The sequence below is a fragment of the Nesoenas mayeri genome (assembly GCF_963082525.1).
Source record: "Nesoenas mayeri genome assembly, chromosome: 1".
In the NCBI taxonomy this organism is placed as follows: Eukaryota; Metazoa; Chordata; class Aves; order Columbiformes; family Columbidae; genus Nesoenas; species Nesoenas mayeri.
In genome coordinates, this window is record NC_137541.1 from 210,180,234 (window position 1) to 210,252,322 (window position 72,089).

The 72,089-nt window shown below is 43.2% G+C and overlaps 1 protein-coding gene across 1 annotated transcript; it reads left to right on the forward strand.

Moving 5' to 3' along the window:
- Positions 1-11,559: 11,559 nt before the first annotated feature.
- GUCY2F (guanylate cyclase 2F, retinal) lies at positions 11,560-55,139 on the forward strand (the record flags this gene model as incomplete). The annotated part of the gene is made up of 18 exons (XM_080338668.1): positions 11,560-12,298; positions 14,335-14,636; positions 16,717-17,071; positions 21,935-22,019; positions 25,782-25,878; positions 26,674-26,808; positions 28,001-28,081; positions 29,038-29,214; positions 30,425-30,581; positions 31,856-32,005; positions 34,423-34,571; positions 35,824-35,987; positions 36,798-36,990; positions 37,114-37,288; positions 42,311-42,409; positions 43,326-43,420; positions 44,480-44,565; positions 55,004-55,139. 18 exons carry the CDS (start codon positions 11,560-11,562, stop codon positions 55,137-55,139), a joined length of 3,375 nt encoding a protein of 1,124 aa, XP_080194794.1.
- Between the last annotated feature and the right edge of the window lie 16,950 nt (positions 55,140-72,089).

The following is a 72,089-nucleotide window of genomic DNA, read 5'->3' on the forward strand; positions in this document are numbered from 1 at the left end:
GTAGAAACATGTGGGACATCAAGCTGCAAGTCATAGACATGCCAAGTTTGCTCTAAATTCCCCCATGTCAGGTCTTTAGCAAATGGCAACAGGACTAGGAATTTTCATGTGGGTGTCCTTCTGCCTATGGTGGTGAACACAAGGAAGAAGAAGAAACACAGATGAAGGATGGGAAGAAGAGCCTGTTAATTGGTACATGGTGGTTTGCTTAGGGCTGACTCATATCTCCCCTTTTAAAGTCTTGCAGCTAGGCTTCTTATCTTCGCTGTGTGGGTGACGTGATTTGCCTTCGGTCTTACAAAAAGCCTATGACAAAGCAGGAAACCCTCAAACCAGTTCTCTCACCTCTTGGAGTACCCTCCCATCTCTTTGGACCTGCCTTGGCATCTCAAGAATAACATACAAGTCACTTTGATCACAGCTCACCCACATACCCGTCTCTGTTGCTTCTCACGGCACAGGAGCTTTCAGAGAGTATAACAGCCACCAGAAAATCCCAGGAAGACAACTAGAGACATTTGCCAACCCTGCTGCAATATGTGGAGCTGAGCGAATGTGGAAAATGTTGTGAAATGTTAAGCGTATCCTTACGTGTTTTACTGTATTGAGGTTCATCCTGGCCCAGGAGAACTCCTCCTTGGTCTTTGCACCCAAAGGAAAATGCCCAGAGGCTGGGATAGGATCATAACCAGAGATTAATACTGTTGTGGATGAGCATCTTCACTCCACCAGCTGAATACCTGACTGTGTGTTTACACTTCTCTTTGAAATCCGCCCTGACAGCCAGATATGAAATCTTTTGGCAGAGTGTAGTTCTCAGGAAAAACAGCATAAATTGCTCAACGTGTGGTAAAACATGGCTTGCACATATATCTACAGTCATAGGGAAGAAGCAGAAGTGACAGCTTTTTGCTGCACCTGCTGCATTATCTACTCACTGTTTCAGTCACTTGTGGTGATGCTGATCCAGATGCCAGCTTGGGAAGTGTTCCATGCTCTTTAAAACACAGCAAAAGGTATCAAAAGGTATTCCAGTCTTGAGTGTTTTATTGTGTTAGACTGCATGGTCTGCTTTAGTTACAGCTGCAGAAGGTAACGTAATAGAAGAAAGGAGGCAAGGATGGTGTCTCTTTTTCACAGCTGGCAGGCCTAGTAGGAAAAGGCAACCAGCCCCTCTCCATAGCTATACCCTTACTAAAACAATGTGAGAAGGAGGCAGAACCTGGGGAGGTGGTTTATCATCATACCTCTCTGTTTTGACTGCTTTTGAGCACTTCAAGCCTCACAGAGACACCATGAAATAAATTTGAAAGGTCAAATGAGAACCAGCCCGGCCAGGGTTGGAGTCTGGGCTTGCATCACATTTGGGACTTCTTGGTATCCAATGGGGAAAAAAGGACAATGAAGCTGGGACCTGCCTGTCAGAGCCAAGGACAGTTTAGGAAGTGGCTTTCCTGACCCACCCTTAATCTCTCTCTACTGATTCCTCCAGGGAGCTGGGTCTGAGGAGTGAGCTCATTAATGTTTATAAATACATAAATACATAAAGGGTGAGTGTCAGGAGGATGGAGCCAGGCTCTTCTTGGTGACAACCAATGATAGGACAAGGGGCAATGGGTTGAAACCGGAACACAAAAGGTTCCACTTAAATTTGAGAAGAAACTTCTCTGGAGACATTCAAAACCTGCCTGGACACCTTCCTGTGTAGCCTCATCTGGGTGTTCTACTCCAGCAGCGGCATGATCTTCTGACCTCCCTTCCGATCCCTAACATTCTGTGATTCTGTGAAATATGTCCAGCTTGGCCTGGCCATAGGTGGTTCCCAGAGCAGAAAATTCACTGTTTGCCCCGACCTTGATGTTTCTCTTCCCTTTTCGCCCCATGGCTCTCAAGAAGGACAGGGAACTGCTGGAGAGAGTCCAGCGCAGGGCAACAAAGATGCTGAAGGGAGTGGAGCATCTCCCGTGTGAGGAAAGGCTGAGGGAGCTGGGGCTCTGGAGCTGGACAAGAGGAGACTGAGGGGTGACCTCATTAATGTTTACAGATATATAAAGGGTGAGTGTCAGGAGGATGGAGCCAGGCTCTTCTTGGTGACAACCAATGACAGGACAGGGGATAATGGGTTCAAACTGAACACAAGAGGTTCCACTTAAATTGGAGAAGAAACTTCTTCTCAGTGAGGGTGTCAGAGCCTGGCCCAGGCTGCCCAGGGGGTTTGTGGAGTCTCCTTCTCTGCAGACATTCCAACCCGCCTGGACACCTTCCTGTGTAACCTCATCTGGGTGTTCCTGCTCCATGGGGGGATTGCACTGGATGAGCTTTCCAGGTCCCTTCCAATCCCTGACATTCGGTGACTGTGTGATTCCGTGATTTCCATTTTGGCTTGCAGAGCTCTCAGCAATGACTATCTGTGCCTCGTGTCTGCTACCCATCCACAGCAGTGCTGGGGGTAACAGAGCAACACACAGTCAGCCTGAGCAGCTTATCATTATCAGCTTAGGATATGTAGGTCTTCAGGGAGTTTTAATCAGGAGAGACACTTTCACACCTAAAGAGACAAAGATATTATCAATTCCCTTAAATGGGCATGGGAAATGCTGAGCTGCAGCTCCTGGGACAGCATTTCCAGGTCTGGGGTCCTCAGCACAGGACACACATGGACCTGTTGGAGGGGTGCCGGAGGAACCACAGAAATGATCAGAGGAATGGACACCTCTTCTGAGGACAGGCTGAGAGAGCTAGGAGCATTCAGCCTGCAGAAGTCTCCAGGGAGGTCTGAATGTGGTATTTCAGTTGCTTAAAAGGGGCATGTAAGAAAGATGGGGACAGACTTCTTATCAAGGCCTGTTGCGACAGGACAAGGAGTGATGGTTTTAAACTAAAGGAGGGAGATTCAGGCCAGACATGAAGAAGAGTTCTTTTATACTGAGGGTGGTGAGAGTCTGTCCCAGGTTGGCCAGACAGATGGTGGATGCCCCATCCCTGGAGACATCCCAGGCCAGGCTGGATGGGGCACTGAGCAACCTGAGCTGGTGAAGATGTCCCTGCTCATGGCAGGGGTTGGACTAGATGAGCTTTGAAGGGTCTTTCCAACCCAAACTGTTCTATGAGTCTACAATTCTTCTGTTCACCCTGGCTGAAACTAATTGCTCTGTGGACCCCAGCGATACCAGTCTGATCCCCATCTACTAATGCTCCAGCTCTTCATCCACAGATGTACTTTGCAAAGTTGAATTCCTCTGAAAGATTCCCTTTTCCAGAAGGAACATGCTGTTTATTTCTCTCACCTCTCTGGAAGGGACCCTTCGTGACGGCCGCTGTGCCAGGACACAGCAGGCTGCTGCTATTTAAAAATGCCTGGCTGTCTTCTGGGTCAGTGCTTATTTTCACCAGTAGTTTTGATCTGTTTTTTCTCTCCCTGTCTCCGAGGGCGTGCTGCACTTGCCCTGCTGCAGGGCACCACGCTGTGCAGCAACACATAATGGGGACTTAGCGAGGTGTTAGAGTGGATGTGCGTGTTTCAGACGAAGGGATTAATACCTGGGGGTTTGTTTGGGACTCCTGCAGCCTCCAACTTTGGAATATGGCGATGTTTACGCCAGGATTTATCTCTTGTTTTGCTTCTGTCAATGTCTTCATTTAATTATAATTCCCTTAAAAAAAATCACATTATTGCTATGAATATAGGTAAGAGCGATCGATTATTTTGTTTTTCAAGCCTCTTCTGTAGTAAGTTGAATTGCAGGCATTGCTGGTTATTTAATGGCTGGGTGACAGTTAGGACTGATTGTTTCTATACCCCCAGGAGGTAGAGAAAATGAAACACTGGGGGTGTTTTTCTCTGTTATCTCTGGTCTTAGCTTTACTGAAGAGTTGAAGCATGTTTTTAACAGATGTGTCATTCTAGCTAACTGAGTTTGAGGAGCACTACAAAATAATCACCTGCAGCAGTCCATGTGGTTCAAGTGTCTCTTGGAAACAGTTATCTCAAAGGTTGTCTTTATGAATGACAATTAAGTAGGTGTGCTCCGAAACTAGGTACATTGACCCTCGTTAAGTTTTGTGCGGGCTCTGGAAATTAAGTGAAATCAAAATATTTCCTTCAGATAGGGTCCTCAGAAAGGCTTCAAATGCAGTTTTAAAAAACACCAGTAGAAATGCCTACAGATTAGTTGTTCTGCCAGTCACAGATAGGGCCAGTTGATTCCCAGTAAATTGAGCCGGCACTTGCCGAACTCTGTGGGCACACAGGGGAGGAATGGGAAGGTCTGGGCGTGGGCTCTCCATAGGAGAAGGCTTTGCAGGGATTGAGCAGAGCCAGACTGCAGCCAGGTGGTGAATCTCCTACCACACTGCAATGCAGAGCAGCTCACTGACATATAACTGGGAAAGAAAAAGCATAAAAAACCCTAAAAACTATAAATATATATAACTGAAGCAGGAGAGATAAAGCCATTAATTTGCTGGAGGCTGCTGCCCGCTAAGACCTTCTGCCTACCCAGGGAAGTTTATATGTATGTAACTCATGCTCCATATTTATTACTTTTACTGTTCATTTATTTATTTATTTTCTGAAACTCCGCTTTATGGAGTCATAGAATCATTCTGGTTGGAAAAGACCCTCAAGATTATCAAGTTCAACTGTTGACCCAATGCTGTCACTAAATCGTGTGTCTAAGAACCTCATCTACGTATCTTTCAAACACCTCCAAGGATAGTGACTCTACTGCTGGACTGGGCAACCTGTTCCAATGCCCGACAACCTTTTCCAGGAAGAAATTTTTCTTGATATCCAATCTAAACCTCCCCTGGTGCCACTTGAGGCCATTATGGATGAACTGGTGTTAGAAAATAGGGATACAATAAACTATTGTATATCCTGCTGGTAAATTAATAAAGTGTGTTGTGACAGGAGAACACTTACACAGTAGAAGTTGGGTGTCAGGGAAGTCCAGATGCTGTCAGAGAAGTGATTTAGTGCTGCACGGACAGGCACCTCAGAACCTGGAGTGGTTTCTTTCTCTACTCTTGTATGATCTTCTGTGTAACATCTGGCTGGTCATGCAGAGACCTTGTCTTAAAAATGCCTAAGTGGAAGTCAAATGCCATGGTGGAAGTCAACAGTTATAACAGTGGGAACATACCTCCTGGATCATGTTTTGTCCCACACTAAAAATAACATAAATCTTTGGGTCAGGTGAACATGTTTCCTATACAACCTGGGCTAGATGATAGCTAAACTTTCTATGTCCTCAGTTTCTAAACATTTAAATGGTGCTAATGATGCTGTTCTGCCACCAAATACTGTCTGGATGTTTGAGTAGCCTGATAAAAGGGGACAAAGGTACTTATTGTGATAGGCAAAATGAGAGCTGGAGGAAGATATAACACCAGCACTGTGCTGTAGTTCAGTACCTGAGTTAAAGTCTCTCCAGCAAACATTTGAAAGCTCAGATGTTTAGCAAAGATTGTTAAACTGTCTCTTTTCCTCAAGATGCCAAAGGTACCAGAGGCTAGGTGAGACCTATTGGGACAGAAGGTGTTCTGGGATTATTTCCTCCATGGGGTTTGTAAAGCCTCGGTGTAAAAGAAATGCAACTCAGTGTCATGTTCAAGCTTTATTTTAGGGATAAATACCATTTATCAGATCTGGCAGGACCTAATGAATGCTCCAGTGAGGTTATGTGGTTGCAGGAAAGTTTGCAACATAGCAAGGGGTAAGTCATCATGCAGATCGTCAGCCAGCCATTCATGAGTCAAATGACGTAATTTGAAGTCTTGTTACCATTCACAGTGAAAAGCTCTGGCCAAAACCCGTCATTCTTTGTCTGCCAGAAGATCCAGTGTGTTTCTTTTTTAATTTTTTTTTTGGCCACACTGTGCTGAAACAATTTATTTTTTAACTATCCAAGGAACTGTAAACTTCCCGAACTCTACAAGTGCTCAGTGGGTTTGCTCTTCCCGTCAGGTTTTCTGTTAAGGCCACCAATGACATTGTCATTGTCACTGAGCTGATGTGGCTGGTTTCCAGGATTCTCCATGCAAGCCGGGCTTGCAAAACATGTATCTAACACTCATCCTCTTTAAGTTTCCCTGCCATGAGACAGATCTGCTTGATATCTTTATTCCCAGATAAGACACCTGGCAATTTCTAATGTCTCCAGACATAGATCCAGACATGTGACTTTTTTTGAATCTGATGTATTTCAAGAATATGCTTTTTCAGTTAACACCACTGGAGAAATGCCATCTCCTCCAGTACCTGGCTTTAACTTGCTTATTAAATTCCAGCCTTGCTAAGCCTCATATAAAAAAAATGATGAATGGTAGCCACTTCTTAGGTCAAATTGTAGCTGGATTCTAAGAGGGTTGGAAATGTCCCCTGGAAGAGGAGTGTTTCTTTATGTATTGCTGTATAACAAGCTTCTGGAGATGAGGCTGTCAAATTAAACACTCAGGTTTTGATGCCTAAATAAATAAGTGTATAAATATCTCATCCAGTGTTACGAGACTGTTTCCTGCCAGCTCTAATATTGACTATCCAAACCACCTGTAATGTCATATATTCCACTTTTCCACTAATGCCAGAGACTTCAGATCTCACAGGCTCCAAAATCAGCTTCCAAGAAAATTAAATAAATCCAGCCATTTTGGGAAAGAAGTGGACTTGCTTGAACTGGAGTCTGTAGGACTCTACAGGGCCGACTTAGAGCTGCTGTGACAAAAACCAGACAATCTGGAAAAAAAAGGGATTCCGTATGCCAGGCTGCAACTTGAAAACAGGATAATATGGAACAGCAGGACACTCCCTCCCCCAGAAAAAACAGCCCCACCAAAACCATGGACATCAAACCTTTCCTTTGGTGCACGGCCAAAAACTGATGTCAGATATTGAGTTGATAGCAAGTGAACTCAAAAGTCATTGAAAGGACAAAATGAAGAGGAGCTTGTAAAGAATTAACGGATGGAGGTTAACTAATGCCAGGCAGTGAGGCTGGAAGGATAATAAATCCTGTCATTTTGACTTTACATAATTTTTGTGATCGAGTCACAAGTCTGGCATGTAAAGTCAAGTGGTGACATTGTCATCTTAAACGCCTACAAGCTGTCATCCTACTGAAAGGTGATATTGAGAGAGAAAATTACTGCTACATAGTCAGTGTGTCCACGTCATAAAGAAAATTAAAAATTATTAAATGATATTTTGAAGTAAAATAGTAGGTGAAGATGCCTCTTTTATTATTGTTTTCTAGTGGAGCCTCTGGGATCTCATTTTTTCCTCAATAACTGTATCGCATTATCTAGAAGAAGCAGAAAAATCATTATTCATAAAACTGGCAGATTGGTCTTGGACTTCTCATTAAATAGACGTATTTGAAAAATATCTACTAAACTAAATCCAGACGGGTTTGCATACATCTGGGAACAAATAATTCATACCACACTTCCAACGCAGAGGTTTGCATTAAGGAAAGCAGAGATGGGCTTGGAAACTGTGATGCTGCAACAGCGTTCATCTGAGCTATAGAATTAAAGTAGAGAAAAATAAAATTTGGGATAAAAGATGCCATCACCTTTATATTCAGCATTAAGGAGCAAGAGTCACTAACGGATGCTGTTTTTAATCTAGTAAAAAGAAGGAAAGTTAAAAATGAATGTCAAAAGAGCGTTGCAAGGATGAAATCCTGAAAGCATCCTCCATGTCAAAAGCCTTATGGAGCTGTCTATTTATTTTACTCAGAGGATGACTAAGATGAGAGCTAATTATGGTGTGCAAATGTCTACAGGGAGGTGATGTTTATTGTGCTTCCTGGTTTTTTGTTTCACAGCAAAGGCGGAGCGAGAGGCTGTTGCAGGAAGCTGAAGCCAGACACACTAGTGGGTATTTTTAATGTTGAGGGTAATTAACAGTTGGAATAATAGACGTGGGAACCTGGTAGATTCTCCAAGGCTGGAGTTTTTAATTAAGGCTCAGAGGACGTGAAGAAAGGCTAATGCGAGCACTGCCATGCCGCTTTCGCTTGATTTTCCCTATAATCCGTGGAGATATGAGACTTTCCTGTAGTGAAAATCAGAATGAGAGCCAGGCTTTCTCCCTGCCTCTGCCAGCCACAGAGGGTTTGCAGAGAAATCAGCTTTATTCAGCAGTACCCTCTGGTATAATTCGATAGAAAATGCATTTTATTTCCAGGATGCCTGAAGAGCTCAGAGCAGCAGCAGCAGCTCCTGGGAGGCTGCTTGGCCAGGCTGATGTGGGAGGTCAAACCGAGAGTTTAGAGCACCCTCTTCTGCTCTAAAAATTTAAAGCAAAGCGATACAGCTGTGGCTTAACCTTCCCACGGGAAACGTTATGTCTTGTATGAGTATCTCTCGCTCACCTCAATGAGTGTGTAAGAGTGTTTGGAATTTATCTGATGCCGTGCAAATAACACCGCGTTACAAAGAGATCTTTGCTCTGTGATGTGGTGGTTGCAGTAACGACGAGCTCAAGATGTGAGACAAAGGCAAGGTTTGGAGGCTTGCACCAGGTCTTAAACTGTAAAGTTAATTCAAGACAGATAAATTACCTTAATAACTTTTTTTTTTCTTCATTATTTACCTTGCTTGTTTATTCCTGAGGCAAATCATGCAATGTCAGGACTCGAGCTTGTTTAGCAAAGGCAGGAGTGTTATCCCCAGTCCTGGATGATCTAAGCATGGGACAGATGTGGTAGAGCTGTGTGGGACAACCAGCTTTTCACTTGATTGCAGGAGAGTCTTTTCTTTCACTGGTAAGCAAGAAGCAGAATAAAAGAGAGAGAGTGATGAAGGTTTCAACCTATTTGGCTATAGAAGTATACGAATTGTTAAGGGTTAGAGTAATTACACTAATAAATAGGCCTCCACGTCGATTACTTTTTAATATTTCATTGTTGGGTGCCTGACCCACATTATTTTCAACACAGGAGATTTTAATGCTATAAACATCCCCTAGAAGTGAGTCACTGGAGTTTTCCACCTGTTCCAGGAGACTTTGAAACTGCTGACACTGAGTGGAATTAAAATGTACAGTAGTGTTGTCAATGCCAAAAGAAAAGAGATAGCAGTGAGCATGTGATATATGAATAGAGGTGTTGGTATATTTGTATATGGAAAAATCAGACTTTTAAGTTCCGTTCAAAAGAATCAGACACCTAGCTGCAAAAACCTTATTTAATTTCAGGCTTGGGTCACAACCTGGTGTCAAAACCTGGTGCACTAGGAACATACAAAGCAAGGTTCTTGTTTTAGCCTGATGTTAACATGTCTTTTAGGTACTTTTTAAATGTGAAGCTATTTGGTGACTGCCGATAACCATCTTGAGCTGTATTAGTTTTCAATGAAATGTATGTCCAGGAAACTGCCCAGATCTGGGCCATGCAAGAAAATGAATGAAAGGAAGGAAATTAATGAAATGAATGGTTAGAGCTGCTCTCCCTACTGCATCTGAAAGACTTTGTGGCTTCCCATAATCATTAGTGATGAAGAGAGGACCGCTCCTGAACACCCAGCAATGAGATGTATAATTCATATGATGTATTTGAAGTTAATACCGCTAAAAGGTTGAATTACAAATGGTTCCCTCTAGACCACAAGTGCTGGTCCTGTCACTTGAGCTAAATTATTGTAAGGGGCTTCCTAGCTAGGAAAGGCACAGAGATATTCAAGGTCTTTCCAGGGTGACAGTTTTATTGCCAGGTCCACCGGGGAAGGAAGGTGTTTGGCAGTGTGGAGAGGGTTATTGGAGGGCTCAGCTATAGAGAGAGGTCTAGGGGACCTGGGAAATAACCAAGAAGATTTTGATGCAAGTATAAAAAGTTCTGTGAATGTCATGATGGGTACAAGGAAGAAATGGGGAAAAGGGGAATGTAACACATCAGCAAGATGGTAAAGCCCAAAATCGAATATTCTGCTTACCCCAAACATACAATATCTCTTTTCTCTGGTGCTTACAGGGCAGAAGAGGAGCTATTTGTGCTGTGGTGTAGACTTAAGGAGCTGTTCTGTGGGGGCAGATCCCAGGAGCTAAATCCCATTAATCCAAGGGCAGAGCTTTAAGACGCCATCCCTACGATTAGTAAGTTAGATACAAGAACCTCTCTGCACTGAGGCAGCTCAGGGTGAGGCAGCCTTGGAGCTCTCCGAGACCTTCATTGAGCAACTAAGGGCGTGGGGGGATGTACCCCAAGTTGTGGAACCCCAGAGGAGAAGGATGGCCCTCACCACAATGAACATAGGAAGCTTTTGACATGGCGTGGAGGGTTCCGGAGCACCCACCTAGTTGGAGTGGCCCATGTAAGCAAGAAGTTGAAGAAGGTGGGCACCCAAGTGCACGTGGAGGGGAGGTTGACCATGCGTCACCTCTCCTTAAGGCAGGACCCATGTCCAAGGACAGCCACGGCCACCGGTGAGAAGTTGCTCTGCTGGCTGGTGTCTCTTTTTGGAGGTCTCTCTCCATCACTCTAGAGGACCTGTGGGTGAATTTGCAGCAGACACTGTGGTGCTCTGCATTGCACCTCTCGGTGATTGAGGATTCGGGATAAAAATACTCCTCCAGTAACGAACAGGTAAGCTGGTAAGGGGCCTGCTATTTTTAGAGCACAAACCTGCTTGGATCAGTAAAATTTTCTAAGCCACAGGGTGACACTGTGGATGGCGGGGAGGGTGTTGTGGGTTTGTGATTTCTTTGCCTGGCTGTGAAGGGTGAGGTTGTTTTTCCCCAAAAAACCCTATGGCTCCGAGTCTCTAACCAAGAATATTTTAAGCCAAGAGCGAACACAAAGCTTTTGCCCTGACAGTTGTTTAACAGTTCTTCATCTAAATTCAAATCATAATTCTCCTTTTCCCTCATTTGGTGATTACCTGTTTATCCACCTTTCATTTTGCCAGGTTTAAGAGACTCCGTCATGAGTTATCCTTGAAAAACCTTTCCAGAAAGCTATAAAATCTTATGCACATAAATATGTATCTCTAAGTATATGTATATATGGGTCTATATATGTGTGCGTGTGTGTGAATATTTATGTTTGCATAGACTGGGATTCATATTCAAAATTCACTGAGGATTTTGCATTGGCAAAAGTTGCTGGCTTAGTGCATTTAACTTTTTTATTTGCTTATATGCATGTTTCTCTGTGTGATTTGAGAATCATTCTTCTGGAGAACCAAAAACATAGTGCTATGTTTACCGCTGCAAACAAAGTGGAGTCTGTCTTCACTGACTGGTTCCAAAATATATTGCAAAGCATTTTAAAATGTTTACATAAGTCTGTATATAAGGGCTATGGTATGTTTAACTGACATTGGTTGGACACTTGGAGTGGTGCAGTGTGTTGTGTGGCACATGTCCAGGGTTTTGGCATCTCATGGACTTATACCTTGAGAACGGTTGTGTAATCTGGGCTGACTCAGCTGTATCTGTATGTACTGAATAAATACGTATACAGGAAGGCAAATATAATCTCCTTTTCTTCCAGCAGCTGCTAATGCACTACCTGGCTTCCAGAAGAACCTGTCGCAGTTCTATGTACCTGGAAAACAATGTCATTTCTCCTACTGTGTCCTAACAGCTTGTTCTGGGTGCTGTCAAGGCACATCACATCGCATCAGTTCAATGTTGGAAATTCATTCAAGACATCTTTCCAGGCTCTCTGCTGGCTGCTGTTGGGAATAATCCTACTTTGCTCTCCAGCACATTGTTCTGTTTTTAAAATCGGACTGCTTGGGCCCTGGAACTGTGACCCCTTATTTTCCAAAGCCTTTCCCCATGTGGCTGCCAGGCTCGCAGTGGGACGAATAAGCAAAGATCCTTCACTAGATCTTGGCCATAGGCTGGATTATGTGGTCCTGCAGGAAGAATGTGAGACATCAAGGGCTCTGGTTAGATTCATTGACTTTGGAAAGCTTTCCTCAGCTTTCATAGGCCCCCTGAACCCTGGCTTCTGTGAGGTGGCTACACTTTTAGGAGAAAACTGGAATAAAGCCATCTTCTCATGGATGTGCATCAATTATAAGCTGGATTCCAGCATCCATCACCCTACGTTCGCGAGGACCTTACCCCCTCCAACCCGAGTTTTGTTTACAATAATGAAATATTTTAACTGGGCTCATGTTGGCATCATTGCTTCCAACGAGGGTATTTGGATGGGCACAGCCAACAAGTTAGCGAGTGCTCTCAGGAACCAGGGGCTTCCTGTAGGAGTTGTTACATCCGTGCATAAAGGAGAAAAGGGCATTGAAGATACCTGGAATGAGATTAAAGCAGTTGATGGCATAAGAAGTAAGTACTTTGAGGCTTTTTAAAAAATTGTTATTATTTTTTCCATATTAGGACTTCATGAGTATTCAGTAGGCATAACTTAGAGAATGAAATATTGAAGCCATTTAAATCAAGCAGAATTTTATCTCTGATCTTACCAGATCCATGGTTTCATGTAAAAGAATGCTGGGAATTTTGAGTGTGATAGAGATAGGGCAAAATAGTCTACTACAACATGGAAGATTAGGTCCAGCTTGTCTGAAAAGACAAAGTTTAGTAGACAAGTGTCTGTACTTGACCCTGTCAAGTGTGAGGAGAGGTTTACAGGAAGGTTTTATATTTATGGTGTTTGGGATTATGGATTATCAAAAGATCTCATGCTTTGATGGTGTGTCCTTGCTATGTGTGTTCAACTAATGCATCAGAAATAAAATCCGGTGTTATACACTACTTACTAAGGCAGTGAAAGCGCCTTTGTACAAGTACAAGCACAAGTAGTAAAGAATGTTCTGTTTTCTCTTGAGAAACGTGGGAAAAAAGTCGTGTTTTTCAGGTTCAGAGTGTTGGTAGGAAGTCTGTGATGGAGCTCTGATCCTGGATGTACACTCTGCAGTCAGCAGTGTGAATCCAGATGATGATGCATTTTAGCGAAGACTTTGACTTTTATGCCAAAGACTGACAAGGGTAGCAATGTGATGTCCAAATTGGAGTGTTATCATTGCTTAAATGTGCACTTGAGATCAAATCCCCCTTAGGTGGGTTTGTCTCCTCACCATCACAGCTCTCCATGTAGGTTAGGGATGATTGGCCCCTTTCTTAATCAATGGAGAGAACTAGTGCCTCTTCAGACATGATTTATCTGACTAGCTTAAGCTCTGTGCTATAGTATGGGATGAATCACTGCCTAGACGGACCACAGCTATTCTGGAGACCCTTCTCTCTCCTTTTAGTAGAAGGTTTAGCAGCAGGCAGGTCTCCTTTGCAGTTTTCCTACCCATCATTGCCCTAATTTTCTCCTCTCACTGACTGAGTTTTGAAACGGTGCACTGGATGAAACATCTGGAGAGCTTCCTTTCATGAAGGTGAAGGAACTGGAGCACAAGTGTGATGGGAGCAGCTGAGGGACCTGGGGGGTTCAGCTGGAGAACAGGAGCTGAGGGGAGACCTTCTGATCTCTGAACTACCTGAAAGGAGGTTGGAGCCAGGGGTGGTCGGGCTCTGCTCCCAAGGAACAAGTGATAAGACAAGAGGAAATGGCCCCAAGTTGTACCAGGAGAAGTTTAGATTAGATATTGGGAAAAATTTCTCCCTGGAAAGCCTTGTTGGGCATTGGAACAGGCTGCCCAGGAAGGTGGTGGAGGCACCATCCCTGGAGGTGTTTAAATAATGTGTAGGTGAGGTTCTTAGTGACATGGTTTAGTGGATAATCTTTTCCAACCAAAATGATTCCATGATTCTATGAAGGGCCACCAAGCACTATGGAAAGCCTGTTAAACAGATACACTTCTATTTCAGATCTCCCCACCAGACATGGGGATGTTGTTCTCATGGCATTTTGCAGGCAAAGACACAGACTCTGAGATGGCCAAGCATGGACCAGATGTTGAAAGACAATATGGTGTTCAACCTAAAATCTGTGTATATGGTGACAGGGTGAACAGGTGGAGCTTGGGAGCTGATATAGACTGTATGGTGTCTGTCAGCTCAGGGCACAGAAAGGAGAAGCTCACATCCCTCAGCCGATGACAGCACAGGACCATGACTTCCCATCACGTTAGCCTGTGCCTCACTTTTGTGAAAACGTCTCCTCACTCCTCCTTCTGTATGGCTCCCGGAATGGGTAATGCTTACAGCCTCCTTTGCTAGATGGTGCAGACCTCCAGAGGCTGAACAAAATGAGTGTAGCCCCCTTCTTCCTCAGCACATCACTTTGGTGGCAATCCATTAGAGTCTGACCTAATACAGCAGTTCAGACAGCTCTTTTACTGGGGGGAGGGAGCTATTTTTTGGTGAAAACCCTCACATGGATTAACAACACTGCAATCCTTCTGTTTCAGTTATAGTCCTGTGCATGCATTCTGTGCTCATTGGAGGAGAGGAACAAGCCACCTTGCTCACAAAAGCTCTGGAAATGGGACTAGCAGATGGAAGATACGTCTTCGTTCCATATGACACTTTACTGTACAGCCTTCCCTACCAAAACAACTCATTTGATGTCTTTGATAATGACAGCAAGCTCCAGGAAGCATATGATGCTGTCCTGACCATCACACTGGCATCTGGAGAAAGGACTTTCTATGATGCATTTAGGGAAGCTAAAGAAAGTGGTGAAATAACCAGGGATTTGGAAGCCACCCAGGTAAATATGTAATCTCTCGGGACTTTCAGGGACCCAGTAGTGGGAGACATGAGACAAGCAATAGTTACAGAAAAAGTACAGGCAAGACACAACCCAGAATACATGCTCTTATTTAGAGAAAGATATGGTGAAATTAGAATGTGGTCTGTATTCTATGGGAAAGGATGTTTCTCCTCAATCTAACTCCATTGGTTCAATGGCAGGACCATGCTGGGAATTCAAGAGAAAGGGGTTGTCTCTGAGGTGCTCAGATTTTGTTTGCTACATGCTAACTACAGTAAGCTCAAGATGAAGAGGTGTCTCCTGAGGTGGATAAAGTTCATGGAGTTTTGAGGCATCAGAATAAGATGTCCAAATGCCTGAAAATTTAGGGAGATGTGATGGACAAATGAAATACTGGATGCTTCTAGAGGGAAATGCTTAGGATCATCTTTGCCTCATTATTTTTAGCACTGTATTCAAACTTATTATTTGTCAGCACAATTACAGAGATGTCACTAGCAGCCTATAAAGAAACAAGGTTCTCCTCCCCCTCTACTCTGCCATGGTGAGACCACATCTGGAATATTGTGTCCAGTTGTGGCCCCTCAGTTCCAGCAGGACAGGGAACTGCTGGAGAGAGTCCAGCGCAGGGCAACAAAGATGCTGAAGGGAGTGGAGCATCTCCCGTGTGAGGAAAGGCTGAGGGAGCTGAGGCTCTGGAGCTGGACAAGAGGAGACTGAGGGGTGACCTCATTAATGTTTACAAATATATAAAGGGTGAGTGTCAGGAGGATGGAGCCAGGCTCTTCTTGGTGACAACCAATGATAGGACAAGGAGTAATGGGTGCAAACTGGAACACAAAAGGTTCCACTTAAATTTGAGAAGAAAATTCTTCCCAGTGAGGGTGTCATAGCCTGGCCCAGGCTGCCCAGGGAGGCTGTGGAGTCTCCTTCTCTGCAGACATTCCAACCCGCCTGGACACCTTCCTGTGTAACCTCCTCTGGGTGTTCCTGCTCCATGGGGGGATTGCACTGGATGAGCTTTCCAGGTCCCTTCCAACCCCTGACGTTCTGGGATTCTGGGATTCTGTGAAGTCAGTTACTACCTTGTAGACATTACAAGAAGAATTGGGATATCTGTCATGCTGGTAAAGGGATGCGGGATTCAGCTGAGCTAATCTTCAAATATCACTATGATATTTCAATAAATTATAAGTACTTTTAAGGCACAATATATCAAATCTGCATGGATGTCTACATTAGGAGGAGATGAATTATGTCTTGAAAGCATATTCCTTCACTATAATGAGACCCCACATTCAATATACTCAGTGTAGGGTTATTCATTGTAGGTGTCTACGTCTGATCAATGAATCCCACCACAGATGTTAAATTCTGTTGCTTGCAACAGCACTCCTCATTTTATCATGAGTGCATGGCTGTAATCCCTCTTCACCTACCAACTGTGAATGTCAATGTGATGGCAAAAGCCACCACGTGTGTTTTTACAGAAGGGCAAAGTTATAAATTCCTAAGTCAAGTCTGGCACAGAAGGGAGCAATGCAAGGAGAAAGGGCTCTGGTACCCCAGAGGATGAGTTCACCGTAGCTCTGCTTCATGGGTTTTATATCTTAGGAATAGACAATGTTCTGACAGTGAGAACCAATCCTTTCGGCATGACATTTTTCCTACCTGGGCAGGGAGGCGAGCTTCTGGCTTTGATTTTCTATTTGTGGAAGATGTTTTAGTGCAGTGCTTTGAGAGAGGCTGTGATAAAATGCCAGCTGAAAGTCAGGATCAAAGTCTTGGCTCTTCCCATGATAAAGCAATTTTACACGGTTTTAAAAATATTTCAAAATTGTATTTTGGGAAGCAACCATAAGAAAAGGCAGATATTCAAAGTCACACATATATTAGGTTGATCCAGGGCTACCTTCAGCCTAAGATTTTTCAAACACTTCACCCTGTGAGCCTTAAAACTCAGGTGTCTCAGTTCTTGAGTTTACAGCTTAGCCAGTGGGACCTTTTTTTTGGCACAAATCTCAAAACAGAGGTTGGTAGTAGTTAATCTTGATCTAAATTTCTCCTGTATTTTTAGGTTTCTCCACTTTTTGGAACAATCTATGATGCCATTTACTTCATGGCAATGGCTATAGACAGTGCTTGGAGGAAAGGGGACAGAGTCTCAGGAGCTAACATAGCTGAGCACACAAAAAACTTCAGTTTCCCTGGATTTAGTTATCAAGTAGAGACAGACAACAGTGGGAAGGGGCTGAGCAACTACGTGATACTGGACACAGATGGTCGTGGGAACCAGCTCTTCCCAACCCACTTGCTGGACATGTCTTCAGACTCTGTGAAGTCCCTAGGCCGGGCCATCCACTTTCCCAGTGGAGCTCCACCCAAGCCAGACTCCAGCTGTTGGTTTGATCCAGATGTTCTCTGCACCGGAGGTAAGATAGACAAAAAACCAAAAGGTTCCAATGGCATTGAGTCCAGTCTTCTTATTTCTTCCATCTTTTCTCTTAGTCCCGGTGATTGCCCCTTTAAATCAGAGCTCCCCAAAGAGAAAAGTCTAAACTCAAGAAATTAAAATAAAGTCATCATGTTATTAATGATGGGAGCCTTACACAGACATCCCACTATTGAGCCACAAGTCTCTCTCATTGCTTGTTTGGTCAATAAGGTTGTTGCCACTGTTTTGCAGGTTTTCCAGGTCTAACAGTCAACATCTGCCTGTTTTGTTAGCAATCAATATATCCCTGAGAGATATATTGATTATATATCCTTCTGAGGGACAAGGCACTAAGAGGATTTGCACTGAAGGGAGCCTAAGAGAGCTGCACAACAGCAGATGCTCCCTCCACCTCTCCTGGTTAACCCCAGCTTCTTTACCCAGTTAGCTATGCAGCTTTAAGGATCATCAGAGCTCACCTCATCAAGAAAAGATGATAATCATTACTCAAAATAATTAGAGTTAAAGTAGACAAGAGAAATTGAAGACTTAGGGGCAGAGATGCCTGTTCTACTTATGGTTTTGTGGGTTTTTTTTCCAAGACCGGGCATCGGTTTTACTTGTTATTTTTAATTTGCGGCAACTGTGGTGCAGTTTTAAAGTTCACAGGGAAGCCAAAATCTCAGTGTAGGATACCTAGCTTCAATATGACATATTTACTTATAACACTAAGCATTTATTCCTACTGCTCTGGGATATGACTTAAACAGACAAAATTAACCGCATCTACAGGATATTTCGTTCAGCAGCTGGGAAAAATGTTCCCCTTGGCTCAGACATGGCTGGTTTAAATCAGTGTCACTCCATCGAAATTGGAGATATACTGGTCTTACAGCAGCTGGCAAGCTATAGAAGAGACAAGTATAATGCTGTCATCTATCTAATTTTGCACTGCCACTAGGAATGATGTAGCATTTTAACATCCCATTGCAGTCCATAGAAAAATCCCACTGATTTTTAGAGAGATCAGATTTTATGTTCGCACCTTTACAAAAGCATAAAGCTTTAGGCACTTGGCAGTGAAGCAGTAGTTTATTATTATTATTACTAATATTTCACAGACTGAATTTCATGACTAGAATGAAATCCAGATCTCAGCCTGGCTTTTGTATAGATTTAGGGTTGGAGGGGGAGTTGGATGTGAAGATGCCAGGCTGCTGTGGTTCCTGACCCCAGGTCCACCAGAAGCGGGGCTGAGCAAGTGTTCCCAGTGCATGTGCACACACAGACAAACTGTGCAGTCATAGCCAACCACCAACAGACTAACTCATTCGAGAGATCAATGTGTTCAGGGGCATGGCTACCCACAACCAGCATTGCCAAAACATGGACAATAAAAATAGTCTGATCGTAGAATGATAGAATCATTTTGGTTGGAAGAAACCCTCAAGATCATTGAGTCCAACCATTAACCCAACCCTGGCACTAACCCATACCCCTGAGAACCTCATCTCTGTGTTTGTTCAACCCCTCCAAGGATGGTGACTCCACCACTGTCCTGGGCAGCCTGTTCCAATGCCCAACAACCCTTTCAGCAAATAAATTCTTTCCAATACCCAATCTAAACCTCCCCTGGTGTAACTTGAAGCCATTTCCTCTCATCCCATTGCTTGCTACTTGGGAGAAGAGACTGATTTCCCCTCGCTACAACCTCCTTTCAAGCAGTCATAGAGAGCGAGGAAGTCTCCCCTCAGCCTCCTCTTCTCCAGGCTCAACAACTCCAGTTCCCTCAGCTGCTCCTCCTTATATTCACCGCTTAATCAGGCTGCAAGCTTGCTAGCACGTCTCACAACCCCAGTCCCTTCAGACACATAAATGCATCCTCTGATGGGTGGTCCACACTGGTAATAATTCCATAATAGTCAGCTCTCAGACCTTCTGGTCTCTGCAGGAGCCAGTCTCCAGACTTGTGGTCTCTATGATCTTGAGGGTCTTTTCCAACCAAAATTATTCTAAGATTCTGTGGGTTGCAGGCTCTAGGACCTCTAATCTTACTTGCTGATTAGGCTGACTTGTAGTCTGCAAATGCTACACATAGGCAGAATAAAGATTACTCTCATCCAGGAGAAAAAAAAAATCAGAAGGGAGAAAAAGGGAGGACAGATTCTGATGATCAGGTGCAAGGTTTGGCTGGAGAAATGCACGACATGCTTATGTGTGACCAGTATCCCATGCTTGAGCATCCCCAACTCATCCCCATCCCTCCTTTTCCTCAATTTTTCCCTTCCTCTGAACATCCTGTAAGAATTTTCATATAGACCCATAGTCCCTTTAAATTGTCCCTTAGTGAGTTTAGCACAATCTCACAAGTCCCCTCAAGTATGCCATAAATTTGCTCTTTCCCATGAGCCCATGATAACCTTGCCTTCACTTCTGATTAGTTATAAAGTTCTGGTTGAGCTTCCTCAAGGCTTCACATTGTTCTTGCAATGGCCCATCCATCAGTGACATGAGTGCTCTGGTCTTTGATATTGCCTTCACTATCTCTGAGTCCTCAGGGTTTGTTTATCTGGGTGTTTATTTTTTACTTTTCTTGTCCTTTTACCATCTCTCGTTCACCCCAGTGAATTCTGTGCTCCAACCAGCTCTTGCTCTCAGCTTGTCAGATGCCACTTCAGTGAATGAAATTGGACAGACCTGGGATGTTTACCAGCTGTGGAAGAGCCCTCACGTCATGATGTGTAACAGTGCCCCTACTTGAAGCAAGTTACATGACCAGGGAGAGACCCTTTGCTATTCCTTGGTTCTCTGCACTGCCACATTGCCATAGAGCCCTCTAAAGTATGGCCAAGCCCTCAGGGGTTATAATATGCAATGGTAATAATCAAAATCATTTCTCTCAGGCTCTTTCTCAGAGGAGTTTTGTTCAGACAGCACAATCTCTGGGGGCCACCTGAGGAAGCTTAGGAGACAGCACCAGTAAAAAAGCCTTTGATTGAATACAGAAGAGAACATTAACAAACTCCACATTATTCCTACCACATTGTGGTCTGGGTTATGGATTCTCCCTGAAAATGTTAGAAGGCCATGTAGAGATGTGAGATGGGACTTTCATACCCTTACAGTTCATCACTGGTTTCTCCAGGAGGCATTTCCTCCTTTGTCCAGCAAGAAAACCAGCCCGTATCCCTATGATTAGGCTATTCAAAGGTCATTCTCTCTTCAGCAACAAGTTTCCCAGCAGGTGACCACAAGATCAGAGTGCCAGGTCTCCTGCAAGTCTGCCTTTAAGATTATCTAGTCCCTCCTTTTCCATGGATCTAGCATTGTACAAGACCTTTATGGGATATGTTCTGGCTTTATACTCACACCAGTCCTTCTGGAAAGGAGCACATCTTTCAAAGCTGTCTTGCCTTCTAGGGATGAACATTGCTCACTTACTCTTATGGGGACAACAACACTCTGACTTTAACCATGCATGAAGAATAAACCCTGGCCTCCAGGCCACCTTGGTGTGGTCTTGCTCATTCCTGTATTCAAGGTGAGCACCTCCTAGAGAAAGCTGGCTGTGTCTCCATTGCAGTTTAGTGAAGCAAAGCCTTCATCTACATCCACACTGTCTACGAGATGGAGAAAAGGGTGTGAAGTTTCCACTCTACTGTGTCCAGGTTCCTTCTCAGAAGGAGGTATACAGGGCTAGTGCCAGTCTGGAGCACAAAAGCAGAGTGACTTCTTATGTAGAATCATAGTATCATAGAGTGACAGAATGGTTTGGGTTGGAAGGGACCTTTAAAGATCATCTAGTCCAACCCTCCTGCCATGGGAAGGGTTATCTTGCACTAAATCAGGTCACTCAAAGCCCCATCCAACCTGGCCTTGAACACTTCCAATGATGGAGCATCCACAACTTCTTTGGGAATCCTCTTCCAGTGTATGTGTGAGGACGATCAGGGACTGAGGCCCTTGGTTGAAGCAGAAAGGAAGTCCGAAGCCATCAGGAAAATTTGAGCTAAAAAGCTCTGTCTTTTCCTGAAAAGAACACCAACTTTCAAAAATCCCTGCAGCTTTCACGGGGAAGCTCTATGTTTCAGTGCTTGCAAAAAGGCCTGTAATTCATGTGCAAGCATGACATAGAGTCACGAACCTTTTCCCAACCCAAATTTCTCTTGTTTGTGCCTAAGGATCTCTGAATACAGACAGAATAAAATAGAAATAAACAGAAGACAGAAGAGACAGAGACAGCAAACTGTTCTCACTGGAATTTAGCTCACCCACTCATATTGGCTTTCCTTAGCTCTCTGGCAAAGAAACTCATGAACAAAGCGTCTGTCTCCAGTAGTTTCTGTTGACGACTCCATTGAGGAAGACATCAACCTTCTCTCCCTTCTCTTCTGCTCTTTTCAGCATTAGAAATGTGTAATGGGGAATGAAAAATCCCCGATGAGCCGGTGACTCATGCTGGCTGTCAGTGTGGTACCACATGATAAAGATTTTTCAGTGTTTCAGTTCCTGGAGAGAAGAGGGTCAAATGTTCAAAAGTTATGAACTTTGTAGATGCTGCCTCTAAATCTTAATACTTCCGTGTGAGTCCAGTCTTTGTTTACTTGAAGAAAAACGATTTTCAGACTAGGGCTCTAGGTCTGGTTTAGGAAAAAAATGCATGGAAGTGAATAATTAAAGCAATTGCAGTCTCATGTAAATAAAGTTAGTATTTGTCTATTCTTAAATTAATTAAGATTGCATAAAAATTTTCTTCTAGCCTTCTCCTGGCTGAGTATTTGACTTTGTAGTCTAATGATCTGATAATGATATTTTCAATATTATTGCCTAATTCACGGATTCTTTTTCCCTCTTTGCACAGGGATTGAGCCTGCAGTCATGATTTTGGCAGTAATGCTGATATTTGCCCTGGTGCTTTGTGCTGTGGGCCTGGCTTCTCTCATCAGGTGAGAATTGCATTATTTATTTGATTTGGTGCCACTTTTACCTTCTGTGGGAGAACTGCACTTTAACCAGCAGTTTGGACCATGGGAACACAAAGCAGATTTGACTGTGGTCTTCACTCTCCAGCCACATATTTCTTGACTTTATTAAGAGATAGTGGTTTGAGTACTGCAGGCATTGGGATTCTGCAGTCTCAAGAGGAGCTATTTTGCCATTAATCCAGCTTGGGTTTGGAAGAACCTTACAGTCTGTTGCTGGAAGAATTAGCTGGATTATGGCTCTGAAGCTTTAAGAAGGTGACTATAACTTTGGGAGTGCAAAGCACGCCATATAGATCACTTATGAGAATCTGCTTTAAGAACATTGTGGTGGAGGCTGAGTGGGCTACCATGTTAAATGACTTTTTTCTTATTCCAGATCATTCTTTTCTAGATTTCTGTGTCTAGTATAATAATGTTTCTGATGAAGCACCTAGGCTGACTCTCTTTGCTTTCTCTGTGTACTAAGGAGAAATAATATCACTGGAGAGGGTTTGGAGCAATTAATTAGGATGCCTCTTTATTACCAAGCGATTACTTGTTTTGAACTGGAATCCAGCTCCCTGGTCATTCACATTGCTTATGTGTTAGTCTGTGCATGGGATCTTTGAGGCAAACCAAGTAGTCTATTGGGGAAATGACAGTTTCTGACAACTGCATAGGTCACACTTGTATCCTAGCTCTATATCCAAGGTGGACATGAGGCAGCATGGACTGAGTGGTGCAGGAGCTATGGGTTGCTCTTTGTCAAGGACACTATGGCCATAACCTAAGCTAATCCACTCCAAACTGTTCCCTGGAGGAATTTGTCTCTCATTATGGATGTCTACATGGTGTGTGACTGAAATTAGAGTGAAATTACAGAATCACAGAATGGTTGTAGTTGGAAGGGACCTCTGGAGATCATCCAGTTCAACCCACCTGCTAACACAGGGTCATCAGAACAGATCACACAGGAAGGTGTCCAGGTGGGTTTGAATGTCTCCAGAGAAGGAGACTCCACAACCTCTCTGGGCAGCCTGGTCCAGGGCTCTGGCACCTCAAAGGAAAGAAGTTTATTCTCATATTCAGATGGAACCTCCTGTGTTTCAGTCTGTGCCCGTTGCTCTTCATCCTGTCATTGGGCACCACTAAACAGAGTCTGATCCATCCTCTCGACACTCACCCTTGAGATATTTATGAACACTGATGAGATCCCCTCTCAGCTTCTCTTCTCCATGCTGAACAGCCTCTCAGTTTCTCCTCATCAGAAAGATGCTCCAGACTCCTCATCATCTTTGTAGCCCTCCGCTGGACTCCCTTCAGTAATTCCTTGTCCTTCTTAAACTGGGGAGCCCAGAACTGGATGCTGTGCTCCAAGATGCAGCCTCACCAGGGCAGAGTAGAGGCTGAAATTAGAAGGCATATTTACTCAGAAGCAACGAGTTCAGCAGAGCAGGGTTCCTGGATTATCCCATCCACCTCTGCCTCTTAAATCATCCAAAACCATGTTTTTTCTCCACTCCTGAATCATCCCTCCAAATCCAGATGGTATAAGGCCACCCAACAAGCAAAACCCCAAACAGTTCCCCTGCTCGTAACACACAGCTGCTTCTGATACCTTATAATTGCTGGCACTGAGGAGGTTGCCTCCATACACCCCCACTTTAAAGCTCTGCTCTATCCCTTGGCCACCCGCCTCTACAATTACGTAAATAAAAGACGATCTTTCTGCCTACTCTGCTTGTAAGCTGTTCCACGAGTACCAGACTGTCCTTGGGAAGGCTCAGTCATCAGTAAAGATGTATGACCATCTGCAAGAGAAGAAAAAAAAACGCTAGCATGACTCAAAGCATGATTTATGTTAGGGAAGGGCATGTCTGGAACTAAATTTAAACCATAGCATGGTCTGAGTTCAAACGTGGGAGCTCTGGTCTTAGGTCTGCCAGGGATCTACTGCAGACCTCAAATGAGTCATTCCACTCTCTGCATTTTGCTTTTGGCAAAGAAATGCTTTTCTCCATGCTTGGGGGAGAGGATGTGATTGACCAAACAAGGTTTTCAGGAGGACAGGTGAAAAGTAAAGAAGGCAGGCTCCCTTTGAACTCCAAAAAGCTGTCTGTTCTCAAATGCCCAGGGTGGTACGTGCAGTGGAAAAGCAAGTCATGGTGACCTGCTGATATTTTGTAAAACAGATTTCCTGCGCGATCTAGTCTAGGTGAACCTGCTTTAGCAGGTGGTTTAGACCAGATGATCTCCAGGGGTGCCTTTCAACCCCAACCATTCTGTGATTCTGTGAAATTCTATCCGCAATATGGTTCACAAAAGGCATCCTATTGCCAGCTTCATCAAGCAAAGTCTTCGGTGTCTACAGATCAGACATCAGCTGGACAGTAAACAAAGAGTTTTGAATAAAAAAGTGATACTGGGGGCCATGGAGAAGCTTTCATTTCCCTTCTCTCTTCCTGCTTGATGAGTTTTTGACTGTCCCAGATACAGTGGACTTTGTGCTCAGCATTAGGCCTTGACATCCATTGAAACAGTGGATTCAGAATGATGGTGTGTGTCTTCTGCCTTTACCCTGAGCCCCTAAAAAGGCCATTTGGTGGGTATTAGTGTCAGATAAATCCCGGCTAAAAACTAACATTGAAACTCTGGAGTGTTTCCTATTGGCTGTCACAAAGTGGACTTAAGTGTCTTTGAACCGTCCCATGAACGTGTAGTCCTTGACAGTGCAGCATTTCTTGTTGCGGTCTCTTCTGCCCTGTAAATTCAAGAGAAGCTGGGCAAACAGCAGGACTCAGTCAAGCAACAGAGAGTGTCTTTGCTGGTCTGACAACTATACTGAATTTTGTCTCTTGCTCATGGCAGTTCTGCAAATCTGGTAGCCTAAAGTGTCACCCTTCAGAAAATGGGCAGCAGCATCCTGTGGAGATGCCGGAAGCACATTCGTCCTGTGTTACACAGTGTGTGATAGACATCCCGTCTGGCTCGCGTCCTGGAAGAAGTATATCTGAATCAGCACAGATCTTCTTCTTGATCTAATTACTCCTGGCCAAGAGGAACAGTCCTGGCTCAGCAATACTCTTTCCAAGACCTTCACGCTGCATTACGCTATGCCATGCACACCAAACTGCTCATTCCCTGTAGCTTTTCTCTCTGTACAAGCTTGCAGTCATTACAGGGGGATATCTTGCTGTGTGCTGCACCATGCTGCAACACACAGATTCAGCCAGTACATTTTGGTGGTGACTTTTGTCCAGGCAGCTTTTATAAATTACCCATGGTTCATTTTCAGATCTTCAGAAAGACTGGTGTGCCCAAAAGCTGTTTGCTCATCAGCCAGATTGGCTGGTCTAATAAAACCTATTATTGTCTCCTAATGGAGAAGGATTTAGGATATGAAAAACAAAACCAAGCAAAACAAAGTATGCATCACATACATATCCAATTTCTATTTGTAACCAGATTGACTCAAGATGCCTATTTGTGATGAGGCCCTTTGAGATTATAGCTTTTGTCTGTGAGTGGTGTAACCCTTGCTGTTTAACTGAGGAGATTTCAGTCCAAGTCAGGACATTGTGGTTTGACTTCTCCATTCACCTGTGTCCATCCTTGCTGCCACACTAAGTGCTGCACTTTCCTTACACTGTGGGGAATTGAGGAATCCAGATGTGGGAGACTCAGCAGTAGTGTAAACTGGTTACCTACCTAAAAATCGTAACTGTGGCTCTCCAAATCTCCTAGACATAGCATCTTGAACAGCCAGCTATTCCGGGGGCCTAACAAGATAATACTGACCTTGGATGACCTTGTCTTCATCAACCCAGAGCTACATAAAAAGGTAAATACTTCCACTCGTGAAAGTAATCTGGTGGAAGTGGCACACTCAAAGGCAGATTTGCTGCATGGTATTTTCATAGCCATGAAGGTCTGGGAAGCTCATTCACTTATCCATGCCTCATTTTTCCCTGCATATCAGAAAATTTCTCATATGCTGAGTATTTTTGAGTCTCAAATTAGATGCATGTGCAGTGTCAGAGCTGTTATGATGATGTGAAATAGTACCCTCGGTTGTGTTTATTCTAAAAGCCAGGGCTTATTCTTTGTTCTTGAGGTTGGATGGTGTAGCATAGCTCATGTTTGTGTATTTAAACCATCTTAGGCTCTAAAATAAGGTGATTGCATACAAACTACCTACAGAGAATCGTTCCTGCCCAGAGCTGGGGATCTCATGGGGGAGTGCTATTTGGCATAGGCCAGGGCCATGCCCAGGACCATGCCAATGATATAGACTGGTGTGGACTAATCCCTTTGCCTAGGGCACTGGCACAGATACAGGCTTCTTATCTATTCCAGAGGAGACACTTCCCCATGCCCTGCTCAGAGAGACAGCTACCCCTGTAGACTCTCCTCCAAGCCATGGCATTTCCATCACTTGAAGTGCTGCTGAAGTGTTTCAAGTTACTAAACCAGGTCGACCTTATGAGCCTTTGACAGATATTCAGAGAGATGAGATGGGAAGTTTGGGTGGTTGCTAGCATGGGTGAAATGTATGGCCCAAGGCAGAGCTGTGGGGGAGGTTTATATCCGGAGGTGTTAACTGGATGTAGGTTAACTTGCTCTCCTTGCCCTCCAGAGGCTGACCTTGGACAGTCTGACTGATGCAAACAGTGTAGCAGCCGAAGGCAGAAGCCTGAAATCTGCAACTCACTCCTATTCCTTGAAAAGCACAGCTGCCACCCATGAAACCTCCAACGTGGCTTTGTATGAGGTACGTAGGGACCTTGTGAAGCCTTCTCTCTATGCTTTGGTTCACTGATCTGCTCAAGTGGAGAACATCTTGGGCTGCAGTACCATAGATCTCAGGCTTTGAATACTGCTGACAGCCCCCGAGAATGCAAATAAGTTACTCCCAAGCATTAAAAAAGGCTGAGGGAATTTGAATTGTTCAGCCTGGAGAAGAAAAGGCTCTTATTGCAGCCTTTCCATACTTAAAACGGGCCTACAAGAAAGATGAGGAAAAACTTTTCAGCAGGGCCTCTTGCGATAGGACAAGAGGTGATGGTTTTTAACTAAAGGAAGGGAGATTCAGGCCAGACATGAAGAAGAAATTCTTTACACTGAGGGTGGTGAGAGCCTGTCCCAGGTTGGCCAGAGAGGTGGTGGATGAACCATCCCTGGAGACATCCCAGGCCAGGCTGGACGGGGCTCTGAGCAACCTGAGCTGGTGAAGATGTCCCTGCTCATGGCAGGGGTGGCACTGGATGAACTTTGAAGGTCCCTTCAACCCAAACCATTCTATGATTTTATGAACTTACAGGTGCTTAAGGTGACTCTGCCTGAACCCTCACTCCGACACTTGGAGTCCTGTTGGGTGGTGGTATTTAACATTAGAGATGTCACCACCTAAAGGCACCATAAAGAATCTTTCTACAAGACAGAGCCTTTATGTGGTGACATTTCTAATATGTACCTTTCTTACAAATAAAGGCTACCAACTTTCCTTTGTGCCAGTAGGACTGTATGGAGTAAAAGAAGAGACAATGGCCCAAAAAACTCACCCCATCTTTCAGTTCTTTCCTAAAAAGACAGCTTTTAAAAACGAAAAAAAGTGGCATGGCAGATTTTATTGAAAAGGAGCAAATAAACTGGATTATTAATGCCAGAGAAAAGCTCTGGGCAGAGTTGCTTTCCTTTTTAATCAATTTATCATTGTTTGAGAGACACTGATACTTCCCAGCTATGAAGTTCTGATCCAGGTGGACGTCCTGCCTTGCCTCAGTTTTTGAGAGTTTCCTGTGGATATTCTTATTCAGGTGCAATACGGAAAGAATCTACTGCCAAGAAAATTAAAAATCCCCAATCTTTTTCAAATTCAAGGACCCGGAATTCAGACCTATGTCCCAATGTTAGCTGTTGCTCAGAGACTTGCTCTGTTATTCACCCACCTGTATTGTGGACAGGGAGACTGGGTGTGGCTGAAAAAATTCGAGACGGGAGCCGTTCACAATCTGCGGCAAAGCTCCACCAGCATCTTGAGGAAGGTAGGAACAGGGGATGACTGGGTATGTGGAGGGAAGGTTGTTTGGGGAACTCTTGCAACTGCATAGTATTTTTATTCTCCTTGTCTTCCGTTTATCCATTGGATCACACATGGCTGCCAACGAGCCTTGCCTGGTGAAATCTGGTGGAATGGACCATGCATGACTGCATCTGACAAACTTAATGATGACCCATGTATCAAGAGTCAGAATCTGGCAAAACTCCACCCTGGACCTGACACGTCAAAGCTGGTGCAGTGCTAAAAGTACAATGACTCCTCTAAGCAACCTTGTCAGCAGAGGCAGAGTGGTTTGGAGGAACTCATCCATCCCCACCTGTGTCAGGGCAGGATGAAGCACTTGGTAGCTATTTTCATGTGTTATTTGTTGACTGCCTAACAGTGGGGCACAGAGAAGGTTGTGCATTTCTCTGGGATTTGCTTTCTGTCTCCAGCTAAGATTCCTGCTAAAAGTTTACTTTCAGTCTTCAATTTTATTATCATTACTAAATGACATGCGAATGCATTTATTTTCCAGATTCAAAGCTATTAGTTGTTGGCAGCTACTGCTAACATAGGAGTGGCATTTTTATGCATATAAATATAACAAATTTACCAGGGTGTGCCTCCAAAGGCACCCTTGATGGATGACTTTGGATCCTCCAGGCATTGCATTGCTTTCCAGAACCAGAACCAGAGCCAAGACTTCACATGCTGAACTCAATTTACCCCAGCAAAACCATTTTATCCTAGTCATAATGGATAGACTAAGAAAAGCAAGGCTTAAAAAGAGTGTAGGAGAGCTGAAAGTAAGCAGCAAAAAGGTTGATTTCTTCCCCATCCTTGTGTGAAAAGCTTTTTGGGACTACAGAAGTGGTAAGGACATCTGATGATATAAAGAAGCTGCTGAGCAGATGTCTGGCTGACTTGGTCTTGCTGTGATTCACTGTCTTGTTTCAGATGAAGGATCTGCGTCACGAAAATGTGAATCTGTTCCTGGGATTTTTCTCTGACTGTGGCATCTTTGCCATAGTGACAGAATACTGCTCCCGAGGAAGCCTGGAGGACTTGCTGAGAAACGAAGATATGAAACTGGACTGGATGTTCAAGTCTTCTCTTGTGATGGATCTAATTAAAGTAAATCCATTGCCCCTGCTGAGATGTGACCTGCATATGACTTTGATATTGACATAGCTACTTCATCCAAGACTTTGGGATTTATATAGTAATACAAGGGAAAGCAATGTGAATGTAATTATACTGGTACACAGGGTCTTTTATGGAAACATCTTATTCCTGTTTGGTTATAATCTGAGAGAAGGACTATTTGGGGGAACAGGATTACATCCACACAGCAGGATGAGAGTTTAAAACTACACCCCAGGCTAGAACAGATCACCTAGGAAAATTAATTAAGTGCTTTCCAAAGGCCATTTCTTGTAGTAAATCAGAAATGCATCCATGTGGATTGGAGGGAACTGGAGAAAAGGAGACTGAGGGGACTCTTTCTTGCTCTCTGCAACTGCCTGAAAGGAGGTTGTGGCATGGAGGATGTTGGTCTCTTCTCCCAAGGAACAAGCACCAGGATGAGAGGAAACAGCCTCAAGTTGTTCCAGAAGAGGCTGAGGTTGGATCTGGGGAACAATTTCTTCCTGGAAAGGGCTGTCAGTCATTGGAATAGGCTGCCCAGGGCAGTGGTGGAGTCACCATCCCTGGAGGGGTTTGAAAGATGCATAGATGAGAGTTTTAGGGATACGGGTTAGTGACAGTGTTGGGTTAATGGTTGGATTCAATAATCTTGAGGGTCTTTTACCAACCAAAATGAATCTATGGTCACTTTAAAAGAGTGTTCACACACTTCCAATCAAGTCTTGCGTGTTTTCAACTCCTAATGGTGAACTACAGAACAGGGACAGGTGGCCTACAGAGGGTAGACTGACAGAACGGCTCTTACGGCCCATGATCCACCTTCTGATCCTCCTTGAGGGAGCTGGGTAAGGGCATCCAGCTCGTAATGGCTTTCATTGGGTACCACTTGTATCCACCTTCTTAATCTTGTCTAAAAGCACAGCTTCTAAGTGCAATGAGTCCGAGGGCTACAGAAGGAAACATCTGGGTGTTCCTAAAGCTACCAGTCCTTTCCAGTATTACTTTAGGGTGCAGATAGCCTAATTCTTGTTCCTAATCCATTTCTGAAATTTTCTCGCAGTTTATTGGGTTGATAGGCACTCTAATATAGAGTCAATACCGTATTTGATGCTGTCCAAGGTGACAATTTTACTTGGTGTCTCTAAATGCTGATGGATAATTCTTAAGGAATCGCCTCAGTTTTCTCTGTGTTTCATAGGGAATTAGATATTTGCATCACCGAGATTTTGCCCATGGACGTCTCAAGTCTCGTAACTGTGTTGTGGATGGTCGGTTTGTGCTGAAGATCACTGACTATGGTTATAATGAGCTCTTAGAAGCACAGAAATGCCCATATATCCAGCCACCCCCAGAAGGTAGGTGCCATAAGGAAATATTTTTGGGGAAATATTTGTCCATTGATTTAACAGATGTTGGTCCTAATGCAATTGCAGGGCTCAGCCTCACAACATCTAGTTGCTTATGTAAAATGCACTGTTACAGGGAAGGTTAAACAAAGTTTTTTACAGACTTCTGAAAGTGAAATGAATAGCAGAGTGTCATGGGAATGGAAAGATGTTTCATTGTAAGCAGTGGCAGAACTTAAGCTTGTTGTAGTGCCCAATCTTGAATTTCTGTGACTCGTGGAACTGGCTTCACATCCTTATTTCCAACCCTATATTTGAAGTTTTAGGTTAAGCCAAATGCAAAGAGCCTGGTTTTGTAAAACTGAACCATCTGAAACACAAGATGATACAGGTGGCTTTGATATAGGTTCTTTTCATCCCAGTCACCAAAGGCTGACACATGTCCCACCACTTAGGAACAGTGTCTCATGGGACCAGATTTGGAGACTTTGACTGGATTTCTTTCGCTTGGTTCCTTGGTACCTTGGGATTGGTCTGGTATCCCAGTTTATCCTTGAAACTTGGTTTCAAGTGGTATGTAGTGTCACAGGATTTGGTTCCTATGCATTTCCAGAGTCTCAGATACAGCAATTCCCAGAAGACCTTCTCCTCCCTTACAGAAGTTATATATATTGCAGTAGCAGAAATGTTACTCTTTCTCACTACCCAAAATATACAGCTATCAGGGTAAAAATAACCCAGTTTGACAAAGACTCATTTATTGATCAGGCCGTGTTTTACAGCTGTGTCTTTTATTCCTTGAAATGTATGATTATGAAGACTGATCATACTTCAGACTGCCACGAACTTCTGTTATGGAGTCTAGTTTCATCTTAAGAAGAACTACAGAAAATATTTTAGTTACAGATGCTTTGTAAAAAGGCAACAAGAAATCCATGCTTCAGCACCAGTATTTTGTCTGTCTGATATTTTCAAACCACAAAAGTTGTTAAAGCTTTTGACAATGGTGAGAAGTCTTCTTATGTTGAAGTTTAGGGCTGATGCCATAGGATATAAATTGTTGGTCCGGCAATATTTTTTTTAAAAATGTAGAGTGAAATTTGGAAGATTCATTTTTTTTTTTTGTCAGGATTGAAATATTTCTAACACGTCACAAGAAATAAAGACTTGATACAGTAAATAATGAAGTGTGTTCGAACCTCTCCTCAAATTACTAAAATGTTCATTTAAGCACTTACTTTGCAATAATCTGAGCTCAACATGATACTCTTGATTTTTTTTAGAATTGCTATGGACAGCTCCAGAATTACTGAGAGACCCGGACATGCACAGAAAAGGCACATTCAAAGGGGACATTTACAGCTTTGCAATCATCCTACAAGAAGTGCTTGTTCGGGGCCCACCATACTGCATGTCAGAACTCTCAGCTGAAGGTAGGCAACTCTTTGAGTACATTTCTAAAGGCTTTACACACAGTGTTCATGAAAGGTCTGGCCAAGCCCCTTGGGTAAAGCTTTACTATGGATATAATGTCCCAATCTCGTGACCTTTCTGAGCGACAAAAGGCTGTTTTCAACAAAACATCCATAATAAACACCAAAATATTTGGTTCTGATCTCATCTCCTGTTCTCTGTCAAAGCTCTGATTTTTCATCAAGGTGTGGGGTGAAATCTGATGGCAGAATTCCCCATATCTTGGGAATTCCTTTCCTTACCCATTGGCCCATTTTTGTTTGTCAGGGGCATTGAGGTTTTTTAGCTGGACCCTTTTCTAACATCCTGCTTTGTCCGTATGTCCATCTATTTTTCTTTAATTCCTTCCCATTCAAAGAGATTCTCATAGGATCATAGAATGTCCTGAGTTGGAAGGGACCCACAAGGATCACTGAGTCCAGCTCCTGTCCCTGCACAGGACAACCCCACAGTTCACACCGTGTGTCTGAGGACGTTGTCTAGACTCTTCTTGAGCACTGTCAGATTGGGGCCATGACACCTCCCTGGGGAGCCTGTTCAGTGTCCAGCACCCTCTAGGTGAAGAACCTTTTCCTCATGTCCAACCTGAACCTCTCTTGGCACATCTTCCTGCCATTCTCTCAGGTTCTGAAGATGTTCTCTCTTCAGCAGAGACCAAAATGATACATCATGACCCCGCTGACATAGATAAGGTGGCTTGTATCACAAATAGCAAATAAGTGGACTCCGTAGGAACTGCTTATGGTGTAACTCTCATTAGTTCAAACTGTTGTCCATGCATAGGTAAAGCAAACACGCTGCAGACAACTCATAAACATTTGAACAGGGAGAAGGTGAGAACAATCAAAACAGATCTGATTTCAGTGAAAGCCCATTCTCAACACATTTTAAGCTGGACAGTCACCAAGTGGGGTATGGCCGTTCAATATCTGCCCATTTTCTAGTGCGTGGAAAAATGGGGCCCTGACTTTGCTGCACCCCAACCTGCTGCACCAATGCAATGGCAATGATGATTATGATGTAACCTGCTCTGTAATTAAGAGCTGGATCAATGATGTAGCCTATGATGTAATTAGCAGGTGTCCCCCCACCTTGTCCCTATAGGGAACATCCAGCAAATGTTGCACGTAGTGCACTCCAGTTTCCTGACGTGCTAAAATGATGAATTTCTACTCATTGCATCCTAATCCTCAAGGAGCTTTCACTCATGGCGTGAACTTTAAAACTGTCTGAGGAAGGCATTTCCCCTTGGCTGCCCTTGGAAATATTTGGGCCAGGTGCTTTGTTTAGTTCATGTGGTGGAGACTGGTGGGATGAGCCAAAGAACTTTAAAATGAGCTGTCAACACTGAAAAGCGTTGGGTACTCACAGTCGCAGCTGTGGAAATGCAGGGTTCCTGCCAGAAAGAGGGTGGTTTTCACTCCAGATGACTGCTCTGCACTACACACGATGAAACCTTCAAATAAAATCATTTGGAATGAACAAAAAAAAAGAACACCACATTTTTCTTCAGAAACACTTAAATTGAAAATTCAAGTCAAGGTTGGGTTCAAACATCACAGATGCCTCAATCCATACTTCAGCTCTCAACAAAACCTGCAGCCCCTCTCCTTCACTGTAGGGCTGTTTTATCTAAAAAGCTCAGATTCAAGGATCGACTTCTCAGTTCCTTATTAGTTTTTTTTTTAACCTCTGGATAGGGAGTCACTGCCCAGATGTTGTTTTGAACCCAAACTCTCCCCCTTAAAATACTTTCCACTGTCTCCATTCTCATCAACCTCCTACGTACTGGATCCCAGTTCATGATGAATTTTCAGAGGCTGGTATCCTTCCTGTTTGGGCTCGCCCATAGTCCTCTGCTCCATTAGAGTACCACAGATCCTAATGGAGAGAATCAGAGGTAATTCCATTAAATACAAGCCTGTGAGTTCACACAAACATCTGTCACACAACCTTCCCCCATCCAGCCACTCTATTGCTCATAATCTGGTTCACCAGAGGAATGAGATGGATGAATCTCTTATCATAGAAGTATAGAACCATAGAATAGTTTGGGTGGGATGGGACCTTCAAAGCTTATCTAGTCCAATCCCCCTGCTATGAACAGGGATATCTTCAACTCAGAGCCCCATCCAGCCATGCCTTGAATGTCTCCAGGGATGGGGCATCTACCACAATTATCTTCTGAATTCTCCAAGATACTCCCGGCATAGGAAAGCTGAAATCCTCAGGTTCAATTGACAAAGCATTTGGGTCATCAGTAATAACAGTGATGGTTGAAGGAGCAAGCAGGGGACAGGTGAAAATGTCCATGTCCGTTTTCCCTACCAAGATCCTCCATCTCACAACGTGCTTCCCATTCTTCTCTTTGTCACAGAAATTATAAAGAAAGTGAAGAAGCCCCCTCCCCTGTGCCGTCCAAACATAGCTCCTGAGCTGGCCCCCCTGGAGTGCATCCAGGTCATGAAGCAATGCTGGGGTGAAGCCCCTGAACGACGTCCAACCTTTGAGGAGATATTTCATAAGGTCGGTGAATAGACCAGCAGATGCGGTCCTTTCACTTGTCAGGAAAGTGTTTTATTTCTTTAAGTGAGTCCTTAAATAATGACAGAATACATCCCAGAGCTCTAGTCTCGCATTTCCTATTGCATTTTATGGTTCGTGGTGTCTAGATATTTATTTTTGTTGGCCAGGCCTGTCCTGGCTTACACCTTGTCCTGAACTTGGGCTGCCACAGCACCACCATGTGGGGTGTGCAGCAGCATGAACATGGGCTTGGTGTCTTCACATTTGCAGTGTGCCTGCCCAGATGGTCTGATGGAGATCAAAAATCTGTTAATTGTGATGGCACCTTCAGATCGATATGTTGTTTGATCTTCTAAAGTATTTAAAAGGTGATTCATTTAAAAGGAAAATTCACCAAAGGCTGTTAAATCTAAATACAACACTTGTCATAGGAGGTCTCTGAACGGCAGATTAGGGGAGGCTGGGAGCATCTCATGAGGAAATAAAACTGGGCCTAAGCCCTGCATGAACAGCATTTCCAGACATCTATTGCTGGCCAGACCCATGGACAGGTAGTTGCAAAATTAGTCCCTTGTCTAATCCAGCAGTACTGTTCCCACATTTTCACAAGGTCAAACTAGATGAACCAACATCCGTAATTTTAACCTTTCAGTTCTACAAAACTGTGATTAATTTTACACCTGTTTGACTCCACTGTTGAGTCTAAAGCAGCATCTGAAGCCATAGATTATCCAAATGGTCCAGAGGCTCAGCTTCAGGTAACGAAAGTCTAACAAAATGAGGAGTTTGGGATAGGGGGTGGTTGTATGCATACATGCCAGTGTGCAGAGATGGATTGAAGATGAGTAAGAAAAAAACACATTTTAATTGTTGCTACTGCCCTGAAATTTGCACCTCTGAGTGCAGATGGCTGCAAGGTACCCTAAAGGCTAGTCATGGCACAAATGAGGGTGCAAACAGCTCCATAACAACTCACATACATGCTGTCATCCCATGGAAGGTGGTGTTTCACTTAACCCTTACTGAAAGTTCATAAAGCAGCAACATGTTCCCGGGCATCTTCCAGAGTTATTAATGCAAATTCGCCTTCTATTTTGCCTTTTTCTTTTATTCTTGAACTATTACCACTAACAAAACCAGTCTTTACCATTGTCCCTTTAAAATAAGTGTTTGCTTTTTCTTCTTTTCCAAACTTAGAGTGCTACAATGGTGTAATGAGATGGGGAAATAACTCTCCGGTCTGTTTTTCCAGTTCAAAACCATAAACAAAGGGAAAAAGACCAATATCATTGACTCAATGCTCAGGATGCTTGAGCAGTATTCAAGCAACCTGGAAGATTTAATCAGGGAGCGAACCGAAGAGCTGGAAATTGAAAAACAGAAGACAGAAAAGCTACTGTCACAAATGCTCCCCCCGTAAGTACTAGTATTTTAGATGGTTAAAAACAAAATAAATAAAATGCCTTGGCACTACATAGCTAGACTGGACAAAAGAATTTCCCAGAACCCAGTGAGTTCACAGAATCCCAGAATGTCAGGGATCGGAAAGGACCTCGAAAGCTCATCCAGTGCAATCCCCCCACCGGAGCAGGAACACCCAGATGAGGTTACACAGGAAGGTGTCCAGGCGGGTTGGAATGTCTGCAGAGAAGGAGACTCCACAACCCCCCTGGGCAGCCTGGGCCAGGCTCTGACACCCTCACTGGGAAGAAGTTTCTTCTCAAATTTAAGTGGAACCTTTTATGTTCCAGTTTGAACCTTCAGCATCTTTGTTGCCCTGCGCTGGACCCTCTCCAGCAGTTCCCTGTCCTACTGGAACTGAGGGGCCTCAACTGGACACAATATTCCAGGTGTGGTCTCCCCAGGGCAGAGCAGAGGGGCAGGAGAACCTCTCTGACCTACTGACCACCCCCCTTCTAATCCACCCCAGGTACCATTGGCCTTCCTGGCCACAAGGGCCCAGTGCTGGCTCATGGTCATCCTGCTGTCCCCAGGACCCTCAGGTCCCTTTCCCCTATGCTGCTCTCTAATACGTTGCAAAGCTGACCTTCAATTTTGACAAGTACCTTCCAAAGTAAGAAACTTTCATCAGTGCTTGTTACAGCCATATGGAACCTTTTATTTAATGGAATATCTTTTGAGCACAGTAGGACAGGACTTTCTGGGCTCTTGGGCATGCCTTACAACAAGAGTTTGTGCCCAGGTCGTCTTGTGTTGTTGTTTCAGATCAGTGGCAGAAGCCCTCAAGACTGGTGGCACTGTGGAGCCGGAGTATTTTGACCAGGTGACCATCTACTTCAGTGACATCGTGGGCTTCACAACCATTTCAGCCCTCAGTGAACCCATTGAAGTAGTTGACCTTCTGAATGATCTTTACACATTATTTGACGCCGTGCTTGGAAACCATGATGTTTACAAGGTGAGGAGTACCTGGGCATGAGGATCAAGCTGTGTTTGGGTCAAACACTCTTGTAGTTTCTACTGCTCTTTCCCATATTTTTCAATTTATGCATTTATTTATTAATGCCATGGTATTTGCCAGGTGGAGACAATTGGTGATGCCTACATGGTTGCCTCAGGGCTCCCAAAACGCAACGGAAACAAGCACGCGGCTGAGATAGCCAACATGTCCCTGGACATCCTCAGCTCGGTGGGGACATTCAAAATGAGACACATGCCAGACATCCCCCTCAGGATCCGGATTGGGCTGCACACAGGTAGGCAGCTACGCTTGAACATCAAAGAACTCCTTTGCAACTGTATTTTCAGCTTTGAATGCTTTCTCCCTCTCTGCCCCAAAGCAAGCACCTTTAGAAGATGCTTTAAAATCTTCCATAGCAACAAGGGCTTTAAAATGGAAACACAAACCCCAAGAAGGAAAATGGCTTAGTTCCATTAGGGGGAGAAATTGTATATTCTGTCACAGTCAGGAACTACATCAGAAATGTCTGTCACAAGGATTTCATTGTAAGGGTGGCTCTTTGATGTGCCAAAGGATCTTCATTGGTGTGATATGCAGACACCTTTGTAACTCTGTTCTGAAATGAAAAAGCACAGAAAAACAGGAAAATAGAGTGAAAGAATGAAAAAGATTGTAGAGGTTTATTACAGGTAGGACGTAGATGAAAGACTATGTGATCCAGGTATATATATATAAAAGAAAACGTGTTATAAAGTAAATTATCTCTACATGTTATAAAGAAAGTAAATTATCTCTCATACAGAAGTCACAATCTGTTAAATGAACAGGAAAGTGGCTCATTTAAAAAGAAAATAAGTTCTTTTTTATATAAAGTGAAATTAAACTGCAAAACTAAACTAAACAAGACAAACAGGAGAATTGCAGTCATCATGCAATCAAAAGTATGACTGAGATTTTAAATGGAGGTAAAGTCGTCTGCCGTTATCATAGAATCAACATCTTTTTAAGACATACGAACATTCATAATTTTATATTGGGGTCATCCATTAATATTTTTTTCCCACCTCTTCATCACCAGACTTCTTGCATCTTCCTTTAAAGTACTGGGTGCTGCCCACTGCGGAAAGCTGAATAACGAGTAAGATTGACCAGGAGTCTCATCCAGTATTAAAGGGCTTTTTTTAATCCTTCCACCTTTCCAATAATGCCCACATTTTTGCAGCTTTGGCATGTACATGTTTTACATGCCTATATCCTGGCCCCTGATGTATACATAAGGAAACAAGAGCAAAGAAAGAGAAGGATCTCACACAGAATATACCAAGAATGCACTGTGACTTGAGAAGAGCTAAAATCAGTATTTTGTATCATCTCCTAGACCATATAATTCATCATTTTGGGGTTATCTCTGAAAATACACCTCCCTTCTGTTGTCTTGCAGAGCGGTGGTCTTAGCTGGTCCTTCACAAAAGTCTAAAGTGTTGAGGAATGATTGCAGGAGCACTGTGGGTTTTATACTCTGACAGAAATTAGATGAATCTATGGCCCCAGCTCGTCTTGCCCAGAGCAGGAGCCTCTGGGGCACCAGTAGCACATTTTCAGCATGGAAAGAGGGGAATTTTGTGTGCAACATCTGCTACTGCCTGTTGACAGCAGTTCTGCAACACGTCTTCCACACACCCAGCCAAAAATCCATCCCTAGGTGATGTGTATGGGGGGTAGTTACATTTTTTCTTGTTTTTATGAACTTCGGGTATCTGGAAAGTGATGTTGCTATGAACTGTTGTGTAAAGTGTAAGAGGAAGAGGGGGAGGAATTGTTTGGTTTATTCTTTCCTTTCTAAAGAAGCAGAAACCAGATCTTGTTTTGTGCAGATCTGGCAACATCATACTGTCATGGGATGAGTGAGAAAAGCATGCTCCAAAGCAAACCAGCTCTTTGAGCCACTGAGCTGACAGCAGAGTTTGATTAACCCTAGACCCCATTTCTCCTGAGGAAAGAAGCATGAAGAGGGAATCACCAGCATCATGGAAGCTTTGAGGGAGTGCTTGAGGGGAGAGGAGATCTTGGGTAACACTTTCACTGTCCTGGAAAGGATGCAGAATGGGTGTGACCACCACTTCCATGGGCCAACTACTTTCTGGAAACTGGTGCCAAGAAGAGCTCATGATCCCTTCTCTGGAAAAGCAGTAAATGTCATTGGGATTGATCTGCCCACGTCCCTCCAAACCCAAATGGAGAGCTGTAGCTCTGGGAACTTTTGCTGGCCCATGCCCACAGTCCATTTGTGGCAATGCAATGGTAAGATGAGGAGGACAAGAAGATCGATGTTTGGTCTACAGTTTGCCCCCTGCTTTAAATAGACCCTGGAGTCTTAGCTCTCCTCGCTCAACTTGATTGCCTGTGCAGAAAAACTCAGCTGACTCAGCTGTTTCCACCCTGGCCACGTCTGGTCTGGAGCTGGATGGCCACAGCAAGCACTGGTGACAAGACAGTCTTTTCCATGAAGGCTGAAGAGGATGTGTTTATCAGTCAGGCCCTCTGGCAGGCAGCCCTGCACTTCGATTGAACTTATTAACCTCCACAGCACCAGTGATGGTTGTTGCAGAGTCGTAGACAGCACAGCTCATTAAGTGACCCTGCAAACCCTGGCAAAGCGCCATTCCAAAACAAACCAGCGAACCTGTGTAATTAAACAACTCGGCCATAATGTTCTCATCTCTGGTTTCCTCTGAAACTTGTTACTGTGGGAGATTTATTGCTGGAAGTTTTTGCTGGTCCTTTGCTGAGGCTGTCTAGACAAAGGGGAACACACGCAGGCAGCGAAGGCAGCGAGTGAATTAACTCTTGGATGTTATCATCGTGGAGAAGTCCTTTGGCCATGCTTGCACTGCAGGGCTGGTTTTGAACTTACAGCTTTCGGCAACAGGAGGACAGACTTACAAGCAGTGCTCTAGATAGATAGCACTTCACCCTAAACATCTTGCCTATCCTAGGTTGTGAGCTTTGCAGAAATGATTGTATGATTGCATTGACTGAGTAGGAAACCTAAATTTAGGCAACCAGGTGGAGATGTTTCCAGGACCCTGCATTCATTTTGTGGTCAGTAGAGATGTGGTGGACCCTGGAGAGCTCTTCAGGTGCAGGTGTGGAGAGGCTTTCACAGCGGCTCAGCTGACTGCATTGATTTGTCCTCCACTGACTACAGCAGGAGCTCAGCAGCTTATATTTGTGCTTCTTAAAATGGAATGAAATCCTCCCCTTTGAGGACTGTTTTTTGCAAGAACCACCTTTTTGTGTCCTTGCAACACCTATCACAGAAGGAGCTTTGATATTTACTTCTGAGTGCCACCATCGTGTCACCACCACAAGACAAAGAGAGGTGTTCCTGAATTAGTGTTTTCTCAGGCAAAGCTGATATTGAAGCATGAATTAAAATGTCTACAACCAGATCCTTTTTTATGCATATGCCACATTAGTGTGCACACATTAAGGACTGCTTAGGCAAGCATTAGAACCTTGATCCAGTAATATCAACAATGTCTTTACAGATGTGCCATAGAAGAGCATAAAGACTAGACCCTGAAAAAGCTTCCTCTAGTGGATAAAGATCCTCTCCTGAAGAGCTTGAACCAAATTCTTGAGTACTGATAAGGATGGGAACTAAATTAGAAGAGTTTCTGAGGGGCAGTGTCTTATCCAAGGTTGCATGACACATTGGCAATTTAAACAAAACAGCATTAAATCATCTTTTCCTGATCTCCAGTAGTCCCTGCATGCTGTGTTTGATCCAGACATGTTGATTAAGTCCATGTAACATTTTTTGTATGAACCACTCTTCCCCTTTTTTTTTTTAAAAAAAACCAAACTTTAAATAAGTGATGCTTTACTAGGCTGGAGTTACAATCTCTTACCTCTCAGTTTGCATCCTCCATAAATTATATTAAAATCCTATTACTTCGACTCTGCAGCAACAATTTTTCAGAGGTCACAGCAAGAAGGGTTCTTGCAAAGTTCCCCATAGCTTTCAGCCATGGAGTTTCACTGTCCTTAAGATATATCTGAAAACTATATGAAGACTCCGCTTTTGTAACTAAGAAGGCTAAAATTACAGTAAAATTACATTGTCCTAAAACAACTAACTGATCACTTTTAAATTAGGCTACAATTACATTATTATTATTATAATTACTATTATTATTTCTATTACTATTACTATTACTATTACTATTGCTATTGCTATTGCTATTATTACTATTATTACTATGTTGATGTTATAATAACAAAATCTTACCCTACAACTTTTTATATTATGGAAAACTTTATATATAGCATTCACTTCAGATAGTGTTGATGACATACTGTGTTCACATCTTTTGCAACCTTGCATGGGGAGAGATTTCCTACATGTCAGTTTTGCTAAAACTTTAACCCAGAAGGATCATGAAATTGAAAAGGCAGAGAGAGCCTGAAAAGACTTATGATGTAAATACATCCAATACACAATAGATAGAAACTTCTATTTTCTCTGCACAAAGCCCCATACCTCCTTTCAATGCTGGGAGCATTCTCTTTTTTCTTTTATTTTTCTCTCTTTTTTTATTTTTTTCATTTATTTTGCAAGCTTTGCATTTTAAATTGTGGGTGATGAAATTTAGCATCTCGTCCTTCGGAGCACAGCCCAAACATTAGCTAACCCAAGTGCCTCAGATGACAGTCGCCTGTGTGTTTTGGCTATCACACACTTTATCTGTGTGCATGTTCCTGTGAATCCTGCACACATACCTCTCCCTGAGAACTTGGCACTGGTTCTTCAGGAGCTACTTTGGAAGGGAGTGGATCTCATCTAAGGAATGAGAGGGAAAATAAACAGTTTTTGGCTAGACAGGCAGGCTAATGATGTCTTCCTTTCCAAGGAGGGGACACAGGGTGGTCCAGCGTGCTGCCAGCACCTCTTGACTTCCAAGGCTGATTTTCAATCCTGTTTCACTGGGACACAGGGTATGTCACAGGATCTGAACATTTTTCAGATGGAAAATGAGGTCAGATTCCGATAGTCCTAGAGCTTCCAGGAACTCTGAACAAATTTCTCCCAGATTATGGTGAACTGAGGTCCTACCACCCAAGACCTTTCTTAGTCAGAAAGCACCAGTGCAGTTTGATTACTTGTAGCAAGCAGAAAGGCTAATGAGCTATTTAAAAAACCTGTATTTCCAAGTGGTTTTTGAATACCAGAGGAGAGGATGAGATTTGTTTACCAGTAAACCCCTGAATTTTTGCAGTACCTTCTGAGTTATACAGATGACATGTCTTTCAGGGCCTTGCGTGGCGGGTGTGGTGGGGCTGACCATGCCTCGGTACTGTCTCTTCGGGGACACGGTGAACACGGCGTCAAGAATGGAGTCCACAGGCCTGCGTGAGTTTTTGGGGCAGTCCCTGGAATGGGTGATTGATGAACTTATCAAGAGAGATAGAATCATAGAACCATGCTACTTGGAAGAGACCCTCAAATTCATTGAGTCTAACCATTAACACAACATTGGCACTAAACAATGTCCCTGAGAACCTCATCTCCACATCTGTTCAACCTCTCCAAGGATGGTGACTCCACCACTGCCCTGGGCAGCCTCTTCCAATGCCTGACAGCCCTTTCCAGGATGAAATTTTTCCTAATATCCAATCTAAACATCCCCTGGAGCAACTTGAGGCTGTTTCCTCTGGTCCTGGTGCTTGTTCCTGGGGAGCAGAGCCCGACCCCCCCTGGCTCTAGGCTCCTTTCAGGCAGTTCAGAGATCAGAAGGTCTCCCCTCAGCTCCTGTTCTCCAGCTGAACCCCCCAGGTCTCTCAGCCGCTCCCATCACACTTGTGCTCCAGCCCCTCACCAGCTCCGTTCCCTTCTCTCAACTCACTCCAGCACCTCAAGGCCTTTCTTGGCATGAGGGGCCCAAAACTAACCCCAGGACTCAAGGTTTGGCCTCCCCAGTGCCAAGTGCAGGGGATGGTCACTGTCCTGGTCCTTCTGGCCACAGTATTGCTAAGACATTGCTGAAAAACCACTTACCATCTTTATTAAGAGCTGGATTTCCACACTTAGTGTTTGGTATCCTCCAGAAAATCTCTGGTGTAGATCTCCTCTCACCCCGTGCTCATTCCAGCCCTACCTGGAAGGATCCATCCATCAGCATCATGCTCTATGTAGAGGAGTACCACACAAATACACTAGCTACATGCCTACATGCCTTTGGGCATTTTTTATTGCCGGTATGAAGCAGTGGGGAATTTGCAGTGTGTGTGCAGTATAGTGATCCAGCTATTTTGCTTTTTGTTCCCAGCTTACAGAATTCATGTCAGCCAAAGTACAGTGGATACGCTTCGGAGTCTAAACGAAGGCTATCAGATTGTACCTAGGGGAAAAACGGAACTGAAGGTAAGAAGGCCAGGGCTGTGTGAAAGAAACATTTCACAGGGGAATCTTCTTTTTTAAGGAATTCTCACATTAAGCTCTTGTTTGGCTTTCATCCACCACTCTTTTTTTGGATCCTTCCCATATTTTCCTCATCAGTTGTTTCAGTACATGAGATAATTACTGACAAGATTGAGCAATCAGCTGTATGTGCTGGATTAAAGTATTTATTTAGGACTCTATTAAGTCCACCCTTGACAGAAGCTTCTACTTTTCACAGTGTCCAAACAAGACAACACTAAATAATTCAAAACACCACTTTGCCACTTATATAGTCAATAGACAGAAGCAGGAGCTTTATTTGCCTTGAACACCTACAGTAAGAGGTCTGAATGTGGCCTCAGGTCTCTCAACAATCTTTCATAACAAGTGGAATCATCTCACCCAAGTTCATATGTCTCTAAGTGAAGATCTGAGGTAATTATTCCAGGTTTAGTCAATGGAAAGAAACCTTTAGATAGTTAGTGGAGACAAATTGGCACGTTAGGAAATTATTAACCTGACATTTTCAAGGTCCAGTTTATGTGGAGATGGATGTCGCCCTAGAAGCGTCTGTTTTGCTCCACTTCTCCAGTCAAGGGTGATTGACTCTGACATATTATAGATGGCTGCATTTCATCAAGTGCAGCTCGCCTTCAGCTAAATCATCAGTAGTGGGAGAAGACATTATTTTTCTGATACTCAGCCCAGCAACTGTTGTAAAATCTCTCAATTAATTATGTTAGTACTGACAAATAAGATGATTAGAGGTCCTGTAGTTTCTCATTTCTGTTAAGCTGTGTAGTTTCAATGACCCAGTTCAATGAGGGTCATTTGTAGATGACAGTTTGAACAAAGCCTTTTCTTTTAGGATGGTAAAACTCAAATAATCCCTGAACTGTTGTGAAGGAGAGACCAAGTTTTCCAGCCCTGCTCTGTCTCTGGACGTTTATGAAGCCCTCAGAAACCCAGTGAGGAAGTTACATACTGAGCAAAGGGTGGTCAGAAAGCTGGTATTCATCTGGATTTTTGGTTTTATTTTAGGGTAAAGGAGTAGAAGACACATATTGGTTAGTTGGGAAAAAAGGCTTTTTGAAGCCCTTACCTAAACCTCCTGAAATGAAGCCAGGGTAAGTGTGACTTCATCACTGCTCAATACATTAATTAATTTGTCCTTGTTGTAGTTCACAGAATGAGTATCTGTCTTTCCGTGATAACTGTTTGCAAAGTCTGCATCATTTTCCTTAGATGACTTACATTTCCAGGCTTAGTACTGGGTTTCAGAAGTAGTGATGTGGTTCCTTCAACTCCTTTCCTTAATCGTAATTCCCAAGAAGTGGCAGGAAAAAACTTGCTGCTTCCTCCCTATAGTCCCTTGGAGATGGAACACCAGGGGATTCCTTGCTGAATCTCCCTCCTACTCTGTGTGCATATTGAAGATGCACAGGTAGGGACATTTTCGTAACTCTGGTGTCATTACTGTATAGGTGACACTTGAAATTTTCTCTCCTTCCACCAAACTCCTGCAGAAAACACCAGCTTCTTTTACCATAAACATGTTTCTTCCCTATAGCACTGTTCTTTCAAACAGAACAATAAGGAAACTTTGCCTTGTAAAAATATGGCACAGTAATGTAATGAAAGACTCAATGATGTTGCCTCCATACAAACAGTGGTGAGCAAAGATTGAAGGCTTAAAATTCATTAAGTCATTTTGTAGTTTTGAAATGCCTGACTTTGCAAATGGTGTACTCCCTGTTCAGCTGTCACATGCTATGTGTCTGGGAATGATGTTGTGGTCAGCACATAAAAACCAGGAGTCGTATTTGTTTGACGAGAACAGTGTGGTTATCCACATGAAAGCTAGTCAACCCTGACTCTCTTTATAGTCAATAAAGAGAAATACATGCTCAGGGGTCTGATTCGACTGACCTGCTTGGGCGTCTGTATCAGAAGATGAATCGCCCTTGCAAGGTACCTGTTTTGGTGACTGTAAAGAGGTCCTACAGTCACTAGCTCAGAGGTGGATGTCTGACAGCAAACAGGGTCCATTTTTATTTTGACTCTGACTTCCCCTGAGCAATCTTGTTCTAAGTTTTGCCTCATTTCCTCTTAGTAAAATTAAGACAGTTTTTACCTCCCTTTGCAGATAATGGTTAATTACTTGGGCAATTGCATACTGGGCAGTCCATGTGTTCAGAGCCCTCCCAGAGCTTTCTTGGAGTAGCATGGAATTAACAGTATTTTGGGCCATAACTTTTAAGCCATTCAGGTGTTGATAAGGGTGGAAAATAGAAGGTAACTTGAAGATAATTTTGAGAGACACAATTTCTTAGGGTTGGAGGCAATACTTGTTAATACTTGATGGAAATGAGCTATTGAGTAATGTGTGTTGATATCAATGATGTATTCTTCATGGGAAATATGAAGCTTCTCCAGCTTTGCCAGATTAGCAAGGTGAGCTGGCTTACCATGCAACCAAAGAAGCACTGAGGCATCTACCTTGAGCATAGGTTCTTCTCATCTTGGTTTTACCATCTAAAAGTCATGTGTTAGGCCTCTGTTGACTGTTGAGCCTGTCCTCCGGTTGTGTGTGCCAAAGTCAGACTAACACAGGCCTAAGCTGTTTCTAAACATGGTTTGTAAATGGCAGAAAATACATCAGGTCCAGGGAGTCAATAAAAGGAGGCAAAAAAATTGCCCATGTACTCAGGATCAGGGAATCTTGATCCCCTTGTGTAACCTCAGAAGAACCCACCAGTAACACTGCAGAGAGGGACGTGGTCTTTTGCTCTTGCCCCAAGGACCCGATCTTCACTGTTCTTTTGCATTTTATCTGTCATCATAAATTGTCATGCAGCAGTTGAATGAACGTGAAAGTAGCCAGAGGAAAAAGCAAAATTTACATTAAAGTGCATCTGTCATAGTGAAGGGTCAAAATAAAAGCTGTACCCTGTAGAATTTAAATGGCAGAAAGACATAAACGGATGTTCAAGAAAAGCAAATATTTGGAGAACTGCCTCATGCACAGGCTGTGCTATTATCAGACAGGTGCCAGACATGGCTTCCTATTTTTCCAAGCTTATCTTGATGGTTTGATTTTATGCCAGTTTACAACAGGTTGAAAGTTGTTTCTCTGTTATGTCTACATATTGGCCAATATGGTGGTTTCATGACACTGCCTGATATACTTCTGTAGGGATTTCTTCATCTCTAGGCTTTTGTGCTGAGCAAGGAGGTGCTGAATAAAGTCCTCTTCAACCATCTTTCCACTCTGTCCTGAAACAACTGATCTTCCATTTAGGTCTTCCCTTTCCATGAGGTCTTGCACAACCCAGTCCCTCAAATCTGGCATCAGATTTTCTACTCCTACTTGTAAGAGCAAGGGACACATTCCCCATTGCTTCATTCCACACATTCCTAATCTTTTAATTCCTTATGGGTCACAGAAGCTAGCAACCTCCTCTGAGAGGTGTGTTGAAGATTTTCAGACTGTAGTTTGTTTTGCTGTTTGAGCTCTTGATTTAGGCCACCACAGGGAATCAAACTCATTAAGTCTTAACAAGGAAAGGTGATTTGCTTCAATGAAGTAAGCTTCAACTTCCACATTTCTTACTGCCATGACAAGACATAACCCTTGAGATATGGAGTATTTCAGGCCTTCACTGCAGATAACAGTAAAATAAAATTTTAAAGTGCTGACTTCTTACTATTTCCAATGATGTAAAACCCATCAGCCAATCAAAGCTGTAAGCACAGTCCTTGGCAGGAGGACTTCTCGATACGTGAAGGCAATTTTCCAGCTCTGACAGTCAGCCGTGAGCACACCTATGATCAAGTAGCTCATAGAGCTGTTCATATATGTCTAGGGAAAAATCAAGCTTCGTTATCCTACTATGCTTGCAGTAGGCTTGGCATCCTCCACCTGGAGAATGGTCCTTGGCCTTACAAAGGTGAGTTTACATGCAGGTTAGAAAACAAAAGAAAAAATGTGGAAGAACATGTAATAATGGGATTGGGTTAATACTAATGGTCCCGTAAAACACTGTGATAGTAACCCCCTCTTTTGTTGCTGAAATTGCAGAGACAATACCTGTGATTGTCTAGTAATGAACCTCAAGCCACCACTAAATGTCTAACAAAGCAGCAACTCTTGTACCTACATAATTTGAATTTAACTGATATGCATCAGCCTCTGTTTAATCCCAATTACAGGCTTATTGAAAGCATTAGTTAGAACATTCTCATTGATTTCCATTGTCTGCACTAGGCTTTCATATATTTACAGTTTTGCAAGGACATTGAGATAAATGTACTTTATTCTTAAAACCCAGGTGCTGCGGGTGACATGGCGCTCACAGGATACAAAGCATTTTAATTAAGAAAAGTAGTTAAATTAAAGGACCTAATATGCTTCTTACCACTCCTGCTTTCTTCCAACCATGCATAAAATCAAGTGAACTAAAAGGCTGTTCTTAAAATTAACCTTATGTCAAGCTGCCCATGGTCTGGATATCTGTTTTCAGAAGTTAAAAGCTTACTGGAAATCATTCACTTTTTTTTCTTTTCTTTCTTTTCTTTTCTTTTCTTTTCTTTTCTTTTCTTTTCTTTTCTTTTCTTTTCTTTTCTTTTCTTTTCTTTTCTTTTCTTTTCCCAGAGAGTTTTACTTTTTGAAGAATAACCTCCTTTTTTCTGGTTGGGTCAAATATCATTTTCTGCTTTAGATAGGAGCTTTAGGTTAACTTTACATGACATAGAACACTGCAGGCAGTTCAATAGGCTCCTTAGTCCTTTCCTTGCTCTAAGGCAAATTTCTACACCTTCTCTGGTGGATATCTGCCTTGTGATGAAAATTATTTCTCCTTCTGCCTTGCAGCTTGTTAGAATTTGAGTTGCTGCACCTCAGGATCTTGTGGGTTGGGCTTCTGATGTGCAAGAGACAAAGAAGTCAAAGAAAAAAGCTTTCCACAAAAGCCCACCACACAAGATAATAGATTAGAGTGGATGTAGAGAAGGTGTAACAAGGTGATGAGATGGCAAAAACAGGTATACTGAGCAGTCAAGCAGCAGCCTACCTGTAAGACAGAATTATTTTTGAGATTTCACAGTCAGATAGGTCTAAAGGAAGACTGTGAGGTTTCTCCGAGGGTACACCAGCAGACTAGTTTTGGGGCTGAAGAACAGCCATGGAAAAAGCACAAACTTGCTAGTTTATTAATATAGAATATTGGAAGTTGGCATCCTGTGATGCACTGGGACAGGCGGCACCTTGTCAGCACTGGTGGATCCCTCCTCTTGTCCAAAACAGCAGGAAAAAATATGAGGGTATACAATTCTAACAGGTACATGCCTGAGCTGGACTAAATCACAGTTGTGTTTGGCAAAGCACTGAAAGAACATGTAACACCAGGAAAAATTCAATAACTGATGAAATGCAGGAAAAAACCCCCAAGAGCCAGGATCATGTTAATTTGTAGTCCCAGGGAGATGAGTGACATAGTTGGTCTTCTGACTTACCAACTTTTACCATCCCATTTCAGAAATCCTGAAGGACAGCTTGGTTAGATGTTGCCATTGGTAGCATGGAACCAGCAAAAGAGATGAAACTTGACTCCAGTTTCTTTTGGGAAAGGCTGTTAAATTTATGCTAAGCTTTCAGGGAAAGCCAGCTGTCTCTAGGGACACTTAAATAGGATTTCCATTTGGAAATGTGCTCATAGCTTTGAGAGTTTCTACAAACAACACCCCTAGAAGACCAAAAGTCACTAGGACAGGAGCTGAACTAACCAAAGTCAAGATCTTCACAGCAATTTTGTTCTGCTCTTCACTTTGATGAATGAGGGGGAGAATTGGAGGAATAATGGAATAATTCTCTCAGGATTCATCTTGTCTAATAGATTCAGAATATAGGCATGATAAATAGCAAATTTGTGCTCCTCAGTCACCAAAGTCATTCATCTCATCCTGGGAGAGGTATCTAAGATGTGCCAAGAGATCTCTGGAAGCGCCTGGCTATACAGATTACAAAAGATGCCTGTCTTGGAGCAGGCACCTAACTTTTGGACACTTAAAATTAGATTAGCTAACCTTGCCCTTTGCAATAAATTGAGGGGGAATAAATAAACTCAGAACCAGGCCAAACATTTATTTTCCTTTTTTTTTGCATCTGGAAACACTTGCCTTTCACTCGGTCTCCATTACAGTCTGTTCTTTATTGCAGATAAAACCTGAACTGGTTCTTTCTCTAATGGCCTACATGTTCACTGCAGGTGTAGAGCTCATGGGTTACCCCCGGAAGAAATTGCAGAGTTCAAAAGGAGGAAAGCTGAAAAACTCCTTGGCAAAAGGGCCTAGATCTGAGGTAGTAGCTGTAGGACAGTCCCAACGTAGCTCTGCTATTTTGTGTCTGCTTGTGTGTTCTTTGTCTGCACTTTGCTGGTCTTAGTGTCATGCCTTTTTTTTTTCCCCCTCAAAAATGTGCATTATTCTTTTAAAGTGTCTCATTCTAAAGGTGCTCAGAACAGCAGCAAAGCTGTCTGATGATAGTAGTAGCCTTGCTGGGTGATTTCCTAGCAAATTTATTACCTGTTATCACATTCATTCCTGACAGTCATGCAGTATAACTGTTTTTACATGCAGTATATTATCGATCGCACTGTGCCAGGAAGGGCCCAGTCCATCGTAAACACAGAGATTAAGCTGGAGTTCAAGCCTGGAATAATCCGAATTGTCTATAGTTGCTTTCCTGTCATACATAACTCCTATCTGGTGTAATTCCATAAAACAAGATGCAGCTCTGTTATTCATCACCATGGTACCTAGTGTTATGAGAAATAAATGTGGATTTAGGAGGATTTGGTTGGAATTCAGAAGTTACATGGAGTATAGCAGCATGACCTGAGAAGCCTGATCAAACAGGTGCTACCAGAACAAGGCTGGTATATGAACATGCACACCCACATGTGCACATACAGGGTCTGATGTCCTGTGAAAATGCTGTATGGTTGGGGTTTTTTTTTTTAATAACATCTCTGAAAACACCAATAGTGCTTCTACTCAGTGCCCCTGAACTAAATTTTACTTGATTTCCACCCAGAAAAGGGCAGAAGTGGATGAAAGCCCAGAGTCCCTAGATATGGGCTGGTTAACAACACCTAAGAAACACCATTTCAAGCTGATAGATTAATCTAAAGACTAAAGCTCCATCCAATTTTCTCATAGGGCTAAAACCCAACATTGCGCTTTTGGCAGTGTGACTCTTTCCAAACCACAACTTTTAATGATTCAAGGCATGTTGCTAAACTGCTCTATCTCCCTTAAGAGATTCTTAAATTTTTGTCTGAGGCTCTCCCTATTCTAGGAGCTCAACAGAAATTCTTCATTTAAAATAAAAAAAAAAAAGAAAAAAGATTTAAATATGGTACATATTGTGCAGAGACCTGCGTACTCACTACCATGTGTGAACACTCACTGGTACATATAAGCTCCAAGGCACAGAAGACTACACTGCTGATCTACATCTATGAGCACAAGCTACTCCTCCAAGGCCAGAGACACTCACTCACTCGGGTTCGCTCTGCTTGACAAAAACTGCACATATACTGATATAAAAACATCTAGTGCATGTATCTCCCACAGACATGGACTTCTGCACTGAAGCAAGGCTGATTAGCGCTACATTATAGAGAATAGAAGGTCCTCATTAGCCCACTTGGCTCGATTTATGGGAAATGGCAGCAAAATCAATACGGAGTTTATACCTGGAGCTTTTCAACAGTCCTAATTCAAGTCTTCTTGCATGCATGAACCTCTCAATGGAGGCAATTATGTCCTCAACAGCCACTTTATTCCTATGTGTCCGCTTGGTGGTTTAGTGCTGTTTCCAGCTGATCTACCTTCAAAATTTATGATGAAAAGGGTTATGCTATCAATAAGCTTGTTTTTCCTTGACAGCAACAAAGGAACACTACACACAGATCTCAGATGTAGTGATTTATAGTCCATTCACCCCGTTTACAGTCCCATCGGTCTAGGACTGTAAGCTATTAACAGTCTCACACAGTGTTCTGTGATAAGACAGGGATCCCCATCTCAGTAGTTTCAGAGTATTTATCTGGCCTGTAGTCTAGAGGAAGGCGAAGTCTCTGCTCCTCATGCTCAGGAAGAGAATCCTTTAACCTTGGAAGAGCGAGTGTGGACTCTCTTGTTCTTGGTGGACACCTGTTTTCAAAGAGAATTGATGATTCTGGCCATATCTTGATAAAAACGTGCAGCAAAGAGTGAGAAACACCAAAGTGCACATCCGGTTACCTGAAGATAAACCTGTCGGCTATACCACCAGTCATCTTTCTCTTTTCTCTTGCAGTAGGATATAGAATCTTAACATGGACCTATCAACCCATCCATTCAAGTGGGATTCAACCTGGAGCACCATGGTTGTCAGACACACTTATGCAAAGCTGGCACATGTAACAGCAGCTGAAGACCATGCAGGATAAACTATGGCACCTCAAATAATGCTATAGACAGTATCCTCAGACAGCTGAATCCCACCCCTAGCATCTTACAGTGCTTCTGACATGAAGGAAGGGATTTCTCTCTTTCTTTCAAGGCTCACTGGAAAACTGGCCCAGAGAGATGTCAATGACCCTGTGATCTTTATATTGATCTCACTGTAGAGATGAGATTTGACCCCATGCAAGGCAGTCAGATTTCATTAGGAAGATCAAAGAGGTGAGATTTCACCCCAATGTGTTTGGTAGCTGCTGTATTTATGGAGGGATCCACAGTGTATAAATCTTAGTGTCATCTGTATTGCTCTTTGCTGACCTTTAGATACATAAGCATACGAAGACTGTGTCCTGCAAGGACAAAGGACCAGTTGAAGATCACTTCAAAGTACTAAGGCTCAAGTTTTTAGTTATTTTCTCTCCTTTTTTTTCCTCAGAACTTTCCCTCTCCCTCTCTTCCCACCTCTCATCCCATGATCTCAGTGACAAAAGATCCCTCAAGGTTCTTTCTTGTTCAGAGAATACACTAAACACCCCAGTCACGTCGTCTTGCTGGTCAAAACACAGACTAACAATGTGTGGCTGACCAGCAGTTAAGATCTGAAGGTGAAGTCTAAAACCTCATTCAAGACAAGGTTTTTAATAAAAAATTTGTCCCCAAATGCGAAACCTATGCAGAAACTCATAAAATTAGTTTGCTATTTCTCCTCCAACCCCTCTGCAAGGATAATCTCAAATGATTTTGCCTGCATGAACTCTCCAAAGATTAAAACTAGAATTGTGGAAGTGAAATGCCATTTCTATTGACTTTTCTTCCCATCATATCTTTCTTCTCTTCCCCCTTTCTTCTACTGTCTTAGATACTACTTCTACCTTGGTATGCATGGTAGGCAGGCTCATCTCCCAGCAACACACTGGAAGGCATACCTTCTTCATCCAGCACCAGAAAGGCAAAAAAAACCCCAAGCCAACCCAGGCCATCACCAAAAAAAACCCATTCTTCTTCTTGTTTCCTTAGTTGCTGCAAAACATTTGGAATCATCTTTGACGAGAGCATTAGCTCTTTCTCATAAAGTTCAATGAATGAATTTTCAAGGTAGATACTCCACTGAATCCTAAATTGTATTGGGTTGATACATTTGAGAGATTTCTTAAGATTCAGCAATTTGCCTTTAGATCCCTTTCCTGTTTTTTTTTGCCCTTGGTTGTCCTTGGCTGCCCTTGGTCTGCCACATTGTGAGACTGAAGAGAACATGAAATCTGCTGAGTTTGGAGGTCCTGGTTCTTCTCATATTGAATCCAGATTTGATAGGCAGTCATTAGCAACAGGTAACCAGACCATCAGACAGAACCTTACATCAAACAATAAAACACAATTCTCTTGAATTATAACAAAAAATAATTAGATATGTAGTGCTACAGCACAGGGTATCAGAGTGGTCAGCCCTGCATACCTGGTTCTAGTGCCAGAGTTATTAGTTGACTTTGCAATACTCTTATACACACTTTAAAGGCAACTCATCCTGTGCTGTCATTAAGGGCAGTTTCATTGGGCTGCTTAACAATTCTATATTAATATTTGATCATTAATGTGAATAGTCCTTGGGCCTAATAGTATTCATTCCCCTCCTTTCAAGTCCTCATGTCTTACACTCTTCAAGTAAAATCATAGAGTCATAGAATCGTAGAACTCTTTGGGTTGGAAGGGATCTTCCAAGCTCATCCAGTGCCACCCCTGCCATGAGCAGGGACATCTTCACCAGCTCAGGTTGCTCAGAGCCCCGTCCAGCCTGGCCTGGGATGTCTCCAGGGATGGTTCATCCACCACCTCTCTGGCCAACCTGGGACAGGCTCTCACCACCCTCAGGGGCAACAATTTCTTCCTCATGTCTGGCCTCAATTTCCCCTCTTCTAGTTTAAAACCGTCACCTCTTGTCCTTTCGCAATAAGATGCCTGCTTCATGTAGTCAGTTTTACATATATTTCTAGTCTAAAGTAACTGCTTGTTCATTGTACACAATAATGGTGTGTACAATTTAAAACCATACATACATGTATATGCATAACAATTTATGAACTATTTCTTTTTAGTATCTGTATAATCACAATGGTGTTATTCATATGAGTAAGAATTTGCTTCTTTTCATTTTACAACAGCTGGAATAATATTTTCTTCTATTATACACAGTAAATTTGATTTCAGATGATACTTTACAGACAGGACAGCTGCAGACCTCAGACCTGCATAGAGCCCAGACATTCACTCAGCTTCTGGCTTTTTACAAGTCCTTGATGTTTATTTTGTCTCTGAAACCCCCCTTATGTTATAATAATTTAGTACCCATCAACAGAGGGTAGAACCTGGGCATCGTGGACACTTAGAGCATCATAGCAGCTGATACTCTCCAGCTCCATTGCATCAGTTTACTAGCCTGGATCTTGTAGTCTCTCAGTTAGCCCAGATCTCAAGTCCTGATACTCAGTAGAGCTTATTCTCTCAGGAGTAGTGCCAGGCCAAGGCAGTGACACTGCATATGGGTCTGAGATGAGATGGATGTCAGGGCTTTCTGATTCTCTGCCCGTCTTGGACTTGGTGGGATCATGGGGCTGTCAGAGCATCTGGACTTTCAGATTTCTCATTTGTGGCAGTGCCTGACCTCAAATCCAGAGATGTCCAGCTGATTAACAGAGAATCTCTATTGTGACAAGCTAGGGGCTGCATGAGGCTTGTCATGCACAGTTAGGAATGTTTTTCATGAACTGCTGAAGCCTTCTGGTTGTTTTTATGTAAATGCAATTTACATTTGTGACGTGAATGTCCTTGAATGAAAGCTCTATGTATCCCATTAACCCATGCAAGAGCTCCAGCAGTTGTATGGTCTACTGGGACCACCACATCCCTGCAGTTCTCTGCCAACCTCCCTCCTTGCCTGATGCTTCTTGGTGGCTTTGAGAACATCTGATGTTTCTGCTTTGTCTGATATAAAATGATGCAAAACAAAAGGCTACTCCTTAGCAAGCAGGGTTGCTAATTCCTTGTCTCTTCTCTATTTTACAGCAACTGGCCAGATATGCTGACCAGGAAACTCAAATCTGTCCTGAGTAGCACAAAGAGGACACTGACAAAAGCAACCTTTAAAGAGCTGGGGAGCATGAAAGAGGCCGAAATAAGTATTGAAGAGGATGAAATCTGAGAAGAGCACAGCAACAAACTAGTAAGATTGGGATGGACACCTTGAAGCCAAACCAGCAGAAGAACTCACACCCTCCATTTAATTCCCTTCCAGCCAACAGCAGTAAAGTTGATGAAGCCCTTTAGTTCTTGCACAGGGTAAACATGAGCAGGCAGATGCATCCTGACCATCATCTCTGGTGAAATTGTGCACCAGTTCAGAGCTGTATGTGTGTGTTTTTGGCAGTGGTCCATTGGGGAGGGAAGTGATGGTGATGGTAGAGTCAGCTCTTCATCAGCATCTGTCACAAGCATGAGCCCAAAGAATATTGTAGCTAGGTCTGCATGGCAGCACAAACATGTCCGACTGTACTTGGGCTTGGAATTCAACAATAATGCCAAGTGCTAAAATTATTTAACTGTTTTGCATTAAATAGATTTGTTGTTGTTGCTGCAGGAAACTCTAGTTTCACGAAAATCAGTGCAATCCAGAAGAAAATGTTTTTGACAACAACAAAAAATATTTTTTACTCCCCCACAAGGGGAAATTTTGGATCAAAATGTTTTGTTCCTGCATGTCAATTTAAGCTGAAACATTTTCTTTTAAATTGACATTTCAGTTGCAAATGCCATTTTAATGCTATTTTCAATCTGAAATGACAGTTTTGAAATGAAACATTTTGGTATGAATCAATATTTGTTTCCAAATGCCAAAATGTGATTCTACTCAAAATGTCAAAATATGTCATCTTCTCAATTCCAGATCTCAACTGGAAGAACATTTTGTTTTGCTTTATACGCACTCACATATACCATAGATAAAACATTTCATGCTTTTCGTCCCAGAGCAGGATGAAAACGGAATGCCAAGATATTGGAAAACTGAGAATTATGTTCTGCAGTTCCTTTAGCTGAGTAATATTAGTAAGATATGAATTTTCCTTCCTGCAAAAATGGGGCTGAGGGAATGAGAAGTGCATCAGTTAAGAGGTGCAAAGCCTAAAACATATCACTCATTTTCTTTCCCACTCTACAAGTGGTCTAAAGGCTCTTCTCTTCAAAGTAAGCCTTGCAGGGGGTAAAAATACCTTTCTACAAAGGGTCAGCGTTTGGCCTGTAGCCACTTTTAACAGGACACACTTCATCAAGGTCAAAAAATTTTGCTGTTGGCCACTTCTTCTTCCCAGTTTTTTACTGCTGTTCAACATCTGGCTTCAAACAAACTCCTGGGAATTGTTGTTCTCTCTCTGCAAGGCTGAAGAGAACAGCAGATATGGTAATTTAGTCAATATTACCACCAGAAGTTGTTCATTGAAAACACAGAGACCCTTTTCAAGCACAGTTTGAACTCAGAGTGACCAGAGCAGATTTTTATCACTCAGATGATAAATAAGAGTCAGCAACTCGCCAAACCTTCTTTGCTTATTGTGAATATCTTTATGAAACGAGGCAAGCCAGACTCCACAAAGCTAAGGAAGATACTATTTTCAAAAATAATTCACTGTAGCAAGTGTAAAACACAGATATTCTCAGATTAAGAATTGTTTGGGGTACAAACACACAAAAAGTGAAAATGGAAGGGGAAATCATTGATATTCTTTAATAACAAAATTTTACTCCATGGCATCTCTTTTTGCAACAGGAGCTTTTGGTTACTTTTTGGTGGGAGTTGATATTCCAGGTTGGACATGTTGGCCCTTGAAAGCCATCTGTCAAAAGGCTTTTATGACACTTGAGTTGTCAAACAGGGCTTGGAAGAGCTTTCATCTTCTGCACTGTGCTACCCTCTGTTTGCAAATTCATTCAGGAATAAAGTCCTATGGAAGAGACATGAGCCAGGCAATTCTGACTAAACATACCCCAAAATACAGCTCCAGAGAGGGACATCATCTGGACTGGTTTGTGCAAATGTGGGTCTAAAATCAAACGATTTCTGCATAATTTGTGGGGTTTTTTTTCATTGTTTTCCCATGTCAAAAATACTGATCAGTGCTGTTCTGTTACATGGTGGTGTGTTTTACATCAACTTAACCTTATACCTTGGCTAAAGAGACTTTCAAGATGTGGCAGGCAGAGCACACATCCTCTCTGTGGTGGACAGGTGGCATCTCCTTCTGCTCTTGGTCTGATGCTCTTGCATCAATGGATTTTCCTCAGAAAGGCCTATGTGAAGTCAAGGCTGGCCTCCAAAGCGGGAGAAACACCCGCAATGATAAGCAAAAGGAGAACAATTTGGCTAAATATTGGCCTGTAAGATGCAGTCGGAGACAGTCACCCAGACAGGTCCCTCAACAGTCAGAGAAGGGAAACAGACACTTCCCAGGGGTGTTTCTTAGGCTCCTATGTGCAGATACTTCTGTGTGCTGGGTGTCTCAGTTCTCATTTCAGTTAGTGGAGATCAAGTCAAAAACTGATTTTAGGCTGAGCCTAAAATTTGTGTATATGTCTGGCTTGCAAAGTCATCCCTAAACTTCACTGACCATCAGCAAGTTCTCCATGCAATCAATGGGAGCCTGGTGCACTCAGAGATACTCAGACATGCTGAGAGAGTTGAGGTGTTCAGCTGGAGAACAGAAGCTCTGAGGAGACATTGGTGCAGCCTTTCTGGACTTAGAAGGGGCCAATAAGAAAGATGGGGACAGACTTTTTAGTTTCCATATGGCAAGGGGTGATGGTTTTAAACTAAAAGATGGGAGATTCAGACCAGGCTTGAGAAAGAATTTTTTTACACTGAGGGTGGTGAGAGCCTGTCCCAGGTTGGCCAAAGAGGTGGTGGATGAACCATCCCTGGAGACATCCCAGGCCAGGCTGGACGGGGCTCTAAGCAACCTGAGCTGGTGAAGATGTCCCTGCTCATGGCAGGGGTGGCACTGGATGAGCTTTGAAGATCCCTTCCAACCCAAACTATTCTGTGATTCTGTGACTCTGTGTTTAATGACATACACATTTGGATGTCTTAATCTGAAAGTGAATCCTCTCTTGGGTATTTGTATTCAGATGGATGAACCGTGTCCTAAAAAGTTCTTGACATCAGTTCTAACAGGAGCTGCACTAATCAGCTCAAGTGGGAAAACCTACATGATGGATGACTGAAGTCAAGTTGGATGAACCCACATAGATATCTCATCATTGACCTTTAACCTGGGCCTGGAAACTCTGCCACTTGTCTTGTCTAGATATGCTAAACCTCTCTCAAATAGTTGTTCCTCCCCATACACAAGCAAAATAGATGTAAAGGAAGATACATACGAGTAGAAAACATAAAATCTGTTGAAGCAATTTGCTATCAACCACACAAGAAACCTGGTAGTTGTGTGAATCTCTGCCATCATTGCTCCTGAAAAACTTCTCATCAATCCATTTAGCTGGCTGAACAGTGAGCAGGAGGGACAGTGACCTTTTATTTCTCTATATCAAATTGAACATTTGTAAGTGCACGAGGAAAAAAGACCAAAAAAAACCAAAACTCACAACTCTTCCATCTGCCACTGTGCATATATTCTCCCTTTCAACATCTACATCTATGTACAGATACATATATATTTCAATTTTGGAGTAACCAGTTCTTTATTTCATAATTGACCACTAAGAAATAATCTTTTGAGTGTGTGTTTTTGTTAGGCTGGGAAAATGTTGTGTAGCCAAAAAACAGAATTTTCTAGCTGAAGGCCATTTAAACAAGAGAATTTCAATCTTCCCTTCTGTACACAGTTTTTGGATTATTTCTTCAGCCTGTAGTCTTCTAAAATAAACAGCATTCTTTGAATTTATTTTAAAAAATAAAATAGTAAATCTGTGGGAAAGGGTAGCAGACAAGCAAAGTTCTGATCACTGATGACTTCAGTAATCCCATGATAATTCTTAATTCTCTTTGAAGCCAGTGGTAATTTTTTCCTCTTAATTTCAACAGGAAGAGGCCAAGGACTCATCCCTGAGTGTGATAACCTCTGCTGTTAGAAAGCCATAAAATACATTTATATTATCCCAGCGTTGTTCTGTTTAGGCAGGTTTAGGTTTACTCAAGAGGTTTCTTCCCATACTAACTGTGATTACTGTATCAGGCTCTTGTTATTTTGCTCCTAAAACTAGTGTTTGGATGTTGTAATGAGGAAGATGGGAGCCAGAAGCAGCAAATGTAAATTTTGTAGCTCTGCAGAAGACTTCTCAGGTGATCATGGACTTGGTGGAGTCAGTGAAGCTCTAGAAACCACTATGGACAAGGACCTACCATGTGATTGCAGGTGGTTTTACCACTAACGTTACAGGGTGAATGTAGTTGTGCAAACTGCTGAGAGTTGTAGAAGATATATTTATGCACAATAAACACTTTCTGAATATAGTTCGTATTTCATACAGTATTCTTAACAACGAATTAAAACAAAATGCAAATAAAGATCGTTGGAGACCTACCCCTCCACCTGAAAGTCTTGTTCTTATTTGTATATTCATCTTCGTCCCGGTTTACTTTTCAGCACTCTGTGCAGATAAGATGCCTATGGAGAGTCCTGTTCATGTATTAACTCCTTTATTCAGTAGTTTAGAGGCAGGTCTCAAAATACAGAAGTGGCAGGACAGTCAGACAGAAGAAGTATGAGGAGATGATGAGGAACCTAAGGGGAAGGTAAGGAGCAGCCACAACATGGATGGGTGTCAAAGGAGCTGCAAGGACCTATGTCTGGGAAAGTTTCCAATGACAGAGGACACTAAAGGAGGGAGGGGGCAATACCACTCCACACAGCACATTTCCCATTGGAAAATATCAAGATACTTCTCTGGGGTTTAGGAATGAAGCTGGGTGAAGGCAGGAATGGGGCTGAGGGTAATTCTTTGAACCTATGAAACTATGTTATCTCCTGAGATCCTCATGCAAGAACCTCAGCACATCCTCTGAAGCTCTGGTTGGTTATCTTGGCATTGTAGAGACATGTCCTTCAGCAGTGAGGTCAGGAACAGCACCATGGCCACTACAGCAGGAGCCCTCCCTTCCATGCAGCCTTCTGTCCTCCATCAGCAATGGATTTGTCTTGTTGTCAAATACATGGGAGATACCAGGGAAACCTTCTCCCTTCTACTCATGCTACAGAGAACATGGTCTGACAAGGTCCTACTCACAGGCAGACACTTACCCCACTTCGGTCTCCCAATCGCACACAGTAAGAGTGGTCATTGGCTGGATGCAAGTCCATGGGTGTTGCGGCCGAAGGTGGGCTAAAGGTTTCCTACTGCTGTAACCACACATTCCCCTTCAATCAGGCCACAAGATCCCAGTGTGACACTCATCTGTGACCTCATCTGTATTAAAAATAATTGTTGGAAGAAAAGAATAGGTGAGAGACCGCATCTGGAATATTGTGTCTGGTTCTGGGCCTCTCAGTTCCAGCAGGACAGGGAACTGCTGGAGAGAGTCCAGCGCAGCCACCAAGATGCTGAAGGGAGTGGAGCATCTCCCGTGTGAGGAAAGGCTGAGGGAGCTGGGGCTCTGGAGCTGGACAAGAGGACACTGAGGGGTGACCTCATTAATGTTTACAGATATATAAAGGATGAGTGCCAGGAGGATGGAGCCAGGCTCTTCTCAGTGACAACCAATGATAGGACAAGGGGTAATGGGTTCAAACTGGAACATAAGAGGTTCCACTTAAATTTGAGAAGAAACTTCTTCCCGGTGAGGGTGCCAGGGCCTGGCCCAGGCTGCCCAGGGAGGTTGTGGAGTCTCCTTCTGTGCAGACATTCCAACCCACCTGGACACCTTCCTGTGTAACCTCATCTGGGTGTTCCTGCTCCATGGGGGGATTGCACTGGATGAGCTTTCCAGGTCCCTTCCAATCCCTGACATTCTGGGATTCTGTGAGACGGCAAATGAACTACAACTCTTCATGCTCCCACTGAAGCTGTGTGAAACAGTGGCCTTAGATAAAGTTCTTACAGGCAAAAGTCAGCCTTGATGAATAGCTATGGGATTGATGTGTCAGCTTGTGGGGACGGGGCTGCAGGACACAGTGAGTTTGATGTAAGGGGAGGTTGGGTTAGCACACAAAGTTGGACCAGACCTCCCAAAACACACCAAGAGCCATTGCATCAGGATGATTTCCAGACCCTGGGTGTCATTGTAGTCCTCTCCTCCTGCTTCCTGCAGCTGGTGGCCAAGTGACTGCTGAGGCAGGTAGGCAGGTGAAGCTTTTCAGTACTTGTCCTACCCCAGGATATTCCTCCAATCTTCTTGCAATGACCACAGGGGAGGGTTCACGAGCTGATGAAACTGGCTCCACATTCTGTACAATGTAAGAAGTACCTACCACTTTTCCTCTGATGTTCATTACTTCACAGCTGCTGGTATTAAATTTCATTCACCATCCTTTTCCTCATTCACTGGAGTTCTTCACAATCCTCCCCAAGCCTGACTTCATGATACCTACAGATGTCAGCATCCCTTGGTTCTCCTTCCTTTCTCAACCTACCTCTAAATTCTGCTGAACAGCCCAGGATGAAGCGGGTCCCCGGAAGGACCACCCGCAAAAGTTGTTGCACAATGTATTCTGGTCATGTAATTCTCCTCTTTGCTTTTTGCCTCCACATCAGCCTTGATCCATGACATTTACCCCTCACCGTGTCATTACTTGGTGCAATCCAGTCTCCCTTCCTGCAAAGGATCTGTTTAGGATCTACTGAAAGTCAAGAAAAAAAATCATCTCATTCTCTTTTATTGACTGCTTTCATTGACACATTAAAATAATTTCATTCAAAGGAATTAAATCCCTTTTTTGCCGCTATCTCTTCTCAACTTGGGGCTATTCAGAAGCTAAACTGGATAGTACAGACTGCAGGCACCATTAAAAAAACTGTACAACAGACTCTGAAAATAAATACACTCATTTTCACAAAACTAGATGTCTGAAGCATTTTTCATTAACATATGCAGAGAAGCTCAGGGAGAGTCAATACAGGGCCAAGGACCAAAGCTGAAATATGTTGTATCTACATAAGCCTGATGTCCAAAAGAAAACCACAATACGATGCATGAAATTCCAGTTGGTCTTGAGCAGAAGGCATTTATTAGCGTTGAAGCTTTTTTTTGCTGTTGTTGTTGTTAGAGTTTGCCAATTTGCAAATGTTCTGCAGTTCTTAAATGGAAAATGGTCTGGTTTTCTAACAGCTTGTTTGCCAGATGCCTCAGCTGCCCGTCTGCGGGGCTACCTCAGTCAAAGCAACCCCGGAGGCAAATGTCAGAGATCCAACATCCACATCCAATTTCCTTCTTTATTTATTTTTTTAATTCAAAAGCTGGAACTGAAATAGCATTTCAGAATACTGAAATCCTGCAGGAAACCAACTGACCTTTCTCCATTCTAGTCAGAAAAGTGTGGGCAGGAAGAGAAGGCAGCAAACAGGCTCTGCATAGCCGAAGGTCCAGTCTTGAGGTCTTTGCTCACCAGGAGCAGTCCACTATTCAAACATTGTGTATAATATCTGATGGCAGACGTGCTGCAATTAACTGCTTTAATAACCACGGCTTATTGAATATTTTGTCTGCTGTAGTACCAGAGGGTTTAACCATGGGTTGCAGGTCTGGTGCTGTATAAATGGCTTACGCTCCGCTGCATCTCAGCTTTGCATGGGTACATTACTGCTCTAAAGAACAAACCTGAAAACTATTAATCTGAACACTTTTGATTTTAAAGGAAGCTCAGGCTTGGCTCTGAAGATGAATTTTGTGGCTCCATGCTGTTTGCAATAAGAAATCATCACAGGAGCAGAGCACTCCTTGCCAATCCTTGTTCTGAGCTGTCTGTGAAATCTTGGCACCGTTTCCTGAGAACATTGTGTGGAAATAAAGCTTTTGTTTAACCTACTTGTGTGGGCTCCCTGCAGAGGTGATTGTCTGCCCGGCCAAATCTGTAACTTCAGCTCCCCAAATGCCACCATAGAAAAGACCAGAGGGAATAATCACAGGTTGTTACCCAAATAAGGTGCCAAAGTTTATTCATGGAGAGATGTCATAGAAGTTGCTCTGGTTGACTGCACCTGTCAGGACTGCAGCAGAGTCAGAACAAGGGGGAAATACGACCCAATACTCATGATGGGTCCAAGTCCCAGGTCCAATCTGCAGGGTGACCCAGTGAATGCTGCATCTTGGATTATGAAGAGGATGGATCAGCCTGAAAATCTTTTCCTTTCTGCCCCTACTGCTGTACTTTTGTCCTGGTGGATGAGCATTGGGAAGGGTGCAGAGTGTCCAGCACTGCTCTGTGTGGAATGGGACAGGAGGTAGGAGATCTGGTGAGGTTAGCAGAGAAAGGTCTTCATTTAAGTGGGATGAACCTGCCTTGGTGGTACAATCAAGCACTGTTGTCCACAGAAGATAGGCAGAGGGAAAGGAATTGAGTGAAGAAATTCTGTAGCTGAATAGTCCTTTGGGTGTGCTGGGACAGTAGGTTTCACATTCTGAGATGTCTCCAATCTTTTCCCCATATCTGGAACATCAAGAAGCCCTGAGCATTGAGAACAAACCAACTTGCATGAGACTTCTGTAGCCTCAGGAAAGGAAAAGCACCAAGGGATGCTCCTGAGAAAGCAATGGTGATACCTGCACGACTAAATGACATGTGCTTGTCACTAAAGCCAGTTAACAAACTGCCTTCCCCTCAAAACCACTCACCTTTCATAGAATCATAAAATCATTTTGCTTGGAAGAGACCCTCAGGATCATCAAGTCCAACTGTTAACCCAATACTGTCACTGAACCATGTCCCGAAGAACCTCATCTATGTGTCTTTTAAACTCCTCCAGGGATGGTGACTCCACCACTGCCCTGGGCAGCCTGTTCCAATGCCCAACAGCCCTTTCCATGAAAGAAACTTTTCCTAATATCTGATCTAAACATCCCTTCTTACCCTTCCCGCTGCACTAGTCATCCTAAATAGAAAAGGTTGGGAACATCAAGTTTAGGCAATACCTGTTATATCTATATAAGTCCTGGGAGCTGCAGTGTTGAACTCATTTATCTTCACTACCTGATGCCCAGGTGCTGGACACGTTTGTAGAAGGTGTGAAGGGTGCCATGGCAGATCTCCCTGCTCCTTGCAGCTCCAAGGGGAAAATAGTTGAAATAGGATGTTGAGCCCTTGCTGAACTGAAAAGAAACTGCACTGAGGGGGTGAAGAAACATATCTCCTCCAAGCTTCCATCCCAAGGCCACCTTTGTCTCTGTACCCTCCTGCTAACCCAGGCTTGCATTGTGTAAGGAAAAACGCATCCATTCTGCGGCAGTTATTTTTATGCTGTCCTGTATTTGCTATAAGAACTGGTCCTGGAAAAAAACATTTTGCTCTTGGTTTTGTACAGCTCACCCAGTTTCAGCAGTTTATTTATAGAGAGGAAGAGGACACATGAGGAGCTCACTGATCTCTCAGAACTAGAACAAATATCTAACTATACTTCTATTATTTTTGCGCTGACTTATTTTAACTGAACTAAATATTAATACAAACATAATGAAGTGGGAAAACTTCAGCATTAAAAAGACCAGCTATAGCCCATGATAATAATTAATTACTAGTCACATCTGCAACATTCAGGTCTAAGTTACAACTCAGATGAAAACATTTTCTGCCATATGTCAATGCATATGCACACACATGTATATGTACACCTGATGTGTGCATACATGTATATATAAAAATATACATATGCATACAATTAATCAGAAGCCATTCACCACCAGAGGGCAGGCAAAGAATACATATATCAGTTGTCCTATGTGCTCCCTGCACATGTCTATGAGTGAGTACACACAAAGTTATTGCCAGTATTTTCTTTGACCATTTCCAATTACTTTCTTATCCTGAATCTCAAGCGTCACAACAATCTCATGTTTCACAATACGCTAGCTATTTTTTGTAATTTGTTTGTTTAGAAATTCTCTGTATTATTCAAGGATGAAGAGGGCTGACCTTTGAAAGGTTCACCATGGGTTCAACCACAGAGTGTCACAGGTGAAAGGTGAGAAGCTTCCTCAATGCTGTGGCTGAAAGAGGAATGGATATTAGCACGTGTGTCTCTGGAAAAAGGAGAAGGTCAGTGGGAGCTCTATGCCTTTCCACTTTTCATTGGGCACAAGATATTATTAATCCTTTGCAATCAGTGGATATTCACTGATCTACAGTAAAAGGACTGGTCCCTTCTGGGTGTGTTAAACATTTATCAAGACCTGACAACTGAAAATAACTGAGATCTAAATCCAACCATGTTGATATGAACCAAGAAGCAATATGGCCACTCTCGTAGTCCTGAGTCCTAGGAACAGCTTATTTCATTCCTTAAGATGCGAGGTGTACCAGCAGGAACATGAACATTCTGGAAAGGTACAAGAGCATCTCTTCCTTTCACTTGTGCTATGGAGAGGATTAAAATAGAGGAGCCTTGACACTAGAAAGTTAATCCTAAGAAGCATGCTTCTCCCACCAAGAGATGCTTTAGATGTGGCACAGAGAGATCTTCTAGATATGATGGATCAGGCGATCTGGAAGGATTGTTGTCTAAAACACAGTGCCTTTGACCTGAGGATGAAAAGGGATGTACAGTCTGACCCCGGAAGCTGTATCCAAATTTGTTAACAAAAATATTTGTCCACAAGGAAATGGTTTATAGGGATATAGAGGCTCCTCAGGGCAGGAATCCTGTTCAGGACTTTGCTCAATGGGGTCATAAATGTCAGACCATCAAAGCAACAACAGCATGGTAGAATCACTTATAACATTTGTAACACATCCAGAAATACCATCCTCAAATGGAAGGTTTCCAAGGAAACCTGAGAAATATATTAAATGATTGATATGTCTGACATGGTCTGAAAAGCTGTGATTTACACCAGCAGGAGGTATACCCACAACCAGCAAAAAATCCAGTTCTCTGTTTCCTGGCTGTAAGAGGGACTCATTTCCTTTAATTTTGAATCTGTGTCTGCGTTACTCACCCACCACTCCCTTTGTGTTCACAGGAGAAAGTAGGAGCTCCTTGTGGGTGACTCATCTGCTGGGGAATGAGATGAATCACAAGCAAGAAGGACTTCCATTTCCCTCCGTGAGCCATGAAGGATATCAAGATCAGTTGTGTGTTTGATAGCTGCCAACCTTGCAGATGTCTGCATTTGATCAAAGATATCTCATCTTTTTCACCCACTACATCATTGTGGGGTTACAAATTTGCATAAGAAAAAGGAGACCAGGAGTTTACTCAGCTCTTCAGTGCTGCTGTTGTAGGTTCTTTTACACATTCTTGACAGGGGGCTGATGTTATATGTTTGAGCATAATTATCATTGCATCCCTGTTCTCCACATTTCAGCATTCCAGTGCACTAAACTCACTAGTAGAAATGTAGCTTGTGCTATAGTGGTAAAGGTTTTTCTGAGTGCATCCCACCTCTGAAATCTGCATGTTCAATATCAAATTATATTTTCAGCATTTGGAAAACCCAAAGATACTGATGAGCAGGATAAAAGAGGTGTTGTTTCCTTCAGGTTGTGGCCCCATGTCTGCTTTCTCTTGCCACTGAAATAACATTCCCCCATGTCACCCAATGCACCCCTTGCTTTGTTACTTGGTCCAGAGGGATTGCTAGATGGTGCAGGTACCTTTATCATCCAGAAGTATGTTCCACCTGAAGCACTGTGCACTGGGACTGCCACCATGTACCATGTCAGCACAACAAGAAGTACACTCATGGATGAAGCCAGAGTTTAAGTATTTTTTCAAAAAAATCCATAATACGTCACAGGGGGGTGGGAGTGAGTTAGATTATTCAAGAAAAGCCAACACACTGCACAGGAAGAAAAGACATTTTAGAAATAACCTAGAATCCAGCTGTGGGCTATAAAAAAAAAATGCTTTCAATAAGTGGTGACGTAGTGATGGATCAAGGGGCTATGGGAAGGATCAAAGGGTTTAAGGAACATGACAAAAATAGAGCTTTTCTAAGTCATTTCTAAGTCATTTCTTCTCTCCCTAGGATTATGATTGCAAACTTTTTTTTCAATGTTTGCCTGGAAAATCAGCACAGAAGGAGCAGAAGACAGAGTAGATCACTCTTTTAAACAACTGTGAGGAAACCCCTTTCCACAAGAGCTGAGAATTACCTGGTTCACAACCAACTTCATGTCCTTGCAGATATAATGACAGTAATCCCTTCACTGTAGCTTTCCTGCAGTATGACATCACTTACCCAAAGTAAACACAGTAAAGAGGTGGAAAATGAAGGAACAACAGAAAGGGAATATTGATTATTTCAATGGTGGTTGATAGGTTAAATTCATTTTCACAAGGTCTGACTTAATAGAGGGGACTAAAAAAACTGGGGAAGAGATGAGCTTTCCTCTTCATTCTCCATTTAAAAGAAAATTTAAAAAAGGAAGAAGAATGGATGATATTTCACATTCTGAATTGCGTAGGGGGTCTGAAGAGAGAAGCATGATCCTTAACCCCATTAACACAGATGTCAGATAAAAACTGTTCTGCAGCCTGTTTGGCACCACCTGACTCATACAGATCCTCCTGCTATTGCAGCATCAGGCAGAGATATGAGAAGTATTTGCAAGAGAAACCACATCACTCTCATCTGGTTTCCCATATCAAGATAAACCAGATTTGTCACATGGATCACAATTTCCTGAACCTGTTGATAAAGCACGGGATAGAAGATGTCCCTGGAGATGGTGTCGGGAGGGACGAACAAAGCCCAGAGATGCTTGAAAAATCTGGGTTGGATGCAGGCTGACTCCAAACATCAGAGCTGGCAGGGGAGATGCAAGGAAGAAAGTCTCTGCCCTTATTTTCATCTTCTCAAGATGTTCACCTGGCAACTTTGCCTGCAAGCCATACATGAAAGTCTCACTAGGCAGTGGTTAAAGTCTGAGGTCCACAGCCATCAGGAAATAAAACCAGAGGACCCTGAAGACAGTTTTTGCCCCCTACAATCCAAACACAAATTCCACTTGCCCTGATTCACCCTGAAAAAATATAAATCATAGGACGCTCTGCAGCTCCTGTGTTATGTTTTTTCTTGCTTGGGACTTTTGCTCACATGTTTTTCCTGTTCTTTTTCTCTTACTGTCTCAATGCCCCATGTCCCAGCAGCCACCACATCTGGCCATCATTTTCTCCCCAACTGTATCTGTGTTATTAAATAGAATCACAGAATAATTTGGATTGGAAGGGACCTTCAAAGCTCATCCAGTGCCACCCCTGCCATGAGCAGGGACATCTTCACCAGCTCAGGTTGCTCAGAGCCCCGTCCAGCCTGGCCTGGGATATCTCCAGGGATGGTTCATCCACCACCACTCTGGCCAACCTGGGACAGGCTCTCTCCACCCTCAGTGGAAAACATTTCTTCCTCATGTCTGGCCTGAATCTCCCCTCCTTTAGTTTAAAACCGTCATCCCTTGTCCTATCACAACAAGGCCTGCTCAAAAGTCTGTCCTCATCTTTCTCATGGGCCCCTTTTAAGTCTGGAAAGGCCACAATAAGGTCTCCTCAGAGCTTCTGTTCTCCAAGCTGAGCACCCCAGCTCTCTCAGCCTGTCCTCCCAGCAGAGCTGTTCCAGCCTCGCATCATTTCTGGGGCTCCTCTGGCCCCTCTCCAGCAGGTCCATGTGTGTCCTGTGCTGAGGACCCAGAGCTGGACCAGCACTGCAGGGGGGTCTCACCAGAGCGGAGCAGCGGGGCAGGATCTCCTCCCTCCATCTACTGCTCACGGTTTTGGGGATGCAGCCCAGTGGATTTCTGGGCTGCAAGTGCACTTTGCCAGTTCATGGCCGATCTCTCATGCCCCAGCATCCCCCAGTCCTTCTCCTGGCAGCTGCTCTCCATTCCTCCATCCCCAGCCTGGATTGATACTGGGAGTTGCCCTGACCCAGGTGCAGGACCTTGCACTTGGCCTTGTTGAACCTCATGAGGTTCACATGGACCCACCTCTCCAGCTTGTCCAGGTCCCCCTGGATGGCATCCTGTCACTCATGCATGCCACCTGCACCACTCAGCTTGGGGTCATTGGCAAACTTGCTGAGGGTGTACTTAATCCCACTTTCTACATCACTGATGAAGATATTAAACAGTATTCATCACGTTAAGGACCTCTGAGGGACACCACTTGTCACCAATCTCCATCTGGACATCAAGCCATTTATCACTATCCTCTGGGTGCCACCATCCATCCAGTTTCTCATCCACTGAACAATCCACCCATCAAACATCAAATCCACATCTCTCCAATTTAGAGAGAAGGATTTTGTGGTGGACCATGTCAAAGGCTTCAGTGAAGTCTAGGTAGATGACATTCCTAGCTCTTCAGATCTTCTGTGGTCTCTCACTCCACAGAAAAGCCTTATCACCAAAGTAATCTCATCTAAATCCTGCCATAGTGCCCGGAGTTTCAAGAATATCTGCCACTCCAAGGGGTGTGCAACATCTTGCAAGCCCTCCAAGAATGTCTCAAGCACCATTATGTGCATTTTGCTTTCTTGTTGCATTTTCTTGCATTGCCTGACTAGGTATCAAGCAGTGCCTGGGGACAGACAGCCACTCAAGTGACAAGATGAGCCAGGACTATGGCCTTCCAGAAAATCACTGTGTTGTAGTGTGGACACAGCTGACCCCTTCACATCTGGTGGGTGAATGTGGGGTGCCCAAGGGGAATCAGACATGCATTTTTTTACCCTGCTTTTTGGATGGATTTCACAGCTATTTGGGTTACTGGTAGCTGGTTTGGAGCAAGCTAAAGTATGTGTCTTTTGCAGTTTTAAGTGGAGCTGTCTACATCTTGCAATGGCAATGTCTTCATGGCCCAAGGCCAGGTGAACCTGAGGAACGTTATAGTTGATAGATATAGGAGATATAGGGATATAGATAGATAGAGGGATATAGGGGATTGTCGCAGTTGAGACGGACAAACGACATGGACCAAGTTCTTTCAAGATGAAAGTAATAGATGCCATTTATTGCCACAAGTGCATTTTTATACAATTCTACCAGTTCATGTGTCTTTTCACTATTGGTTACAAGTTACAGCACTAACATCTCATTGGTTAATTTTGCTATCATCCATGTTATTCTTCTATCCCCTTCTCTCTCACGGGTACAACTCCATACCTCCGGATACTCCTTTACTCCCATCTTTCTCACGGGTAGGCCTTCATATCTTCAGGGCTAATTTCTGTTCCCATGCCCTCTGTCAGGGAATCCACGGACCCACCGTAGTTTCCCACAGGGGATAGATATAGAGGGAGATAGATGATAGATAGATAGATAGATAGATAGACAGACAGACAGATAGGGATATAGATAGATAGAGGGGACTAAGCCAGGCCTAGTCCAGAGAGATATCAAGACCAACATCTTCCTCCAGGAAAACTAAAAACGTTATAGTTGATAGATGTAGGGTATATAGGGATATAGATAGATAGAGGGATATAGGGGATAGATATAGAGGGATATCGATAGATAGATAGATAGATAGATAGATAGATAGATAGATAGATATAGATGTAGGGATATAGATAGATAGAGGAGACTAAGCCAGGCCTATTCCAGAGAGATATCAAGACTAACATCTTCCTCCAAGACAACTAAAAACACAGTGTTTGAGAGATGCTGGCATCATATCATGAGTCTGAGATGGGACAAGAACCTCAACTAACCAGGACAGCTCCTCCTATCCTGCTGACCGTCAGCATCAGCACCAAGTTAATTCAAAATCCCAGTGTGTAAAGCAACATCACACTCTCAGTGGCAAACTTCCCTGAACAACAGTGGGAACAGAGAAAGAGTGGCCAGGGCAAAGCTCTCAGCCCTCTTGCTCATCATGCATTTTTTTAAAAGAACATGCTATAATCAGAGTTGGAGGAAATGAAGCATAAATATCAAAGTTTGTTTAGTCTGGCGAAATATCATTTATAATTAGAGATGGGCATCCTGTTGACATGATACAACCTATTTTAAGTGTGAGGTGAGCACGTGGTCAACCTCTAATCTTTTGCAAGTGATCAAAAACTGTCAGTTCATCTCTGACTGGCTGGTTTCTTTTCTGTTTTGTTTTGTTTGACTTCTGAAAAGCAAGTAGGGTAACATCAGCTCCAGATAATGATGCTTATCCTGGCAATGATGTCTTGGAGCACCTCAGTAGCTGGGAGTTTTGCTTTCTGTTTATAAACTTCTGCTCGTCTCAATGCCAGTCCCATCAGCCGAACCTGCTCACTTCTCCCATGGAAGACTGGAAATCCCATGAGACTCAGAAGGCTTGAGTCTGTGGCAGGACATGACCCAGGGATGACTTTTTTTGACCAGCACTGACCTGTGGCCCTTTTTTTCAAGCAGGATTTGCCATTTCCCACATCCTGCTGCCTTAGTGTGTAGGATTTATGCAAGACAGGCACCAGCAGAAATCATTGCAGGATTGGTGCTCGTAAGCAGTTTTGGAGGCATGATGTTACAAGTCTTCAGGGTGTGGTGTCCCTCCTAGTGTCCTCAGGTTCTTTCATGGGTACATCGATGCTGTCAGATAAGCTGGCTCCCCACAGTCAAACACATTGTGGGTTAGCTTTCTCATAGGTGCTCTTCCCCACCAAATCAACTTGTTCCCTCCAAACTAGGTGTAGTTCTGGGGTTGCCTTCAGGGCCTACATCAGGTTTGGCTGCTTTTGCTCCACAAAGTCCTCCTGCACTATCCCAGCAGGTTTTTCACACTGTGTTCGCATTCTTCAGGACACTATGAAAGAGATGTAATAGTGAAACGATGACCTCAAGGCTGTGGGGACACCATCTGGAACTAGAGATCTGAGTGCTACACACCTGGACAAAGCCAGCTTGCTCTGGAGAAGGGTTAGGTCTATGCTGATCAGTTCATGGATCACTCCCTGGGAGAGACATCTCTGGTGGGAGAGATGTAACTGTCTCATCAGCATTCAAGTGTCACTGGGAATGAACCATAG